The sequence below is a fragment of the Odontesthes bonariensis genome, chromosome 16 (assembly GCF_027942865.1).
Source record: "Odontesthes bonariensis isolate fOdoBon6 chromosome 16, fOdoBon6.hap1, whole genome shotgun sequence".
Classification (NCBI taxonomy): Eukaryota; Metazoa; Chordata; class Actinopteri; order Atheriniformes; family Atherinopsidae; genus Odontesthes; species Odontesthes bonariensis.
The window spans coordinates 2,583,441-2,655,529 of NC_134521.1; the positions used below are offsets into that span (position 1 = coordinate 2,583,441).

Here is a 72,089-nt window from a genome sequence, read left to right on the forward strand (position 1 = left end):
TTCTAAGTAAACAAATACTTAAAAAAAGCCAAACAGTGGCTAAGCAGACCATACTGGCAAAATTAAGCCTGCCTGGCAGGAGAGGAGAAAGAAAAAATAAAGTGGTTAATATAGACCACACCCACACATTCATTTTCAGGTTTTTTTTTAAATTTGCCAGAAAGTAGCTTGCGGTCCTACACACAAGGATGGTGGGTAGAGGAAGAAAAAAGAAAAGAAATTTGACAGTTTAATTCTACCCAGAAACCTAGAAGCATCAGAACAGAAGTTACTGAAAACTGTTTATTTGTCAAAAAAGCTCCTTTACAGCGCCACGATTTTCAACCTGTAAAGCCAGCACACATGTAAAATACAACCCTTACAATACATTAGAATCAAAACAGGTACCAAAAAGTACAGTAAAAATTACACTTCCAGAGGAAATGTGGAGGGGGGAAATAAAAAGAAAAAAGTAAAGACGAGGGGAAAATAAAACCTAAAAATCATAGGATATTTTTTAAAAGAAAAAAAAAAAAGAAAATATGGGGAAAATAAACAAAACATGGAAAAAGTTATATTTAGGATGTTGTCTGTACAAATGGTCGTCTGTCATAAAAGAGGTCTAGTATGGCCCAGTGTGTCCAGCCAGCCATCGGTCTCCCTCGATCACCAAGTCCTGAGGACAAAAACAGTTTCAGGGTTTAAACGCCAACTATTAATTACAATGTTCACCGTCTTGCCCGAGGCTTTTTCAGCATCCCTAAGGTTTAAAACTTTCTATAAATATCATTTGTTTATTACTATTTTTCTTTATTTGTAATTGATTTATATACATTTTGTATTATTATCTGCCAATTCAAATATTTGTCATTTTATATTGATCTTATTCATCTATATAGACCGGTGTATATACATTTTGTCTTACTGATATTACTATATTTACTCTCACACATTTATTTGTTTGCTTTCTATCTAAATATATCTATCTGCTGGGGCTAGGTGCCAGAGGGATAGGGGTGGGGGGGTGGATATCTGTTTTGTGACACATTGAATCTATATCTGCAAATCTAAAGAAAATAAATAAATACACTGTAATCATTATTGTATGGAACTCTATTGTTTATTGTGTAAAACTCAACAGATTGTTCAAAAAAAAGTTTCTATAAAAACCAACAACCCTGATTTTATATATAGTTCATTCATACCTGGAAACGCAGAAAAATAATATAAAACCATAGCTTCTCTTGGAGGTAAATATAATAAACTGTATTCTGAAAAATCCATGGTCACAAAGCCTTTAGAGTTTAAGCCCCTGCGTACCTTACACTACCTCAGTGATCATCAGTATGGCTTGTAGCTAGTCTGGTGTGCCCCCCGTCTTGGGGTTTTCCCATAGCTGGCGTTGCCCTGGTCTGCGGGGAAGATATGGAACAAGCAGGTCAGAAGGCATACATCTCACATTCAGACACTTTGACATGCAATATGCTCATTTTTTTTTTTTAAATAGTCAACTTCTATAGAGAAATCAGCACTGTATTCAATAACTAACTTAAGCATTTTATTCAATTAAAACAGTAATGATTAGTTTTAGTGGTACAGTGACAATAGCATTTGAAATATTTTGCCAAAAAGTCCACTTTGAGTTTTAGAACAAAGCAAATGTTGAGGTGCAAATACTGGTAAAATGGACACGTTAAACTGCTCTACCTGTCCATTAAAGCTGAAATGGCTACATATTTTAACACTTTCTGCAGCATTTCTCATCAAAACATCGAACAGATCTTACTGTAATCATATCCAGGACCGTATCCATAGTAACCAGAAGAGTAGTCATAGTTGCCATAGCCGCTGTATCCACCATAGCCATAACCTTGGTTACCATAGCCCTGGTTCCAGTAGTTTCCGTAGCCCTGGTTCCAGCCTGGGGTCTGACCTGAGACGTGCACATAACCATTTCAGTAAAACAATTAAAAAAAAAAAAAAGGCTTGGAATTAAAACGTGACAACATTCTAAGTCTTTTTTTTTTTTTAAATCCTGGACCAAATGTTTTGATGAAGCCCACAGCATCATGCTTAACACCAGATGGGGCCAATTCATTGGTAGGGAACTATGAGCTGGAAACTGTTCTGCTGGCTCATTTTCAGATGAGGAAAAACACTGGATTTGCATTTTATTTCTAAAAACGGCCGACATCTGAAAAATAATTATTGACCAGGTGAAAAGACGACAGAATGTTGTTACCTCCACGGCCCCTTCCACCACCACCACCACCCCGGGCCCCATAGCCACCTCCACGTCCTGCTCCGTACTGCTGCTGCTGGTACACCTCTTTGGGCTGAGCGATCTTCAGCTCACACTGAGGACAAAAAAAATTACAATTATTTATTTGTTTGTGTGCTAAGAAGAGACAGGAAGCACCAACTCTTTCTTCTTTGGTTAATATGAGCAGGTATACATACCCTGCCTCCCTGGATGGTGTGGTATTTCTTCTCCAGACACTGCTTTACACTGGCCTCGTCTTTATACGTGATGAAAATGAACCCCCTCCTTTTCTTTGATTTAGGATCGATGGGGAGCTCAATGGTTTCAATCTGGAAGAAAGGGGATTAATAATACAAAATGTGTGACTAAGTACTTTCAGCAGATATTACTGGAGTACCATAAACCACAAAGAACACAGGAACTACATATTGTGATGTATTAAAAAAGAAAAAACACTACTGTGTTCTTCCTGCAGCTCTTTTATAATCAATGTTTCCATTTAGGCAGATTGTTCAGAACTTGCCTCTCCAAAGGCGCCAAAATATTCCCTGATTGCTTCCTCAGTTGCCTCGGGATTCAAACCCCCAACAAAGATCTTCTTGACGGGCTCCTTTTTCATTGCCATCGCTCTCTTGGGGTCGATCTGACGTCCGTCAAGTCTGTGTTCCTTCTGCTCTAGCACCTGCAGACAAAAACGCAGTCAGCAAAAATCCATACATCTACATCACGGCAATAACCAGCGACAGATCTAATGTCCGTCACTGGTTACTGGCTGTAGAAGTGGCTCACCTTGTCCACGCTTGAGGAGTCTTTAAAAAGCACAAAGCCAAAGCCTCGGGATCTGCCGGTGTTGGAGTCCATCTTGATGGTGCAGTCTGACACCTCACCGAACTTGCTGAAGTAATCCTTCAGGTCCTTTTTACTCGTGTCCCAACTGAGACCGCCAACAAACATTTTACTGCCAACAGAGGAGGAGACCAAGCAGTTTAGGTTGGTGCAGAACAAAGTTAGAAGTTAGTTTTCTGCAAAAAAAAAGCCCAACGTAACCCCACAAGTAGATCAGCACTAAATTATAAACCAGTTAATGGACAAAAAAGGAAAGACAAAAATAAACTAGCATCCGTTAAGCAGTTCTAAAGAAAAAGGTTTGGGTTTTTACAGGATGCGAAGAGCAATATAAATTTATCATTTATCAATGTGTTTTATATGCAAAACATGTCTGTACTCAGGTGTTCCAATCACTTTTCATACAACTCACCCAGCATCTTCTTCTCCTTTGCTGGCATCAATCTTCCCTCCATCTGTGCCATTGTCCTGGCCTTCATCCTGACCTTCGCCTTCATCCTGGCCTTCGTCCTGGCCTTCATCCCCACCCATCAGCTCCTGCTCAGCTCCATTCTGGTCCTCCTCTCCCTCGTTGCCGTTCTGCTCCGACGTCTCCATGAGCTGATTCTCAGTGTCTGCCATTCTGACTGCGTCTCTTTAAAAGACTAAAAACGATACAAGGCAATCTTTGATTAACCAGTAAAACAAGTTGCATTTTGAGTGTGAAAATAAAAGTTACAGGAGGAGCTGGACTGTTTGCAACTAGTCACCCAACTTCTATACATCATTCCTAAGGAGTTAAATGAAATATCATCATGGTACAACAGAGTTATGTTCAATTTTAATACGGTGAATCTTTTGTTTACTCTGAACCAGTGTTAAATTTAGTAGTTAAACTTAAAAATGATATGGGAAAAGGTACAAATTTACCAGTTATTTTATTTAATTGGGCAAGGCGGCATACACTGAAATACACCAAATTAACTTCAACAAAGGAAGAGACGTTAGCCCCTTTTCAATGTAAGCTTTAACAAAAAGTTAAGGAAAAAAATTCACAAAAATATTTATTAATACTTAAATAGCATGGCACCTGTGAAAGACGACAATGTTGTTGCCTTTGAAGAGTGCAAATAATCAAATTATGCAGCAATTATCTCTAGTGGTCCCAGAAGGTCTGAGGCCCTGGCAAATTTAAAAAAAAAGAAATATATCCATATGAACAATTTCAGACGATCTTTAGTTGTTTTGCTTAAATCACACTCATATACAGCTGAATGTCATCTTGGAAGTCCACATTTCTGTTGCCATGCTGGGCTTAAACGATTTCATCCCCCATTTGAACCACTTTTTTTTTTTCATAATATTTTCAAAGAACAAAATGTACAACTTCATTTCACATCAGTTATGTCACTTGAGCAATAATCTGGTGCAACAGAATGTAATATATATTGTCCCAAAAGTTGATTATTTTTTGGAGGAGCTGCTAGCTAACACAAAGATATAAACCGGCGTGGGTCTCCATGTTAAGTGTTCAAGCAGACCGCGCTTTGCTCTACTAAGGCCACAATAGCAACCAGGCAGCCAGACAAAAACAAATAAAGCAAAAAACACCGTTAAATCAAAAAGGAGAACACAATTACACTACTAACAGAGTTACCACAGTGGTTTACTGTTCAGTAATGTGATAATGTGGGGGATAAGATATTCATTCAGCGTAAAAACCGCCTTGACGCACATTAGCTCCTCTGAGCTAATGTGCTACCAGCTAGCTAAGCTAGCTAGCTATATTTGCAACTAACGTAAGGGCACCACGCAGATAAAGGCTAACTCGCAAGCAAAAAACTGAGGAAAAAATGGGTATTTATATAAAGAAGACAAACATTCTCCTATGTAAATAGCGATGCCCCCCCAATGACAATAAAAACCGTGTGCTTACTTAAAGTGAATAAACCGGGGGACGCCGAGTCGCTGCTCAAAATGGACACTCTCCAAATTCGCCGCTAACTCGTGGCAATATATATACGACCGGATGTGCATAGCGCTGGGTGACGTGGTAAAGAGGTCGTCGCTGATTGGACGGCGCGGTCTGTTTTTTAAATTAAAAACCGTCTGTTATTGGCTGACTGAGCATAAGCTTGTAACAAAAGTCAAATTCAGCGGCCATATGTTCTTCCTCCTTCCTGTCTTTTTCAATGCTTTCAACAATGATGTTCGGTGTACACAAAGGCATATCTGAAGCCGTTGCGTGAAAAAGGGAAACATGTTGTTTACTGTTGGATTTGCATTTCACTTCCTTTTCAATAACAGAGCCGCCATGTTCGTAGTTTAGTCAGATATGACATCAAGATGTTTCTACAATTTGCAGAAGGAAAACGAATGTAAATAGTTTCTTATTTATTTTTAGTTAAAGAGTTGTGTATTGAGGTATATTATCCACTGTTACTGTGGGCAGTGCGTCGGACTAGGGAGGGTAAACGGTGCTGTTTACCCAGAAAAGGTTTTTTATTGTGTTTCATTTTGTTAAATTTCTAATTGATTAATATAATGAAAGACAATCTGTCTGAATGAAGTGGTTGCAAGACTGAAATTCGAATTAACAATAACGATGGCTGTTCTTTGAGGGCCCTGTCACCCCTCTAAAACTGTGCAAAATGCGTTAGTCCATACATACCATAACCGAGTTATGCAAATGTTGAGTGCAGCCAGACAGCCAGAGGAGAAAGTCTTTCCCTAAAACCCCCCAAAACTGTAATGTTTTGTCCGAACACAATTATTCTCCTTTTCTGCAAATATAAATAAAGATGAGTGAGCAGCCATTTGACTTTTACTATGCTTTTTTTTAAAAATCAAATCAAATTTATTTATATAGCACATTTCATGTACAAACAATTCAAAGTGCTTCACATAAAATAAAAGCATTGCAGCAGGGAGTGGAAGAAGCATTAAAATACATAAAAGAATATAAAGAGAAACTAATAAAATCATTTAAATGAATTTAAAAACAAGCAACAGTCCAGATAAGTTCAAAGATATCGTGCAGATTTCATGCATAGACACATGAGAACAGAATTTTTTTTAACCTGGATTTAAAAATGTCTCCATTTGATGAAAGTTTAATAATCTCCTTCTCTTTAACCTGATCTCTTCAATGTATAGGTTAAACTAAGATCATCTTTGTGCTATACCATGGGAAAAATATGCATAAGTACTATCAGGTCAGCATGGGGGCCCACCAAGATGATTTCTACATAGGGCCCAGTTTTTCATGCTACTCCCCTGTCTGTGGGATTCATAACTCAGTTTGCAGCTTTGCAATCAATGCAAGACTACAACTACAGCACGAAACAAGAGAAGAGATTAAGCTCGGAAACCTAATCTTTGTTATTGTGTTGACTGTTTTGGAAAATTCAGACACTTATAAAGATATCCAGTAGTTAAGCCATTACAAAAAGTGCATGTTTATCATAATAAACTTTGTCTATAAAATTCAATCTTCTACAATGCTCTGTGAGTCTGTGGTACATACAGCGTATGTAAATGTGTGATTGTTTTCAGTTGTGCCCTCTGAGTGGCAAAAACTGTTTGACTGGCTTCAATACACAGAAAACAGGGCTAAAAGTGAGGGCAAACTTTCTACAACTGGAGTTGATATTAGCAGAGTAAACCAGGCTTTGAAAAACATATGCTAATGCTTACTGTCTTTGCTAATGGAGATATATTTAGATTTAGTTGTACTACTTGAAGAAATGTGTTTGATAGCCAGATCTGAACCTCATTTACCCTTACATTTACATTTTACTTTAAGAGCAATTAGTTAATTCTTAATGGAATTTTATGAGACAATCATTGAGAATTTAATGGTGTATAGTATGAAAGGCAGCTGTAGGATATTTAAGGATTAAAGCAGTACAGAGTCAGACAATATAAACTACATAGAGAAAGTGAATTTGAATCAAAAGCAAACATCCAGTATTGGTCAAACTCTTAAATATTGATCACACAGTCTACACTTTCTATTGTCTACAATATTAACAGTTTAACTGTCATGGGGACGGGACTGGAAAACAAAACCCTTCCCATTTTGAAATTAATAAAGTATCACTGAGTTCTAATCCAGTTATAATTTTTAATATATCCCAACCCTAACCAGGGTAAATGAAACAATAAGTTGGTATTGCTACATATATCACGATTTCTAAAGTGTGTCAACCACCACGATATCTAGTGGGGATATAATAAAATTTTAGATGCACAGGGGTGCAGATGTGTAAGATTCACAAATATCCAAAATCTGTTTTTTCATATATGTGATATGATAATGTTGATGTAACGCAAAAATAGAAATAAAAAGAAAAAGGTGGAAGAGGGCGCATGAACAGTCTGTAGCATGCACAAGATGGCTGAGTAAGAAATACAATTGGCAGTTTACTTAAATGTATATCCCAGCAACACAGTGGTGAGTCAGGTTTGAGTGTTTAATCATCCACAGTGAGCGTTTGGTCACCTCTCTTTCGGTGGTTTAATTCATGAACATCCAGCCAACAATACGAGACCACCCAATTGCACTTGCTTCATATATTCTAACAGGCAGATACAAAGGATTTGGATCCTGCGTTATTTGGAGAAAGTCTACTCCATTCATCCACCCGAAGCACGTTATGAAGAAAGATCAGTTTAGCAAAGCTTTCTCTGCTTTGAGAAAACCTAATCAAAAAAAAAAAAGGTCTCATCTAAAGGCTACAAAAGAAACTAAAAAAAAGATGTTTTTTTTTCAGTGTAGATTCTAACAACTCATAAGATTTACTTAAAAAACCCTTTGTAAGTATTTGCACTATGATTTAAGTAATATTTAATGCTGCAATATCAAGTAAATTTTACTTACCATAAAACACAACAGTTTTGAAGATATTAAGTAACATTTACTTAATTACATCTAAGTTTTAAGTTATATTTAATTAAACAAATGAAGTAAAGTCTACTTGTTTTTCATAGGCAGGAACATCATTTTACTCAAACTTTTATATATCTGTTGTCATGGCTTAGCCCAAATGCAGAACACACACACAAGACCGATATAAATAATAAACGTTTATTGCAAATAAGACTGGATGGTCGGCAACTGAAGATCCTGGAACTGGATGAGCACTGTACAAGAGGAGGAAATTAGCAGAGAGTTGTTTAAGGATACTGAAGGTGAAGTGGATGACGGCTAACTGTTGAGTGAACGAAATCCGCCAGGGAGGAGTAGTGAGGTTCTTGGAGAATCCGGAGATGGGATGCGTTGGAGGGTGAACAGCGTTTGGTCAGATAAGCTCTCCAGAGGGTTGGCAGAAGGTTTCGTGGATGGGGGTAATACTCTCAACTGAGTTCCTAGGCTTGATCCAAAAGCGAGAAGTTCTAGAAACACCTGGTGTCAAAAACAGGACAAGATACATGAGCAAGATTTGAGCATAGACTTGGTCGGGGTGGTAACAAACGTACCATACATGTGAACACTCCGACGAGGAACTGCAGACAAGGTGGTTCCTTTAAGCCTCTCCTGATGAGTGGATAACAGGTTGCACCTGTTGCTGGTGCCTCCTGAAGCCAGACGCCACCTCCTGGAACAGAGCTGTAAGCAGCAGCCAAACACAACCAAGCCTCCAGAACCTGACATCTGTAGTATTTGCTGTTATGAAGTAACTTAGTAGATTTTACCAATACACTTTCAGAGTAAAGTTTATGTAGTATTTCTAGGTTTATGTACATACAACTATTAAACATTTAAATTGTATGAGGAAACCTAAGTAAAACATACTCTTACCCCATAATTCATGTATTACGTTAATAAAATGTTTAATTTTACTTAAAGGGATACAAGGTAGTTTAGCGGCAGTATAGCGATCTCTATTGGTCAACCTGAAATTACACACTGTCGTAAAAATGCCCACCTGTACACACCCACTAACTAACCATCGTGGCGAATGCTGCCGTTGTGTTATTTAGTCAGTGCAGTTAGGTCATCTGATTCACAAGTGTAGACTGCCCACGTAAGATACTATAATCAGAGATTTTCTGAAGAGAGAACTCAAGATAATATGCTATAATCCTGTTGAATCCATTTTCATGTGTAGATAGCAATTCTTGTTCGGATCAAAACGCTATTCTTATTCTAATCAGGTCAGTCCGTGTATTTCTGAAGCTAGGCTACGTCTTGAACTCAGGAGGAATTAGAGCACCATCATCACCTGTCTCTTCACGATCTAAAACGCAGATCACTATGGTAGATGAACAAGATCACGCTTGGAGAAATTTCACAAAGATGGGAAGTGCCAACATCGAACGTTTCATATTCAGTCTGTGAAAGGCAGAATACGAAACGCTTGGTGTTGGCTCTTCAATGCAAGCGAACACATAGCTACAGCTACAGCTAGCATACAGTACCTAGCTAAGTGCCGTAAACACAAACGACTCTTCTCGCGCATCACGAGACTTCAGAAGCGGGTCGCTCCTGCCGAAGTTACATATGGGATTTTCAGCATACAGACCCCTGTTGGGAGCGAGACCGGCTTCATTCGCTTACCATTGACTTGTTTAACCTTTGTTAAACTCCTGAAGGCTATAATTTTAGGTGAAAATGCTACCTAGTGCCCCTTTAAGAAGCTCTAGTTCTTACTGAATCTTAAACATACAAGGTATAGATTATTACTCTAATAGAGTTTACTTCACCAAAAAGGTCACTTTTTTCAGTACGTTTCAATTAATATGGATCCACTATGTTATATTGATCATCTTTATCAAGCATTTATATCCATCAGTTCTATGGGAAATGAGTCGTATGTTCTAAGCTGATGAGGAAGAACATGCATCATTGGCATTGTTGCAGGTCTGTGCATTATAAGAGTGAATTCTGTTGCATCTTTTAGGTGGAAAACGGGCACAAAATGTGTTAAAAGAACATGACATAAGACATAACAAAACATGAAATAAGAATCTTAACAACCAGTGGAGATGGATACATTTATTTCTTTTCAATGACAGTTCAATCTTACTTTATTCATACTCGATTTTATTTTAGTTTAAAAACATGTAGAAAAGGGAATTATTACGTTTAAAAAAAAACAAAGCAAAAAAAACCTGAATACATTTAAAACATGCTTAACAGCACAACTTTAAATCATTGTCACTTTAATCCATGAACAAAGAAACTCATCCTTTAGATATACAAACTGTCCTGAAATAAAGTTCACCATCTTTATTTTTGCTTTCGCGGCTTCTGGTTCAGCATTTCGCTTACTTTAAGATCGGGATTTGCTGATCCAGTGGTACTTGTCGACACGAGGCCCGGTGAAGGTGAACGTGGCTCGGTAGGATTTTAAGCTTTTCTGGTTGGAAAACTGCGGACCACCAGCAGGAGGTGCGTGGGGCTGGAAAGCTTCCCCAGGATAGCCCGTCCTCTTCTCCCTCAGCCAGGTCTGAGGTGCTCCTGGAAAAAATTCGCTGAACTGTTGACAAGAGCACAATTTAATTTACTAAAATATTTGATTCCACACATTTTCCACACTTTTTTTTTTTTTGGAATGGTAAATAGGCAAGGCAATTTTATAGTGCACAATTTGTACACAAGGCAATTCAAAGTGCTTCACAGCTACATAAAATCACAAGAAGGCAATAAAATCATTAAAAATTAAAAAAATTAAATAAATAAAAATTAAAAACCCATTAAAATAATCATTAATTAGAATAGAATAAAAAAAAATACTTTATTTATCCCCAATGGGGGAAATTCAAATTCATCAAGTAGCTCAACAGTTTTTTAAATATTTACAATGATTATTTAATAATAATCAATTAATTAATTAATAATTGATAATTAATTAATTTAAAAGTGAAGCATGCAGATGAAATACTTTCAGGTGTCATATGCACAGCTAAATAGAACTGTTTTCAGCCTGGATTTAAACATTGTCTGAGTTGACTGTAAAACATTAACTCACACATACTCATAAAGCACATCTGAGTCTATGGATGAGTTTCTGTTTTTTTTTCCTCCCCCAAAACAAAAATTAGAAAGCGCTAGAAACAAATTAATTAAAAGAAAGCATACAACATGAAGCCTTGCTATAGCTGCACTGTAGAGGCTGTAGTGATTTGACCATTCATAAAAAAATAAAAATAAAAAAATAAAAGATTTGTAGCATTTGGCCTTACATCAATAATTTAGCCTACCGTCTTGACACGAAGCTTTTAAATTTCTGCTCATTTGACAAAAAAAAAATAAATCAATAATAATTTAATTAAATTTTACTCCTACACAAACATATTGTATGATAACTATAATCCGTAAAGTGCTTTTCCAGAAGATTACAAAAGTGCTTAAGAAGGAATAAAGCAAGTTTGGCCAGATGGAGGTTCACAAGACACCAGATAATTATGATTACAATTAATTGAATTCCAATTGGCTTGAATTGGACTTTATTATCCAAGTGACTTGAGATGACATTTGTTGTATTTGGCGCTATATAAATAAAAGTTAATTGAATAGATGTGAAAATGGAGATGTACATTATGGTTTTCTATAAGGAAGTTAGAAATAGAAAAAAAACAGAAGAACTGACCCAAGGCACACCACAGCTCAGTTCAGCACTTTAAATAAAGTTTTATATTGGGACAGAAAAGCTTGTGCTACAGCAGGAAGATGTGAAATTTGCTTTTATGCTTTAATTTTGGAGCTAATAACTTACGAGCCCAACTTTTAAGGCTACATTAAGCATGGCTGTAAAACTGTAGTTGGTACAAGAATCTTCAGAAATGATTATTCTCTCATGACAGTATTGGTCATGTCTGTTATTTATAGACAGAAACAGTTATTCATCTCATATGTAATGCAATTTAAAAAATGTTGTTTCAGTCAACTTGTTTGCAAAAGGGATGTTCATCCATTATTCACATACAAAACAAGGGCGAAAAAAAAAAAACACTAAGTGAACAAAGATTTCCACAAACTGAAAGTTTTAGGTTTTTTTTAGATTGTTTCTACCTCCAAGCAATTATCAAAATTGTCAAACGCCCTTTAAATGTTCTGGAAAATTCCATGAAAAACTTTATCCTTGATTTCAACTCATGAATTGCCAGAGTGACCCATACTTAACATGCTGGTGGGTCATGTGACAGGTCATGTGATTTAGTCTTCCCATAATAACATTTTCAAGATGTCTGTGTGCCAGGTTACCACTACGGGCAGCGCTAGCTAAATTTAAATAGTTTGTTTTCAGTTGCTAAAGGAAAGATTCAAACCATTTAGACCTCGAGGGCCGCTGTGCTGCAGGTTTTAGGTGTTGCCCTGCTTCAACACACCTGATTCAGATTAAAAGGATCTCTCAACAGATTGTTCAGTTCTGTACAAGCCTGCTAATGATGTCTTGATCTGAATCAGGTGTGTTGAAGCAGGGCAACATCTAAAACCTGCAGGACCCTCGAGGATCGACTTTGGACATCCCTGATTTAGACCATTTAACACCCATTGACACATCTTTGACACTAGGGAGTGTTATTTTGAGAAAAATGTCAGAAATGTGTTCTATATAGTCTGTTTTATGTCCCCCATAATTTTCCTTGATGGAGAAATTATCCAGGTTCTTAACGCCCAATGTGACATTTGTAGGAATGGGAATGGAAAACCGGTTCTTGTTGAGAACCTGTTCCCAGTGTTTCAATTCCTTGAAATCGTTTTGGCGATTTTGCAAACGATTCCCTTATCGATTCCAGTGGGCGTGAATGACGTCACCACGCAACGTTGCGTGGTGAGTCCAGTGCAGCCAGCAGCCAACAGTAAACATGGCGCCCAAGCGGTACAAACGCTCGAAAGTTTGGTTACACATCCCTAAAAAAGACAACAGGGCAACTTGCAAAGTGAATATTTCACCAAAGGGAGGAAATACTACCAACATGCAATAACTATGAATGAATGATTAACGTCGGTGAATCTGAACCTAGCAACGTTAGCAACGTTAGCAACGTTAGCATGTCCTCGGCTAACACTGCAGGTAACTAACTAACAAACACTGCCTATCATGTTAGCACCATTTGCCTGATTGTAAAAGCTGCTGTTAGTAACGGTTAAGGTTAAATGAATGCCTTCTCAGGCATTACATTTAGATGAAATCATGAGAGACAGAGCCTGACTGGCTCAGAGCCAGAGGCTGGTGGTACTACCCCCAGTTCACCTCTACCTCCAGCTTCTCCTTTCACCAGAGCAGGAAGAGTTCAATTACCCAGGCCAGGATAGACCAATGTGGACCTCACCGTTGTTGGGTTTGTAAGGTCATGACTCGTGTTACTTCTAAACTAAACAAAGTTGATGCTAATCGACCGGTTTGTTGTCCTTTTTCTCCAAATGAGAATCGATAAGGGAACCGACAAAGAACCGAATCATTACGCAGAATCGAAAATTGGAATCGTAAAAATCTCTTCAAATTCCCATCTGAGCGCATATTTTGGATGGTTCAGTGGAAAACATCCCATTCATTCTTCTGGCTCCAGCTTTAATGTACCCAGAATAATTGTAGAAGTGTACATAATGGAATGGATGCTTCAAGGATTGGGCCAATCAAAGCCTGGAAAGAGCACATAAATTTACCATGTTTTCTCAATATCCTCAACTCAAGGGGACACTCTGCATTAAGCTGCCTTATACCTTCCCCAGCAGGCTTCTGTCTTACTGGGTATAAGCATACACCTGAGTACAGCCTTGCCAATGTCTTCCCCCACACCAGGAGCAAAAGACCTACCTCTTCCACCCATTTTCCTTTAATTCTACAAGAAATGCTTTACATTCTGTGATGACTTTAAAGCTCTTAACTGAAGTACAAAATGGAATTGGAATCGTAAAAATCTTGTCAATTCCCATCCCTACTTATATGTCACATTACAGATCTGACAGTGGGGGGGGGGGTATTTTGAAAAAAATGTCAGAAAGGTCTATTTAGTCTGTGTTATGACTCCCTTAATTTTCATTTAAGTAGATATGGGTCCAGGTTCTTATGGCTTGAGGAGAAAAAAAAACAACAAACAAAAAAAACAGCTGTCCCTTTAAGCTGCAGCCATAGTTTCATGCACTGCAAAAAGCCAGCTTTCAAAAACAAGGGAAAAAAAAAAAAATGTACAAAAATTAGGTGTATTTTGCTTTAAAAAAAAAAGCAAAATTATCTGCCAATGGAACAAGAAAATGTGGCTTGTCAAGATTTTTCAAAACAAGTAAAAATATTTAATCTCAATTAACCCACAAATACCTTAGAATTAGTGTATTTTAACTAATAACAAGTACATTTTTCTTGATTCTAATTAAATACACGTGGCCTATTTTCTCAATATATTGAAAAATATTCTTGAATTAAGTAAATGCTAGAGCCATAATCTTGACATAGTGGAATGCACTAAGGCCTTATATTTCTTGAAACCAGCTTGGAAACTGTTGATCTCAAAAATCTCAGTAACAAGCTGTAATATCTTATTTAGATAAGGACAGAAACACTTAAAACAAGTGAAACAGTCTAACATAAAAACTGCTTACTGAGAAGAACTATCTTATCGGACAAAAAATAAGCATATGTCCCTTTGATCTAAGATATTTCTTTTTACTTAGATCTCACTTTTTGCAGTGTGTGTTCCACATACCCGGTAAATACTGTTGGGGTTGCTGACTGTGGGGATGGTTTTGGGTTCAGGGTTGGTGGGAAGGGCTGCAGTTGGGCACCGAGCTGATGAGATGCTGCTGCTTACGCTCTGGTCTCCATATTCTTCATCAGAGGAGCTTCCCGATTGGACGTCAAGACTGGCCCGCTCCACGGCGTCATGGATGCGGCGGGAAAATTCCCTGTCTCCTCGCTGGCAGCTGCCCACCGTTGAGACGCGGAACGGAGCGCTTTGTTCGCCATACCTTCAGAGACGGAAACAAAGCAACACATTAACTTGCTTCATTTGTGACCATTCTGAGGCCATTTGCAAGTTTTTAATGTTAAATCATTTGGGATTGCAAGGCAACACACAGGCCCAGAAGGTTTAAACTATTCAACTACCATCAAATGTACACATAGTACAAATTAGACACCGTTATTCTGAATGTGGCTATCACTGGCAGGATTTTTGTAGTGAAAAGTTTTGGTACAAAGATTAAATTGATGAATGAGAAACAAAACAAAAATAAGAATAAAACAAAAACACGAGGCTTTAACTGATAAAGATAAAGTTTTTCATCATAAGAAAACTATAACAAAGCAGCTTCCTCTGTCTTAATTTGCTTGTGAGACCAGAATAACTTCTACTAGCAAAGAGAAGAGGGTCAGCGTTGGTAAATATCTTGAGACTCGGGACCTTACAATCACTGACCGAGTCGGTAACCTCGGAGTGTTGATAGACTCAGATCTGACTTTCAGCAGCCACATCAAAGCTGTCACCAAGGCAGCTTTTTACCACCTCAGAAACATCAACAGAATTAAAGGTTTCCTCTCCCAAAGAGACCAGGAGAAACTCATCCATGCATTCATCTCCAGCAGACTCCATCACTGTAACGCTCTTTTAACTGGACTTCCCAAAAAGAGCATTAAACATCTGCAGCTCATCCAGAACGCTGCTGCTGGAGTTTTAACCCGGACTAAGAGATCTGAACACATCACAGCAGCTTTAAAATCTTTACTCTGGCTTCCAGTCAGTCACAGAATAGATTTTAAAAGCCTGCTGATGGTTTACAAATCCCAGAACGGTTTAGGCCCAAAATACATCTGTGAGGTGTTTACTTCCTCCAGACACTGACACAGTACGTCTGCTGGGCTGCAGTCGCCATGGTGACAGAGACACATAAAGTTGTGTATCGTCTGCATAAACTGTGATATTTGATGTTAAAATTCTGCAATATCTGACCCAAAGGGAGCATATACAAGTTAAACAGAAGAGGTCCAAGAATTGACCCCTGGGGGACTCCACAAGTCATGGCCACTCGCTCAGATTCATAGATGGATGGATGGTTTAGGCCCAAAATACATCTCTGATCTGTTCAGAGAATATAAACCCAGCAGAGCTCTTAGATCCAAGGACTCAGGTCAGCTGGTCCAGTCCAGAGTCCAGACTAAACATGGAGAAGCAGCATTTAGCTGTTATGCTGCAAACAAGTGGAACAAACTGCCAGTGGAGATTAAACTTTCACCAAATGGAGACATTTTTAAATCCAGGTTAAAAACATTTCTGTTCTCATGTGTCTATGCATGAAATATCTTTTAATTTATCTGGACTGTTGCTTGTTTTTAAATTCATTTAAATGATTTAATTAGTTTCTCTTTATATTCTTTTATGTATTTTAATGCTTCTTCCACTCCCTGCTGCAATGCTTTTATTTTATGTAAAGCACTTTGAATTGTTTGTACATGAAATGTGCTATACAAATAAATTTGATTCTTTGTGGAAAAGCAGAGCCTCCACAGCTCTGAACTCGCAATCTGGTTCTCTCAAATTAAACAAACCTGCAGGACACTTCCCCGGGGTCGACCCAGACGGTCAGCTCCTGCGGCAGGCCCAGATCCTCGTACCGCGCTGCGCTCTGCTCGCAGGCCTGCCGCAGCACCGGGTCCTGCAGCTGAACACGGTTCATCCGCAGACATCTGAAACATGACCAGCAGCACAAAACATCAAAGACTTTCGCCCAAATTTACCAAAATGAATTCCCCTATTTAAATCTTTAAACGCCGTTTTCTCAAAATCAGTTTTTCGTATTTTTCCAGTATCGATATCTCAGCCTATGGAGCACCTACTAACACCAAACTTTCCAGTTATACACTTAGCAGTATTCTGAAGATATGTACAGAAGGATTTGTTGATAAATCATTCCTGGCCTGATTTATGTGACATTATAATAAAAATATATGGCGAAAATTGATGTTTTTTAGGCTATGGACAGTATATTTTGATTTCCTAGGAAATGAAAGCAGATATTCTGAAGTCCCTCTGTACTTTCTTTTAATTTTGTGTGTAAACAAAATGAAAAAAGAATTTTGCACCTGGCTTTATCATATGTTCAGATCTATCTTCAGGAAATATATGCAAATTTAATGAGATAATGCCTCATTTGCATAGTTAAACATACACATTTCTAAAACATGTAATACATTTTTTTTCCCATACTTGTATAAGTAATCAACTGAGGAAGTTTCATGGTGATATCTATTATTTTAAAATATTACCCTATTCACCTGTAGTGCCTTAACTGTAAAACAATGTCAAAGTTGATAATCTGAGTCAATTCACAAAAGTTTAATCAAAGCTCTGATATCATCTCCTCCTACAGGTCACAACAGATCAAATGATTAGCTTTTAATTTAGTAACCATCTAGTGGTTCTGTAAAAAGGACAAATGATTTGATTGCTCGATTTGAAAAGATGGAATCTAGCTTTATATTTTCATTACTACAATTAAACTTATCACAAAAATCAGCAAAATAATCTAATCTTCACAAATAAGTTCATGACTATTAGGTTAATCTAACCCATTTTTTATCTTTTTTTGTTTAAAACCAAAAATGAACAAGGAGACATTTGTGAGTTAAAAATCACAAATTCAGAATCAATATATTTAGTCAATTTAGTCAAATTGACCTCTCCACCTTTGTATTAACTCTGCCAATTTAGTTGATATTGAGGGCCAACAGTGTATTAACATTAAAAAAAAAAAAAAAAAAGAGCAAAAGGAACCAATTCTGTGGTCCAAAACTGGATTACTGACCTGTAGGCCTGTCCTCTGGTGGGCACACTTGAATGCCAGTGGTTCTTATAGTTCTCAAAGAGAACAGAAGTCAGGGCGGCAGCAAAGCGCTCCCTGCTGTCCTTATCCAGGCAGCCGTATCTCTTCACCAGCCGAGCCATAAAGAACACTGCGGCAGCAATTTCCTCTTTCATGGCTACACGCCGTCTGTCCAACAACTTTAAGCTCTTAGATCCTGCACTGCTAAAAAACAACTCGGAGCATAAAACACTCTCAGAGAAACACACACACACGGAGAAAACTAAAACTAACAAGACAAACTGAAACAGCTCAAGCAAACATACTTTCTACTGAAACTCAGCTTTGCATGATAAGGATCTAAATTTGCACGTGAAGCTGCAGCTTTTTCAGTCCAAGACTCTCACACAGATCAATCACTAAAAAAAAAATTCCTCCCTCCCAACTTTCTCATGCTTTAAATAAACTCACAGCTCAGCTGTGTGACAACCTGGCACACCTGAATCTGGTCCATTTAATGACCTCAGCAAGCAAGAAAGTGAAGCCTGGAAGAGAGAAAAGGACGTTGGTTGTATAAAATACAAAGGAAAATAGGAAAAATGAGAAGATCAGAAAGAAGTAGGAGAGAAGAGACGATTATAACAAGACTTAGAATTGGACATAATGGATTGAATAAAAACCTACATATGATAGGAAAACATCAGTCAGGGAAATGTGAGTGTGGGGAAGATGAGACAATTGAACATGTTATTTTATATTGTATGAATTATCAGGCTCAGAGAAATAATTTAATTAGAAATCTTAGTAGGATGAAAATGAAATTGGATATAGTAGATTTATTGCAAAAAGAATCAGGAAACAGAGGATATCAGGTTATTTTTTATTATTTAAAACAGTGTAGGTTGTATGATAGAATTTAGTATATATAAAGCATATAAATGAGTGTATATGAGTAGGGAGTAGGGACTATGTAAAAGTGTAGGCATATGTAGATATAAGGGTGTATATATATAAATAAGTATATATAAATATAGGTATATATAATTGTCATGTGATCCACACTCCTTACCAGTTGGTGGCGGTAATGCTTCTTTAAGTTGTTTGCCGACCGCCAATAAAAAAACAAAATAGAGAGAGAGAAAGTGAAGCCTTTTCTGCATGTTGTCAGTGCTGAAATGTTGCAAATGTGAAATAAGTTGATGTAATAATAAGTAGACAGTTACACACGCACTTAAAGCACCACAAAGTACATTTTATAAAAGTTCTGTTAGTTCATTCAAATGACAACAAAGCAGAAGAAGGAGTACGTTCTAAATTTGTATTCAGTTTTTTTTTTTAATTTATTTTGTGTGGTTGATTTAACTCGTTGATATACACTGGAAAAAATCTAAATCTTACCAAGTATATTTGTCTCATTGAGTATCTCATTACACTTGATATAAGACACAACTGCCTAACAAGCACCATTTCAGCCAGATATAGGGACTTGTTTTAATACAATACATCTGGAATATCTTGTTAAATGAAAAAGTCTTGAAAACATCTTATTTTGAGTCATATTTCACATGAAACAAGCTTTTTTTTCATTTGAAGAGGTTTTTAAGTTAATTTCAAGATCACTTTTATCTCAAAAGTCCTAAATATCACATTTTATTTGAAGAAATCTTAACAAGTCGATTTTCACTGGTTCCATTGGCAGATTTTTTTTGCTTATTTCAAGCAAAAAACGTCTTTTATTTGTTGTTTTTTTTACTTATTTTTACTTATTGTTGGAGGGGCTGGTGTTAATTTACACAGCTGTTTTCTGTAAGGGTGGCACGGTGGAGTAATGGTTAGCAGCTTTGGAGCTTGTGTTTTTTTGGTATACTTTCATGGGTTTCTGGCAGGTGCTCTGATTTCCTCCCACTGTCCACGTATGCATGTTGGGTAAATGAGTCATTTCTAATGAGCTACATGGCTGCCTGCGTCTCTTTGATGGACTGAAAACCTTTCCGGCGTAAACCCTGCTTCTCACCTCATTTGTACAACCCGAGTACAAATCAGCTCATGAGACCAATTGGCCTGTTCACATCAAACTATAAAACTGATTTAAAAGCAAAGAAAAGGAATGCAAGACAACACCACCAGCTCTGACACACATTAAGAGTTTTATATTGCTGAGCAAACATCTAAACCGATCGGCTTTCAGTTTGGTAAGTGGCTACAAAGATTACAGGCTCATCATTATGATCAAGTTATCATCCAAATATATATGAAATCAGAAAAGAAACTCAAACCAAACATATAAAGCACAGTGTTGCACGTGCAAAAGTAAAATTATTCAATGTCCTGTCTTGGGCTGTGTTTGAAACTGCATACTTCTCCTACTACTCCTACTACTCATACTAACTTTAACTTTTTTTAAGTTCCCGGATGCATACCAGATTCTCTGAAATGTTGAGTATGCATCATGAGGTTACTACTCATACTCAAACTACCCAAGATGCAACGTAACTTGACGTGGCCGATCGTCATTTCCTGTCAAAACGGCAGTTTCAAGCTAGCTACAACGAGGGTAGGTTCACTTCCTGTTTTCAAAACAAAAGCACCAATTGTATGGTAATGGCTTTCCCTATGATAAAAGGCAACGGGTATTTTATTTTGTGAAAATAACCGGAAGTGCGTTAGCTCACTGCGGCCAGCTTTAGTAGCGCCGAATTCGTGGGAACAAAATTGTAAACAGCCGGTATTTTGTCAGGTTTTCAACACGTTGGGGATCTAAACGACTACTTTCTCACCTGAAAATGTTTCAAATGTTGCTAAAGTTTACAGAGTTTAGAGCTTAAGCGAAATCAGCTTCAGGCCGGCTGATTTTGGCTTGGGCAGGAGCGAAATGCATTATGGGTAAACGCTCTGCATACTGTCTGATCGATGAGTATGCAGTTTGTAGTGTGTAGTATGCAGTTTGCAAGTATGTAGTATGTAGTATGTAGCATGTAGTATGCAGTATGTAGTATGCAGTATGTAGTATGTATTATGCAGTATGTAGTATGTAGTATGTAGCATGTAGTATGCAGTATGTAGTATGTAGTATGTAGTATGCAGTATGTAGTATGTAGTATGCACTATGCAGTATGCAGTATGTAGTATGCAGTATGCAGTATGCAGTATGCAGTATGTAGTATGCAGTATGCAGTATGCAGTATGTAGTATGCAGTATGCAGTATGTAGTATGTAGTATGCAGTATGTAGTATGCAGTATGTAGTATGTAGTATGCAGTATGTAGTATGTAGTATGCAGTATGTAGTATGTAGTATGCAGTATGCAGTATGCAGTATGTAGTATGCAGTATGCAGTATGTAGTATGCAGTATGTAGTATGTAGTATGCAGTATGCAGTATGTAGTATGTAGTATGCAGTATGTAGTATTTAGTATGTAGCATGTAGTATGCAGTATGCAGTATGCAGTATGCAGTATGCAGTATGTAGTATGCAGTATGCAGTATGCAGTATGTAGTATGTAGTATGTAGCATGTAGTATGTAGTATGCAGTATGTAGTATGCAGTATGTAGTATGTAGTATGCAGTATGTAGTATGCAGTATGCAGCATGTAGCATGTAGTATGCAGTATGCAGTATGTAGTATGCAGTATGTAGTATGTAGTATGTAGTATGCAGTATGCAGTATGCAGTATGCAGTATGTAGTATGTAGTATGCAGTATGCAGTATGTAGTATGTAGTATGCAGTATGCAGTATGCAGTATGCAGTATGGAGTATGCAGTATGCAGTATGCAGTATGTAGTATGTAGTATGCAGTATGCAGTATGCAGTATGTAGTATGTAGTATGCAGTATGCAGTATGTAGTATGCAGTATGTAGTATGCAGTATGTAGTATGTAGTATGCAGTATGTAGTATGCAGTATGCAGTATGTAGTATGTAGTATGCAGCATGCAGTATGTAGTATGCAGTATGCAGTATGTAGTATGCAGTATGTAGTATGCAGTATGTAGTATGTAGTATGCAGTATGCAGTATGTAGTATGTAGTATGCAGTATGCAGTATTTAGTATGTAGCATGTAGTATGCAGTATGTAGTATGCAGTATGTAGTATGCAGTATGCAGTATGTAGTATGCAGTATGCAGTATGTAGTATGCAGTATGTAGTATGTAGCATGTAGCATGCAGTATGTAGTATGCAGTATGTAGTATGCAGTATGCAGTATGCAGTATGTAGTATGCAGTATGTAGTATGCAGCATGTAGCATGTAGTATGCAGTATGCAGTATGTAGTATGCAGTATGCAGTATGCAGTATGCAGTATGCAGTATGCAGTATGCAGTATGCAGTATGTAGTATGCAGTATGTAGTATGCAGTATGCAGTATGTAGTATGCAGTATGCAGTATGTAGTATGTAGTATGCAGTATGCAGTATGTAGTATGTAGTATGCAGTATGCAGTATGTAGTATGTAGTATGCAGTATGTAGTATGCAGTATGTAGTATGTAGTATGCAGTATGTAGTATGTAGTATGCAGTATGCAGTATGTAGTATGCAGTATGTAGTATGTAGTATGCAGTATGCAGTATGTAGTATGTAGAATGTAGTATGCAGTATGCAGTATGTAGTATGCAGTATGCAGTATGTAGTATGCAGTATGTAGTATGTAGTATGCAGTATGTAGTATGCAGTATGTAGTATGTAGTATGCAGTATGTAGTATGTAGTATGCAGTATGCAGTATGTAGTATGCAGTATGTAGTATGTAGTATGCAGTATGCAGTATGTAGTATGTAGAATGTAGTATGCAGTATGCAGTATGTAGTATGCAGTATGCAGTATGTAGTATGCAGTATGTAGTATGTAGTATGCAGTATGTAGTATGTAGTATGCAGTATGTAGTATGTAGTATGCAGTATGCAGTATGCAGTATGTAGTATGTAGTATGCAGTATGCAGCATGTAGCATGTAGTATGTAGTATGTAGTATGCAGTATGTAGTATGCAGTATGTAGTATGTAGTATGCAGTATGTAGTATGTAGTATGCAGTATGCAATATGCAGTATGTAGTATGCAGTATGGAGTATGCAGTATGCAGTATGCAGTATGTAGTATGCAGTATGTAGTATGCAGTATGTAGTATGTAGTATGCAGTATGTAGTATGCAGTATGTAGTATGCAGTATGTAGTATGCAGTATGCAGTATGCAGTATGTAGTATGCAGTATGTAGTATGCAGTGTGTAGTATGCAGTATGTAGTATGCAGTATGCAGTATGTAGTATGCAGTATGTAGTATGCAGTATGCAGTATGTAGTATGCAGTATGCAGTATGTAGTATGCAGTATGTAGTATGCAGTATGCAGTATGTAGTATGCAGTATGTAGTATGTAGTATGCAGTATGTAGTATGTAGTATGCAGTATGTAGTATGCAGTATGTAGTATGCAGTATGTAGTATGCAGTATGCAGTATGTAGTATGTAATATGCAGTATGTAGTATGCAGTATGTAGTATGCAGTATGTAGTATGTAGTATGCAGTATGTAGTATGTAGTATGCAGTATGTAGTATGTAGTATGCAGTATGTAGTATGTAGTATGCAGTATGTAGTATGCAGTATGTAGTATGCAGTATGCAGTATGTAGTATGCAGTATGTAGTATGCAGTATGTAGTATGTAGTATGCAGTATGCAGTATGTAGTATGCAGTATGTAGTATGCAGTATGCAGTATGTAGTATGCAGTATGTAGTATGTAGTATGCAGTATGTAGTATGTAGTATGCAGTATGTAGTATGCAGTATGTAGTATGCAGTATGTAGTATGTAGTATGCAGTATGTAGTATGCAGTATGTAGTATGTAGTATGCAGTATGTAGTATGTAGTATGCAGTATGCAGTATGTAGTATGCAGTATGTAGTATGTAGTATGCAGTATGCAGTATGTAGTATGTAGAATGTAGTATGCAGTATGCAGTATGTAGTATGCAGTATGCAGTATGTAGTATGCAGTATGTAGTATGTAGTATGCAGTATGTAGTATGTAGTATGCAGTATGTAGTATGTAGTATGCAGTATGCAGTATGCAGTATGTAGTATGTAGTATGCAGTATGCAGCATGTAGCATGTAGTATGTAGTATGTAGTATGCAGTATGTAGTATGCAGTATGTAGTATGTAGTATGCAGTATGTAGTATGTAGTATGTAGTATGTAGTATGCAGTATGTAGTATGTAGTATGCAGTATGTAGTATGCAGTATGTAGTATGCAGTATGTAGTATGCAGTATGCAGTATGTAGTATGTAATATGCAGTATGTAGTATGCAGTATGTAGTATGCAGTATGTAGTATGTAGTATGCAGTATGTAGTATGTAGTATGCAGTATGTAGTATGTAGTATGCAGTATGTAGTATGTAGTATGCAGTATGTAGTATGCAGTATGTAGTATGCAGTATGCAGTATGTAGTATGCAGTATGTAGTATGCAGTATGTAGTATGTAGTATGCAGTATGCAGTATGTAGTATGCAGTATGTAGTATGCAGTATGCAGTATGTAGTATGCAGTATGTAGTATGTAGTATGCAGTATGTAGTATGTAGTATGCAGTATGTAGTATGCAGTATGTAGTATGCAGTATGTAGTATGTAGTATGCAGTATGTAGTATGCAGTATGTAGTATGTAGTATGCAGTATGTAGTATGTAGTATGCAGTATGCAGTATGTAGTATGCAGTATGTAGTATGTAGTATGCAGTATGCAGTATGTAGTATGTAGAATGTAGTATGCAGTATGCAGTATGTAGTATGCAGTATGCAGTATGTAGTATGCAGTATGTAGTATGTAGTATGCAGTATGTAGTATGTAGTATGCAGTATGTAGTATGTAGTATGCAGTATGCAGTATGCAGTATGTAGTATGTAGTATGCAGTATGCAGCATGTAGCATGTAGTATGTAGTATGTAGTATGCAGTATGTAGTATGCAGTATGTAGTATGTAGTATGCAGTATGTAGTATGTAGTATGCAGTATGCAGTATGCAGTATGTAGTATGCAGTATGGAGTATGCAGTATGCAGTATGCAGTATGTAGTATGCAGTATGTAGTATGCAGTATGTAGTATGTAGTATGCAGTATGTAGTATGCAGTATGTAGTATGCAGTATGTAGTATGCAGTATGCAGTATGCAGTATGTAGTATGCAGTATGTAGTATGCAGTGTGTAGTATGCAGTATGTAGTATGCAGTATGCAGTATGTAGTATGCAGTATGTAGTATGCAGTATGTAGTATGTAGTATGCAGTATGCAGTATGTAGTATGCAGTATGTAGTATGCAGTATGCAGTATGTAGTATGCAGTATGTAGTATGTAGTATGCAGTATGTAGTATGTAGTATGCAGTATGTAGTATGCAGTATGTAGTATGCAGTATGTAGTATGCAGTATGCAGTATGTAGTATGCAGTATGCAGTATGTAGTATGCAGTATGTAGTATGCAGTATGCAGTATGTAGTATGAAGTATGTAGTATGCAGTATGTAGTATGTAGTATGCAGTATGCAGTATGCAGTATGCAGTATGTAGTATGCAGTATGTAGTATGCAGTATGCAGTATGTAGTATGAAGTATGTAGTATGCAGTATGTAGTATGTAGTATGCAGTATGCAGTATGTAGTATGCAGTATGTAGTATGCAGTATGCAGTATGTAGTATGCAGTAAGCCTAACTCTCCAAGGACCTAACGGGTCTATCTAAATGTCCTCCCTCCAAGAAAGAAGCAGCGTTCTCTCTCATTAAGCCAACACAACTCTTCTGTATTGAAAGCTTTCTCCTAATAGCACAATCTAATAACAACTAATAACATTTGCATAAATATCATCATAGTACATTATAATGTAAATTATCCATATACCCTATATTTCTTATTGGTTCAGTCTGCTCAGTTAAATTCATTTTTACCTTTATTGTTAAATGTACAAATCTGTTTTTATTTAGTTTACTGATGTTTATTATTATTAATATTATTATTATTTACCCTACTCTTCATACTGTAGATTTGTTTATAGCTGATGTTTACTCTATTTGCTTGTTTTTCCTTTAATTGTTTACATATCTTTTATACTGTACGCTGTTGCAACACAACAATTTCCCAAATTGGGATGAATAAAGTATCTATCTATCTATCTATCTATCTAAATATGCTAAATGTGATCTGTCAATTTCAGCATATTGCAGTTAAAAAAGATCCTCAATTTCTCCAACTGTGCAAATGGACTCGACTGTTTCTCAGTGAGAAGGAAAAACAAAAACTGTAGGGCTGCTCCAGATCGAAGAAGATGAAAACAAGTGTCATGTAGTGTTGTGGAGAAAAGAGTTGTTGTCGGACTCACCTTTGCAGCCTCTTATGGGGAATTTATTGATCAGAACGAAATAGAGACATGTACATGGCAGCATGCATGGAAATTCCCAAGGACCTTAGTTTGTGAGATCTTCTTATACCTCTTGATATCATTGTTTGTGTATGTGGTCCAAACCCAGTCTGTATCTGGCACCTGCTGTCTGAGAATGCTGCTGCATCTTCCTCATTGTCTACAGCAGAGATGCTCACTGCGCGGCTCGCACTGGCATAGTAGCTTATAACAATATGATAACAATACATTTTTTCAAATAACATACAACAAATACTGCACAGTATAAGGTATTTGTATTAAGTTTGCATTTTTGTAGTATTAAGTATTTTTATTAAGTATTAATTAAGGCTTAATGGTGTTTCCTAAAGGGGGCACACTGTTAAATCTGGCAACGCAGCCCGCTTAAACCACAGAGCACGCTAGCTCCTTTAGCCAGCGTGAGATGCAGGCACCATGGATCGGTTTTTAATTAAAAAAAGAACAAAAACCAGCACAGAAACCATGCTCATCCTGAATGTCTCACTATGATTCCAACAACAAACTACAAATACAACATGAAGAAAGTCGAGCACATGCACGCCAGCTTCCCTCAGCCCAGTATTAAGGTAAATGTGGTCTGAATTGAAAATGTATTGGCTGTGTTGTTTCTTTTTTTGTGGGATGTTTTATATGTAGAAATGCATATTTGCAAACTCAGTATGTTGTGGTAAAAGTGGCTCTTCCCTCGATTTTGCTGCCAATGTGGCTCTTGTGAAATAAATAGTGAGTATCAGTGCTGTAGACAGAGTTCATTCTGGTCCTAAACCATACAGTGGCAAATGCTTTGACAAAAGTTAAGATTTTCATTTAGTTTTTTTCAAATAAAAATCACAAGAAGCAGGCTGATGAAAACCAGATTTACAGAATATACTTGTGTGTCTGGGTATATAAATAGAGGATGGAACAAACATGAACGGATATTCATAAGTCTGTTAAGAGCCAAACTTATTTAATATATCTAAAACTTCACGAACGAGCAACAGGGCAGACGGAGAAACGGACGCAGGTAAAGAGCATCTTTACTTACAGCAGTAAACATAAAGAGAAGTTTGAACATATTCAGCCTCAAGATAACTTCTGTACACTTATGAGATGGCCAGATGATGATCTCGAGCAAACCACTTCAAAAATGTAGCCGTCAGAAAAATTAATAAGATAAACAATTTCAAATATCAGTCAAATTAAATGAAATAAAACGGTTGTGAAGAGAGTTAGTCACGAAAGAATGAGTGTAAATGCAATGCAATGTAAAAAATATAATATAATTTGGATTTAAAATAAATTAAAAATAACGACATTTGGTCTGGTTTACACATGTGGAGTTGGAGATTACGATAAATATGTTGTTTTCAAGTGATCTAACCCAACTACAGGGACAGAAATGTAGTTTCCACAAAGAGGAACATGACAGGAAAAGCAGCATCATATGTACACTCACTTTACATAAAATACATCGACCTCTTTGTGTGAATGAGTCTGTACAGACATTTACATTTTGTTCCGGATTGTTCTCTTCTTGGTCAACTTTTACAAAACAGCAGCAGGTCCTGCGTACAACCTGCACCTTCTGATTCAGACAAGAGAAGGAATAAATGACTGGGGAAAAAAGAATAAATAAAAAAAAGAACAAAAAAATTAAATAACTAAACTCTAACGCATATAGGTTTAAAATAAAACCTCATTTTTCACATTATAGGCTTTGGTTCAGATCGTAAAAGTCTTTTAACAGCATCAATATTCATAGTTTATCTTTTAAAATGTCCTTATAAATGCAACATAAAAGGAAAAAATAAATAAATAATCAATTCATAAACGTTTTTACATGCTGAATGATGTGGAACTGGCTTAAATGAACATTTTTTGTCATTTTCTTCTGTTTAACTCTCACCTCTGTAACAGTCAACCTGCTTTTTGTTACACCCTCCCATGTTACTCTTGAACATTCAACAGTTATTGGTTTCATACATTACATGCAGTACATCTGCTTTCAAAAGACAGGGCTTCAACAGACATTTAGCAATTCCTAGAATGAATAATAAGAACACCGATATGGGAATTATGACAGGTGTCCACTCTACTGACTTATTCTCCGGCAGTAAACCGTCTTTTCCATCAGCTAGAAACTTCCAAACTTTCACACGTTCAGTGGTTGAAGGTGAAACCTCCAAACAGCATTTAAAAAAAATACATACAAACAAAACAGTGATGACAAAAATTACGTTTGTGTCGTTCCTTTTGATTTAAGGGGAGTGCGAGTATACCGATGCTGCTGCCGTGTTTCACGTTCCTCTCATCAGTCTGACGGACGAGTGCGGCTCCCACTTCCCGTTAAAACGGGAGATTCTTCAGCTGCTCGAAGGTGATGAAGAACTGCGCAATTCATTAAGAAAAAACTCGGATTCGGGATTTACAACATTACAAACTGGCATAAACTAAAATAAAATATATAAAAATATATGAAAACATTCACATTTTTCAGGTCAAAGACAATCCAAACGAATATTTCACAGAATTTACCTTCATTGCACTTAATATTGAAGAGTTGGCATTTAAAAAGTGGGAAACTTTTTAAATGCCAATGCGGGGACCATTTTTAAGCATCGTAGGGGGCGCTAGAGAGCCAATGAGCGACTCCCAAAAATATAAAGTTTAGATTCTTTCATGTCGTCAACTGGCAGGTGGCGCTCGCAAAATTTCAAGAGTTTTCGAGCACCTTTTGCAAAGAAAGAAAGAAAGAAAGAAAGAAAGAAAGAAAGAAAGAAAGAAAGAAAGAAAGAATAGGGTCCTTGCAGTTTCACTGCTCGGTCCCTAAAAAGAAGAAAAGAAAAGGATTTCTTCCACGTTACCGCTGCCAGAGGTGGTTCTGAAATCTGTTGAATCATCGGGTGAACTTAGTTTTTCCACACACATTTTGTTTTTTGGCTTATTTAATTAATTTAATCCAATATGTCATGAGTTGCTCTCTTCATCTGAGGCTATATTTACCTGATTTTAAAAACCTGGCAAAGACACAAAACATTTTTTCCCCATGTTCTGATAATGTAAAATATTAAAATTGTCTTTCATCACATACTAACACCTTATTTTATCTATTACCACTAACACCATATTTGATTTTATTTATTTTATTACCGAAAAAAAACTGTGCATCTTACATCCTTCCCTTTTTTTACATTAATTATATTTTTTTATATTCGCACTCTTTGCACTGTTTTTGGTGGCTTTAAATTTGGTTGTACCACGTATAATGACAATAAAGGCATTCTGATTCTGATGATTCTGATAACTATATTGTTAAAAGTTAAAAAAACTAGCAATTAAAGTTGAAAGATTTCACATGATGAAGTTTTTGGGTAAAAGTTAGAACTTTATCAAGTGAAAATGTAAAGTCTACACTAAAATACACCTGAACAGATAACTGTTTAGATGCATCACAGACAGACTTTGTATAATTTCCTTATGTTCGAAGGATACAATGATGTTCCAAGGCCCCAGTCGCAGCCAGTTGGGCCAAAATCCCTTATAGAGTGCGAAAAAGCCTTCCTTCTTCCACGTCTGCATCACTCCGTCCAGTGTTCCTTTGTACAAAGGGCTTCCAGACAAAACCCGTTGGTTCATCATGCGTGTTCGGACCACATCTACCGGGTTGGAGGCCAGCGCCCCCGCCAGGCCGCATGTAAAACTGGAACTGTACACACGTGATGCATGTGGTTAACGCACAAAAGAAAAAGGTCACTCTTAAAGGAGAATTCCGGCATTTTTTACAAACATATCCCATCTGTTGGAGACCCAGGGAAGTTGGCCAAAGGGAAAAATGCGAGAAATGTTCATGCCCGCTGCGCAAAGTTGTCCGATTGCGCTGATTTCCATGAAAGCGGGCTCTATCGGGCAAGCGTTTAACCTTTCCTGAGGCTCTTAACGTGTATCAAAACACTTTTTACCGAATTGGCCGTGGTGTGAGTAGCAATAAAATTCAACCCAGGGGCTAACCATACCGTTAGCTAGCACAGACATTATACATTTGGACATGAATAATGGGCGAAGGTGCGCTCCTTCCAGCTGTCATGTGATACGTCATGACATCACGGCGAAAATGGGTGTTGAGACGAGTCAGCTGTTCGATAGGAAACAATAACAAACATGGCAATGTGTAGTTCGGTTCCCGAGGGCTGTTTTTAGTGGACAAAAAGACAATTTTGGAATACTATATATATATATATATATATATATATATATATATATATACACACACACTATACTATGTATATATATACTATACTATAGTGTATGACTTCGGCGATTAATTTGTGCGCACGCCTGTGGAACACGGAAGCTGAGAAAGGTAAGTGCGCTGTTTTTGAAATCTCAAAATGTATAATGTCTGTGCTAGCTAATGGTATGGTTAGCCCCTGGGTTGAATTGTATTGCTACTGACACCACGGCCAATTCGGTAAAAAGTATTTTGATACACGTTAAGAGCCTCAGGAAAGGTTAAACGCTTGCCCGATAGAGCCCGCTTTCATGGAAATCAGCGCAATCGGACAACTTTGCGCAGCGGGCATGAAAATTTCTCGCGGTTTTCACTTTGGCAAACTTCCCTGGGTCTCCAACAGATGGGATATGTTTGTAAAATGGCCGGAATTCTCCTTTAACCTGAAGAGAAGAAAAGAGACTTACATGAAATGTGTCAAAATGGTGTCCCCCATGACGCCAGACCGAAGAAGGTGCTTTTTTGTGATGTCGTAGACGGGAAGTTCCACTCCGACAACAATAGCTGCTCGCTGTGCTGTGGGGATGACGCCCTGAGAAAGAGCAGGACCAAGAAAACATGTGTTTTCACAGTACAACCCAGTGGGAAGAGAGTCCACACAATGCAAACTCATGCTAGCTATCATCATCAACAACATGAGTAAAAGAGGACATGGAGATTTTTTTTTTCCCCCCCTTGTTCAAGACTTTGTGTTGAGCTAAAATAAGATGGGTACTTCCAACAGCAAGCCATCTGCTTAACCTTGTAGCAGCCAAGCATATGAATAATCACTGAAAAAAAAAAAATATTATTTTGGCTCTTCTTGCATCTTTTTGGGTGGGAATAAACCAATATTTTTGGAATTTTTGATCATTTTAGAATAGAATAGAAAAATACTTTATTTATCCCCCAATGGGGGAAATTCAAATTCGTCAAGTAGTTTAACATTTTTTTAAATATTTACAATGATTGTATTAACAACAATAATAATACTACCACTAACTAAATAATAATAAATGACTAAATAAACAAATAAATAAAAATCAATCAATCAATTTGAGAAGAACTCAGCAGTCACTGTTATAAAGCCTTATGGCTGTTGCATATTTGCATCTGTGGGCTTTCCTGATTCATTTTGTTCACAAAACCAAGTCATTCTCTGCAGATCGTTTGGCAAAAAAAGTTTAGTGAAAGTTCACCAGTAACTGCTGCTACCACAATAAAATGTATATAATAAACCTTTATTGAACATTCTTAATACAAAGTGTGGAACGCAACCATCATAAACTTTCCATTCAACAACAAACCAAACAGATTTCACAGATCTTTGTTGTGAAAAAGTGAAGCGCATATAAAATGCAAAAAATGTAATGTAAATAAAGACGTACACATGAAGCTAAATAATGTAATGTCAATAAATAAATAAATGTAATGTAAATAAATAAATTTAATAATGTAATGTAAATAAAAATATAATGTAAATAAATAAAAAGCTTGTTGCATATCTGCAACTGTGGGTGCTACAAGGTTAATCCAATTCAGGTTGACCTGTTCCAGCTGATATAGCACAGAGGCAGGGCACACCCTGGACTGGTCCTACACGGAGACAAACAACCATGGACGCACAACATTTGCTCCAACAGTCGATTTAGAATCCCCGACCAACACAGCAGGCATGTTTTTGGACTGTGGGAAGAAGTCAGAGTACCCAGAGAGAACCACACATGCATGGAAAGAACATGCAAAGTCCACACAGAAAGGCTCGAGCTGGGATCTGAAAAGAGAACTTCATTGTTTTGAGGCAAAGGCTGTGTTCCAAACCGCCTACTGCACACTGACCGATCAGACAGTGTGCAGAGCGTTTACCCACAATGCATTTCGAAATCAGCCGGCCTGAAGCTGATTTCGCTTAACCCATTTAGGCCGGGAAAGCATTGCCACATTTCTACCTTTAAAGCCGGGGTGCTGTTGCGTTATTCTACCATTAAGGCCGGGAAAGCGTACGCGTCTTTTTTCCTGTATAAGGTTGTTTTGCTCCAATTTTCTTACATTTCTCCATACTTGGCCTACCTGGGGTTGAAAGTCTCGATAAATGCACAGCGTTTTAGCGGGCATATACCGGCTTTCGGCGAGTGTGACACATATTTTGAGCGACAAAAAAAAAAAATATATATATATATATATATAATTTAGTTTAATATTTCTAGATAACAATAATCTTCCAATTTAGAACTACAATAAAAAAAAAAAAGTTAAAACACAAATAAAATGATTGAGATGTTATCCAAGTTTCTTGACATTACTCTTGTGTTAGACCCCTGTTTTTGTTTATTGAATGATGATTCCACACTTGAGCTCTCTCTACGTGAAAAACGTCTGGTGTTTGCTGGCTTCACAGCTGCCAAAAAGTCAATCTTCCAGCTGTGGTTCAAACCTGATATTAGTGCAAAATGTTACTGGATCAGATCCTTACTGGACATTGCATCATTGGAGGAGACCACAGCTCGACTGAACAACGCCAGTTTATCTACAGTAAATGCATGGAAGGGACTTTGCTCAAGAATTAAGGACGTTCTAACCAGTTGAAGTCTATCGGTATGATGTCCCTGCTAGTTTTTTTTTCTTTTTCTTCCCTTTTATTTGATCTGCCTTTGTTTTGTTTTTGTTTATTCTTATGTGCACTATTAAGCCATATCTTGCTTGTACGTATTCTTCTGACAGTGCAAATAAAAATTATAATCACAAAGAAAAACACAAATAAAATACACTTGAATTGGATACTTTTTAAATTTATTTTCCCAAGCCACGCGGAGCTGCAGCATCAGGATGAAAGAGCCGCATGCGGCTCCGAAGCTGCGGCTCGCCGACCCCTGATGTAGCAGAAAGGTGTGATTCTTACAAACTCATTGTACCGAGTATAAAACGTAAACTCACTTTGCAGTAGTGCAGCAGGTCTCTCTGCAGGTGAGTTTTACTCCTCCAATTTCTTTTTCCACCAGATTTTCAGGTGACAGAAGTGCTGGGATGAGGTTAACCAGCATAACAGCCATGTTTTCTACATACAGGAAAAAAGACGTGTACGCTTTCCCGGCCTTAAAGGTAGAATAACGCAACAGCACCCCGGCTTTAAAGGTAGAAATGTGGCAATGCTTTCCCGGCCTAAATGGGTTAAGCTCTAATCTCTGTAAACTTTAGCAACATTTGAAACATTTTCAGGTGAGAAAGTAGTCGTTTAGATCACCAACGTGTTGAAAACCTGACCAAATACCGGCTATTTACAATTTTGTTCCCACGAATTCGGCGCTACTAAAGCTAGCCGCAGTGAGCAACGCACTTCCGGTTATTTTCACAAAATAAAATACCCGTTGCCTTTTATCATAGGGAAAGCCATTACCATACAATTGGTGCTTTTGTTTTGAAAACAGGAAGTGAACCTACCCTCGTTGTAGCTAGCTTGAAACTGCCGTTTTGACAGGAAATGACGATCGGCGACGTCACGTTACGTTGCATCTTGGGTAGTTTGAGTATGAGTAGTAACCTCATGATGCATACCCAACATTTAGGAGAATCTAGTATGCATCCCGGAACTTAAAAAAGTTAAAGTTAGTATGAGTAGTAGGAGTAGTGGGAGAAGTAGGCGGTTTCGAACACAGCCAAAGGTTCGACCACCATACCACCGAACAGTGTTAGGTTAATTAGATGTTTTAATTTGGCCATAGGTTTCCATGATTGTCTATCTCTGGTGAGTGGTCCAGGGTGTACCTCGCCCTATGGCAGCTGTTTTAAGCTCCAGCACCTCCATTCCCCTGAATTAGATAAAGTGTGTGTAGAGAACGGATACATGGAGCTTCAACGAGGCTTACAGCACCCTTCATATAGACATAATGAACAAAGACATATGCACACAGCTAATAATACAAAGGAATAAACACTCACCCTCCACAGTCCCCTTGTGCCCTCTGTCTGGTAGATGTTAATGAAGTTGGATATCATGCTCCCCTGGAGCAGGCTGCCCTGAGCCTGCATTCTGATCTGGAACAACACAGGCACGCAAACGGATAAATTAATTCACAATACAGCCATTTTGTTTTTATAGATTTGGCTCGTCTATTTCAATAATTAACCTCAACCATATCCACTCCCCAGACACCCAGGTTGGTCTCGATCAATCGGGGGAGGCAAGAGGCGGTCTCGGTCAGTCCCGATGTGGAGATGTTGGTGAGGCTATGCTAATAATCACGACTGAGGTGCAGGACGACCCTGTGGAGGTGTGACAGGAAAGCTGTAGGTACAGGGAGGGTATGAGGTCTGTGAAGCATTCTGGTTCTTGCTTAAAACCATATCCTTTAAAAAAACAAAAATAAAACATTTTTAGCTCATTGGCTCTGATTATTCGTCACATTAAACCCTGTGGATATTTTCATGTTGTTCTTCTGGTTCTGAGGTTGGTTTCCAGCTTTTTTTTTCTGCACACCTCCTTGCTCCCTTATCTTCTTTTTTCTGCGGTTTCTCTACAGTCCTCAATAACTCCCCCGTCTCCTTCACTGAAAGCTTTCTCTTTCATGTTCAGCAGCTTTTTTTTTTTTTTTTTTTTTTTTAAATCATTCGGTCAGTAGGGATGGGAATCGAAAACCGGTTCTTGTTGAGAACCGGTTCCCAGTGTTTCAATTCCTTGGAATCGTTTGGCGATTTTTGCAAATGATTCCCTTATCGATTCCAGTGGGCGCGAATGACGTCACCACGCAACGTAAACATGGCGCCCAAGCGATACAAACGCTCGAAAGTTTGGTTACACATCCCTAAAAAAGACGACAACAGGGCAACTTGCAAAGTGAATATTTCACCAAAGGGAGGAAATACTTAGCCTGGCGACGCCATCCTACGTACTTCCGCCCAAAGATTTTGGCTCCGCACATAATCTGGCCCAACCCCCCTACCTCGGTTCGCTCAGTGTTTTGCCAATCAGCAAACAGTTGCGAGTGGTGACGCAGAACTCACGCGCCGAGTCCATTGTAGTCCATATAATTGTAGTTCAACCGCAGCGGAAATAAACATGGCGACGGAAGAACGCTAGAAGCTATCCATGAAGTTGTCTCAACTCTGGAGAGCATTATACAATTGAAACAAGAGCAAGAGGAATGCCTCGTCAATTTTGTTAGTGGCAAGGATGTCGTAGCTCTCCTTCCAACTGGCTTTGGGAAAAGTTTGATTTATCAAATGGTACCGGTATAATGAAAGCGGATGTGGGAAGCGTGATTCGCGAGCTAGAGCCTCGCGAGAGTAAGCATGAACCTCGGCGCATAACCTACGTCCTTTCTAAACATTACTGATTGGTTAAGGGAACTCCGTTACTCCAATGAATTTAAGTTGCTGAGTAAGGTCCCGCCCTCCATGGAAACGGATTCCTCTTGGGTTTTCCCAGACTGTTTGACAAAGTCAACAATCAGCTTTCGCCCAGGCTAGGAAATACTACCAACATGCAATAACTATGAATGAATGTCGCGTTTTCGATCTGCTCCGGACTAACGTTGGTGAATCTGAACCCAGCAACGTTAGCAACGTTAGCATGTCCTCGGCTAACACTGCAGGTAACTAACTAACAAACACTGCCTATCATGTTAGCACCATTTGCCTCATTGTAAAAGCTGCTGTTAGTAACGGTTAAGGTTAAATGAATGCCTTCTCAGCATTACATTTAGATGAAATCATGAGAGACAGAGCCTGACTGGCTCAGAGCCAGAGGCTGGTGGTACTACCCCCAGTTCACCTCTACCTCCAGCTTCTCCTTTCACCAGAGCAGGAAGAGTTAAATTACCCAGGCCATGATAGACCAATGTGGACCTCACCGTTGTTGGGTTTGTGAGGTCATGACTCGTGTTACTTCTAAACTAAACAAAGTTGATGCTAATCGACCGGTTTGTTGTCCTTTTTCTCCAAATGAGAATCGATAAGGGAACCGACAAAGAACCGAATCGTTAAGCAGAATCGAAAATGGAATTGTAAAAATCTTATCAATTCCCATCCCTATTCGGGATTGCAGGGGCTGTTATTAGGCAAGCATATCTCTGTCCTTGTGGGGATGATATACTCCAGACTGAATGAAATCTAGTTTGTCACAGCTGTGGCACTGATGTCATCTCCTTGTGGCTCACAGTGAATTCCAGTCTGTGGCCTCAAAGCATCCCTGCAGATCTTCTTCTTCTGCTTCCTGAAAACATTTCTTCAAAGTACAAAGAAGCTGTATGCGTCTTTTATATTTCCATGAAATAGATTAAACTTTCTCTAGAACTGTCTCAAACTGCTGAAAGGTTCAAACTAAATCAGAAGGGAGATGTCGTTGAAATCTCTAGCGACTGCCGTGCATGAGTTGGGATGTTGTGTCGCCCGGCACTGACTGAGCCGATGACTTCACAGACAGTGGCAAGGGCACAGAGTAAGACACAAACTGTTTCCAGCATGACACATGTCAACGCTCTCAAAAGAGGGGTTTTGATTTCCCCTGACCAATAACTGGATGCCAATGTGTTTGGCTGAATTAAATGCACTGGAAAAAATCAAAGTCTTACCAAGTATATTTGTCTCATTTCTAGTCAAAATATCTCATTACACTTAATATAAGACATAACTGCCTAACAAGTACCATTTCAGCCAGATATAGGGACTTGTTTTAATACAATACATCTGGAATATCTTGATATATAAAAAAGTATTGAAAACAAATTGTTTTGAGTCGGATTTCACATGAAACAAGCTTTTTTTTTTTCATTTGAAGAGGTTTTTAAGCTAATTTCAAGATCACTTTTAACTCAAAAGTCCCAAATATCACATTTTATTTCAAGAAATCTTGACAAGCCGATTTTCACTCGTTCCATTGGCAGATTTCTTTGCTTATTTCAAGCAAAAACGTCTTTTATTTGTTGTTTTTTAACTTATTTTTGGAGGGGCATTTTTTCCAGTGTGTTATTAATAAGTCAGTGTTTTTTCAGAGAAGCAAAGCAATATAAATACTAAACACTGCTTTGATATGTCAACAAACAGAAACAGTATATCTGACTGGGCCTTCGCTTAATACCAACAATCACCTTGAGAACATCAGTGGGATTGGCCAGAGAGGAGGACAGGACTCCAGATACAACACCGCAGAAGACATTGATGATCATGGTCTCATCTGCAAAAAAAAGAGATACAAAGTGATGTAAAAATACACACAGACTAGCAGTAACCAACAGTAGAAAAAAAACAAAGTCATTAAGCCAATAATTTACGTTGCAAAGCTCAAATGCAGGAAGAAATTTAGTTTTTTGCTATTTATAATATACCAGCTGATCTTGTTTGGGACATAACATTTGCATAACTATCAAGCACAATCATCTTGTTCAGCTATATTTATTTGCAGAAGACCATATAATACATTGCTTTGATTATGTGCTGAAATTATACAAATGACAAAATATGGACTTTCTAATTCGAATGTACAGAAATACAAAAAGAACACACAAGATGTTATTTTTGTGATGAGCAACTGACTGATCGTTTTTTTTCCCGTTAACAGTAAAATAAATGCATTTGATCAACGTGATTTACTATATCAAATACAGCTTAACACATTCAGAGATGGACCAGGAATGTGTAGTCAAATATACTTGTCCTGCATATCATCTGACAAGATGGAGAGTCTACATCCAGTATTAAAGTGATGGTTCGGAGTAGATTCAACCTGGGGTCATTTGAACCGTGACATCCAGCCAAGTAGCCCACCCGCAGTTTTTCCGATATTGGCTGAACATCAGCTGAGTTACTGAGTTACCCCGAATAGCTTTAATTAGCTTAGCGCTAACAGACCCTGGCAGTATCTCCAAAATTACCACACTAAAATCACATGTCATGACACCAAACTTCTACAGTAGTACAAATATGGTCTGTACTCACCAAACGATGCATTTGGAAGTTTGTACATAGTCCAGGAGTTTATTATTATCAACACAAGCCTGATAGCTTCTCTACTGCTAAAGCTGCGTCGACGTCACTTCTGGGAGCTGGGAGCTTCAAAGTAAGATGAGGGTTGATCTACTACTGTAGACAACAAAGCAAGGCTGCTCAATTTCTCCATTGATATAATAAATTCACAACTCTACGACATAAAAATTCATAAAAAGTCATGTAGAATATAGCATATACTTTGTTGTCTACAGTAGTAGATCAACCCTCATCTTACTTTGAAGCTCCCAGATCAAGGAAGTGACGTTGACGCAGCTTTAGCAGCAGAAAAGCTATCAGGCTTGTGTTGATAATAATAAACTCCTGGACTAGGGCTGGGCGGTATACCGTTAAAAAACCGTGATCTCGGTTCACACCTACACAAGGTTCGCTTTTTGATGAGAGACGGTTTTGTTCTGTTTTTTTTTTTTTTTTTCATAACGAGTCGCGTAACATTTCAATTTGTGATGCTCCCACAAAGTCCACTGTTGTTGCTTTCCCTTTCAACCAATCATAAATGCACACCTAATCATGTGACTGCACGTGGCAACAGCCTTTCTCCCTAAAACCAATGAATGAATGGACCTGCACGTCACGTGATTCAGCGGCAAGCGAGGCAAAAGGAGATCCTTGTATTTTCGAAACACACCAGCATGAATGAGTGAAGAGATAGCCTATGTGAAGGGAAATGGAGAACGATGAAACCCCAGGTGTTAGTGAAGAGAGCCAGGCAAGTCGTACAACACAGTTTGTTCCTAAGAAAGGTTCGCATTCTATAGTGTGGCAATACTTCGGGTTTAAACCAGACGACGACGAGCAATGTCATGATGTACACTGCTGCATATGCTCTGCCCCAGTATCAGCGAAGCTTGGCAATACGTCCAATCTGTTTAGCCACCTCAAACGCCACCACAAAGTGCAGTATGAAGAAAGTGTACGGAATAAGACCCCTGAAAATGCATGTCCAAAACAGACCTCTATAACGGACTTGTTGGTAATAGTTCAGTCAATGGGTCTTCTCTGTTTTTATTACAGTGTTCTGGATAACACAGTGTGTGTAAATGCCTGTTGTAGGTGAACTTCATATAGTTCATTGCAGTTCATTTTATAAGTAAATGGGTCTTCTGTGCTTTTTTATTTTATAGGTGTTCTGGCTAACAGAATGTGTGAGTATCTGTTCTAGGTAAACTTCATGGAGGTTATAGCCATGGACATTGTGCACATTGCACATTACCAAAACAGCCTTGGCCGTATTAGTCATGCTGTATTTTATGTTAAATATTATTTAGCAATATTATTAATATAATATTAATATTTAAAATATTTAATAAATATTTTTGTTAAGCAAACTGAATAATAGCAGAAATTGACTTTGGATTTGAGTTAAATAAAGATTTAAATTTGTTTAAAAAAAAAAAAAAAAAATGTGCAGAAAACCGTGATATCATTTTTTATAAAAAAAAAACGTGATACTCATTTTTTCCAGAACCGCCCAGCCCTATCCTGGACTATGTACAAACTTCCAAATGCATCGTTTTGTGAGTACAGACCATATTTGTACTACTGTAGAAGTTTGGTGTCATGGCATGTGATTTTAGTGTGGTAATTTTGGAGATACTGCCAGGTCCCATTAGCGCTTGTACTAAGCTATTCGGGATAACTCAGTAACTCAGCTGATGTTCAGTCAACATCGAAAAAACTTCAGGTGGGCTACTTGGCTGGATGTCACGGTTCAAATGACCCCAGGTTGAATCTACTCCGGAGTAACACTTTAACTGGAAAAAAAGTGGTCAGTTTATGAGTTGCTTTGAGGTATCTCCAAATTAAAATGCAAAAAAAACCACAATGTTCATGAAAGGACACTGTAGATCTGCTTCAAAATTAACTTTATGGGTATTTTTTATTCATATTTAATTTCTGCTTATCACTGTAATAAAGGAGTATTTATATAAGAGTAAAACAAATTACACCAATGTACACAAGACATCTATACATCCAACAAAAGAAGTCACGGGTTACAAATGTGTTTCAATTGTCTACCTTTAATGTGTTTTTGCTTTATCAAGTGATTTGTCATTGAAATTGATTTGAAATCAATAAGCCTCGGAGGATGTTCATTCAGTTGTTTCATTTTGTAGAAAAAAAAGCAGATCACAGACATGACACAAAACTAAAGTCATTTCAAACGGCAACTTTCTGCCTTTAAGAAACACTAAAAGAAATCAAGAAAAAAAATTTTTAGACCAAGCAGAGGGAAAAAATATGGAATTTTGTTTGAAAACAAACAAACAAACAAAAAAAAACTTCAGTTACTTTTGTCTTTAGATTCAGAACAGCTCTGTATTACAGATAGTGTATTTAAAGAAAAAAAAAAACTTTCCTGAATGCAGATATTATTTACCCTGATTTAATTGGTGCCAACATGTTTGAGAAAGATTAAACATTTAAAAATTATCTATAAAAGCATTATTAATTCAAACATTAAGAGAATATTCACTCTTAGATATTATTGGTACATTTATAAACGATACAACAAAGTACAAACTATGTGCTAAAGCTCGATCCTTTTGACCTAGTTTTAGTTTATTAGTTCTTCTTTAGGTTCGTATTAGTGCACACTGTGGTATTAAAGGCCTGTCTTTTTTTTTTTTTTTTTTTATATAACTTGAACTGTAGCCAGGCACACACTTAAGTGATGAAGAAAATGTGGCAGGTAGTGGTGACAGATAAGGGAGCAGTCAACAGATAGAGAGGGAGATAGAGAAAGATCATAAACTTCCCCAGAATCACAGAAACACTGTGGCGCCAGCTGTTTCCGGAGAAGTCTGAGTAACTCCATCTTTTTGTGACACCTGGACAAAGGCTGAATTTACACGTATTCAGCTTAGCGTAAATTATTTTCAGTTCTGATTGATCAAATACTTGTTTGTCCCTTTCAGACATGATTCCTATTTGCATCTCAAATGATAAAAAAAACATCTGTTCAAGAATTGTTGACAACTTTGTGCTTCTTTAGAAATATCAAATTTATGTCAGACTGAAGACATAAAAGTACTTCAGAATTTTATACAGCTGCAGTGTAGCGACAGTATGATCCCACGTTCATCTTTCCTCGAGCTTCTCAGTATTTTCTTCAACCCTTCCTTGCTGTAGGAACTTGCCATTTACCTTGCAAAGTACTGAAAGTAGCCGTAGAATAGAAATAGAATAGAAAAATACTTTATTCATCATGAAATGAAACTATAACACTGACGAATACCATCCACCCATCCCTCCAAGTCCATCTATATATTTCACTCTGGGCGGCAGGATCAGGTAACCAGCCAAAATGCTCATTTGTGAAAATCATCTAATTAGAGGTGTCTTTATCCATGTATCCGTTTCATGTTATTATTCAAAGCCACGTATAGTTTTTAAGGCTAATCAGGGCCATAGTACAAATAAAATTCTAAATGACATAAGTTGTCAGTATTAATTCAGCTATGAATCACAGCTGATTGAATATTTTTTCAGACTAGTAGGATTTAGTGAAGTATGTGAAGTAGGTCACAGGCAGAAGTAGGGAGGCTCACCTTCTGGGTGAGTGACAAACAGCCTCTTCAGAGAGTTGTACGTTCCTATCTTGATTGTCCCGTAAGACGCTTGTCTCAAAAGAGCGGGAGAAATCCTGTGCAGAGAGGAGGAAACAGTCACAAAGAGAGCAAGAAAAATGGCAGTCTTACTGAGGACTGTTAAATAAAGGCTCATCAATGAATCTACAGTGGATTCACTGTAGATGGAAATAATTTAAATGAACACCCAATGCTTAACAAGTCACGAAGAAGCTAGTTGTTGTTTCGTATTAAAATTGAAAACATTTCCTGTCCCACAGGGCTTTTTTTTTTTGCAATTTGTGCATTGGATTCATCAAAATGGTAGTTCAACCACCCACAAAGTAACTCAGCCCTGAGAACAAAGCTCATTACTGCTTGTCTGGACAACAGTTTCATTGGCACACATCATAACACAAGTGTGTAACAATATGTAGAAACATTGGGCCTCATGCAAGAACCGTTCGTACGCACAGATTTGTTCTTAAATCGTCCGTACGAGTGATTTAAGAGAATTGGCGCATTCACCAATCTTTTCGTATTTTACGTTTTCTTTGAGGTACGAACAGATTTTAAGAGTGATCCAGACCTGTTGTAGGTGTTTCCTAAAATAGTCCGCTGTTATTCCAATCAAGTTTGCTTGACTAATGGATTGTAAATCCATTAGTCCTCGTCACTAATGGATGACGCCCCTTATCATGTTGTCAGGCTGAAATGTTTCCTCCTACGACACGGACACGACCTTGGCGTGTTTAATGAGTTAAACCTCCACGTGGTCTCCTTTGTCTGCGGCGCTCTGCTCTCCTTCCTTCATGAAACCAGGAAGTACGGCCTGCGCTCCATCCTGCGTCTCCTGACTCTCTGTGAGCTCTTCCAGCCTCCATGTTAGACGCCCCATGTGATCGTCCATGATTAATATCACCATCATGCAGACCATGAACACGGTGGCCTCCCCGCTCTCCATGTTAGCTTCTTGGTGGTGTTTTTTTCTTCTCTCCTTAAGCCTGGTTTATAGTCGGTAACGCAAGACGCAACGCAAGCCCTTGCGCGGTTGCAAGCCCCCCCTTGCGTGCTTGCGTGTGTCACCTCAATTTTCTAAACTTCACGCAAGACGCAAGATGCGAGCAGAGCTATAGAGTAGCCACTCTGGACGCGAGCACAAGCCACTATCTACATCACATCCGGCGGCGTGTTCATCTTCCGGTTTCATCCCCTAATAAAAGACCGCTGTTTTCAAACGCCAAGGTAGAAAGTGAAGAAGAAGAAGAAGAAGAAGCATGAATCCCATAGACATAATATATATAATATATTATGTCTATGATGAATCCACTCGAAGAGAGACTTGCCAAGGAGGTCCTGGCAGTGAATTTCCTTTCATCATAGTAGGCTTGTCATTGAAAAAACCCGCTACTCCACCTACTGTCCTGGCGGTGAATTGCCAAGCAGCACACGCAAGCGCCGGCAAAGCTAAATGAAGCATAAACGTCTCGAGCCATTAACACAAGCGCAAGGGCAGTTAAAAGAAGTATAACTCAGCCTTTGCTTTTACCGGGTTTTGTTTTGTTCTGTTTTGTTGTTGAATGTGGCGCTAAAGTAACACGTCGCTGTCGCAGACGGCTGCGTCTCATCAGTCCCTATCAGGGTCCCGACTCATGTGGGAATGCAAACTGAAACATTTCCCCTGGGGAAGGACAGCTATTAGAACGGAATTCCAGGAGGACCGTTCTTAGAACTGCTCTGTCCGAATGCGGCTATTGACTATGGAAGTTGTAGTCTGAATCCCACTGAGCAAAATGACCAGAACTACAGCTCCTTCAAGTTGGAACCGATGGGCCTGAAGTGGGAAGTGACTGAAAAGTTCAAAGACTATTTGCTGCGTACCAGTAATTGTTAACTCATCACCTGCCGCGACCGGACTTCTCGGGACTGTGGGGGGGGGGTTCGTCCGAACACCCCCTGCCTACGGGCATGGAAAGCTAATCCCGGGCTGAAAGCAAGATGGCCAGAGCTGGAGGAATGAGTCCACAGGTGGGTGCTTGAACTAGGGCTGTCGCGGTGAGGGAACTCATAGCCGCCCAACAGCGCGGTGTGCGGTGATATCGCATTTTTGTTCATTAGGCTACTTTCCACGACACGCAATGTTAGATGAAAATCGAGCGCATAATCCGGCTTTTTTTCCCAGCGATTCTGACATTTCACTTTGCTTTGCCTGTCATTTACTCGCTCACAGACCAACATAGCGGAGATCAAGCAGCGCATACCCCAGTTCTGCAACATTGTTGCCACATGGCAAATATCAACATTGTTGCAGACCTGCGCACGTTTCGTTTAGCAATGACGGAGAAAAACGAAGCAGATCAGTGCAGCAGCTGAGCTCACGTGTCCGGGATACAGTTTTTTTTTTAAACAGACTGCCGCCGTCCAACCAACCCAAGCTGAACTTTAACTGTTTCCACGAAGTTGTTAGAGCTTATTTCTGGCACGGCACATTTTTTAAATGTTTTTTTTTTTTTTTTTTTTTTTTTTTTTTTAAATAGGCCTACAGACCTAGGCCCTAAAACTTAAAAGTTAAGGAACATGACTGATATCAAGTTACTCACCGATGTTTCCTGGAAAGCATGGCCCTTGACCAATTTATGCAATGATGGTGCATGTGTGTTTTCTTGAGGGAACACCCGGAGATGCATGCAGACGTGTGTGCGTGTGCGGTGCCTATATGCAAAGATGACGACAGAAACGCGGCACCTACCTGTGTTAATGTGTTTCTCCTGCCTTGCGGGCAATATACAATGTATCATTATTACTGTGCTGGCTTAGGTGCTGTTTATACATACCCGGGTATTTTGATAAACGAAGACCTTTCCCTTCGTTTGTGCCTTTCGTTTATACACAGAGTTTTTTCCTCCGAAAACGAGGCATAAAAAAAACTCCGGCAAAAGTGGAGATTTTTTAAAAACTCTGTTTAGCGTTTGTGTATAAACTGGTTGAAAGAGACAAAAACAGAGTTTTGGGCAATATCCGCGGTAAAAGACCGACGTCCATTGTTTATCTGGCAAGCATGGAGGTACAAGTAATAGCAGCATTTCTGTTTTTAAGAGCTATACTCGCTTGTGTGCTTTTGAAAATTAAAGTCATACAGTGTATTGACCAACAAAGACGCATTAGGGCTCGGAGGGCAGCAATTGCGGAGCTTCTTTTGGCAGACAGAGCCGGCCATACCACCGCCAGCGACGGCGCACCGCGGTGATTGCATTTTGCGGTTATCGCGACAGCCCTAGCTTGAACAACGTACTGCCGGGAGAGGCTCGTCAACGGTGCAGTTATGTCTCCACGCCTTGGGACCGTTCTTGGTGTTACCGCTTCATGCAACTCAACCGCCTCTCTATCAGAGCCAACGGACAACGGTGCGTCAGAAACTGCCGGCAGACTTCCAAGACAAGGTCGACAGTTTCCGTGAGTTCATTAAAAAGCAGGTAACTGAACACAACGTGTCACCGGATCATATTAACAACATGGACGAGGTCTGTTCTTGGTCTTGGATTTTGTGAAATAAATTTCTAAATAAACGTGACTTATATATGTTTTTTTTTTCCTCTTCATGACAATTTTTTGACTGATGCGACTTATACTCCAGAGAGATTTATAGTCCGGAAAATACGGTATAGATTTCTCATTTGTTAATCCCCTTGGTGGAAACGTGAGCATGGCCCCTAAAGAACTGTTGACAAACTACTCAAAACAAGCAGATCAGACTTTGCCTGATATTTCAAAACAAAATTGAGAAAAACTCCTGTTCCATACCCAGAGTAGAGTGCCCGGATACCCTCCTCCTTTCCAATCTTGAAGAGGGCATGGAACATGCCCCTGTAGCGCACCTCTGTGTACTGGGACTGACCTTGGACCTGTAGCCGAGTCTTGGTCAGGTCTATGGGAAATGTCCCTTAAGATTGAAAATAATAACATCAATCAGAATATTAAAAAAAATGGAACAAAGAATGAAAATACTTAGCATACTTGTATACTACAGCAATATTAAGCATCAATGGTGGCATCGATGCTTAGTACAGTAGGCAATGGCAGGAGGCACAGTGGACATCTTGTGGGTGTACTGTGTCTTCTAAATTTCACAAAAATAAAGACACTGGCTGTGTTTGAAACCGCATACTTCTACTACTCCCACTACTCCTACTAACTTGAACTTTTTTAAGTTCCCGGATGCATACTAGATTCTCCTAAATGTTGGGTATGCATCATGAGGTCACTACTCATACTCAAACTACCCAAGATGCAACGTAACGTGACGTCACCGATCGTCATTTCCTGTCAAAACGGCAGTTTCAAGCTAGCTACAACGAGGGTAGGTTCACTTCCTGTTTTCAAAACAAAAGCACCAATTGTATGGTAATGGCTTTCCCTATGATAAAAGGCAACGGGTATTTTATTTTGTGAAAATAACAGGAAGTGCGTTGCTCACTGCGGCTAGCTTTAGAAGCGCCGAATTCGTGGGAACAAAATTGTAAATAGCCGGTATTTTGTCAGGTTTGCATACTGTCTAATCGATGAGTATGCAGTAGGTGGTTTCGAATACTGCATACTCATCGATCAGACAGTTTGCAGAGCGTTTACCCACAATGCATTTCGCTCCTGCCCGAGCCTGAAGCTGATTTCACTTAAGCTCTAAACTCTGTAAACTTTAGCAACATTTGAAACATTTTCAGGAGAGAAAGTAGTCGTTTAGATCCCCAACGTGTTGAAAACCTGACAAAATACCGGCTGTTTACAATTTTGTTCCCATGAATTCAGCGCTACTAAAGCTAGCCTAATTTCTTCCATTGGGGGATGAATAAAGTATTTTTTTCTATTTCTATTTTTTTATTATCATTACATTCCAGTCAAAAATCTTGATCAATTTTCAAAATCTCCTTTTTCCAAAATGATCATTTCAACATTAATTTTCTTCAACACGCATGAAAAGCAAAAATTAACATAATTTTTTATAATGTTGGTGTTTCTATGAATTAAAAAAAAAAAAAAAAAAGACAGAGGTGTGGTTTAAAGATATTTTCCTTATAGGGCACACAGTCAGATTATATTACTTTCGGAAAACAGAAGACAAGCTACATCTGTTTTATGTTACAACAAGCTGACACAAGCCTTAAGGCGAGACACTACAGGTGAATAGGGTAATATTTTAAAATAATAGATATCACCATGGAACTTCCTCAGTTGATTACTTATACGAGTATTAAAAAAAATATATTACAAGTTTTAGAAATTTGTATGTTTAATTATGCAAATTAGGCATTATCTCATTAAATATGCGCACATTTGCATATATTTTCGGAAGATAGATCTGAACATATGATAAAGCCAGGTGCAAAATTCTCTTTTCATTTTGTTTACACACAAAATGAAAAGAAAATTACAGAGGGATTTCAGGATATCTGCTTTCATTTCCTAGGAAATCAAAATATACTGCCCATAGCCTAAAAAACATCAATTTTCGCCATATTTTTTATTATAATGTCACATAAATCAGGCCAGGAATGATTTATCAACAAATCCTTCTGTAAATATCTTCAGAACACTGCTAAGTGTATAACTGGAAAGTTTGGTGTTAGTAGGTGCACCATAGGCTGAGATATTGATACTGGAAAAATACAAAAAACTGATTTTGAAAAAACAGCATTTAAAGATTTAAATGGGGGGAATTCATTTTGGTAAATTTGGGCGAAACGTACTGCCGCGATTAAACAAAATGTGATGAAATAAAATTTTAATTTACGTTTTCAACGTTTTCTTTATAGCAGGTTGAAAGAACACATATTGAAGGATTAGACTGGCCCAAAATCTAAAAATTGACCACTGCATGAAAAAAAATAAATAAAAAATAAATAAATAAATAAATAAAATAAAAAAATTAAAAAAAATAAAAATAAAAATAAAAAAAAAAAAAAATCACAGTTTTTGCCTGCCGTGTCTCGCCTTAAACAATTGCAGTAACAGAATAATTCATAGAAATGGCACCAAATTGCTTTGATATTTCTTCAGCTTGCAAATGAGTTCCCCTTTAAAAAACAGTTACAGCAGAGGATGCTGCAGCATTTCCCGGTGGCAAAGAAAATTCAGCAGCCGATAAAACAATTTGCTTACAAACATGCGCAAACATTATAATGCATCCCATTAAGATACATGCTGGTAAACGTCTGTATGTTCTTGGTATATACCACGTACCAAATTCTGCGACGATTGAAGCCATCCCTCCGTAGATGAACGGCTTCCAGTTCAAGTTGGCCATCTCCGTGACGGCAGCAGCCTCCACCTGGTGCAGCCCTGCCAAAAACAAGAACAAGCCCAGGCAGAGGTTAACACAACGCTGCAACCTCTGGCACAGCATGTCGGCAACCATTGAGGGCTAATGATGCTACGGATCAATGAGGTTCCTCAGCCTCAGCATCAGCATCACAGCATACTGCGCCGGAAAGAGATGTCTGCTATACGGAGAGCACCGCAGGGAGACGCGTCATATTTGTTGCGGGATTCCTATTGGCTGCGAGTTAAGTCAATCAAACCTTTCAGCGATCCTATTGGCTGTTGGGTACGATGACAAAACTGGCGACAGCAACATTGTCACGAGTGAGAAGTTATTTATCATTAAAAAGCTCTATCGATACAAAAATAAGAAAATAATAAGAAAATGTACATATCTATGCAGTTTTACGATACAGTTTTAAGTAAAAAGAAAAAAGCTCGAAGGTTTTTCGTACGGAGAAATACGCCCCAACCGTTTTCAACCGTTTCCAACCGTTTCGAACGTTCAGCTTGGAGCAGGTGTCTGCTAACGGCTAACGGTTTTTCAGACATTTTCTAGAGATAACAAGCCTCATTTGTTACAAAGTTAACCGGTAGACAACTGGTAATTAAGGTCACGTTAATTCCAAAAAGTCACGTACCTGTCTTGTCGGGACAACCCGCGGCCTACTTCACTTTGTTCTCCATGATTCAGTGCATGTTTTGTGTACCGACTTTTAACAACTGTGCAGGAAACTTCACGTCCACCGGTGGCCTCCGTGTTCCAGTCAAACGTCAAGGTGCGTCCCAAAGCTAAAACAGGATTTCCGTTTAAGCTTTCAAAAATAAAATCCTTCGTTCGCCAGCTTCGCGGGAAGGTCACCGTGTATGGAAGTTTGTCTGTGCCATCAGAGTTTGAATACGAATTTTTTCTAATATCGAATTTTTACAGCATCAAAATAATCAGACTTTGAATTTGAAAAACCAACCGTGTAAAAAAAAAAAATAAATTTCTAAAAACAAAAATCAGTGTAAAAAAATTCAACATCTAAAGAAAGATTCAGTGGAAAAAAATTCAACTTAAAAAAATTAAACTTCCAAAAATTGAGTGGAAAAAAAAATCAACTTAAAAAAATTCAGTGGAAAAAAAATAAACTTCCAAAAACTCAGTGGAAAAAGAACCAGACTTAACATCCGGGTAGCCAATCAAGTTACGCTCCATTGGACAGATCAGCCATGCCCACCAACAGGTGAGTGAGTTTACTTTATTTGCCATTTGTGTTAGTAAAATTGAGTAATAGATATTACTCAATATCTATTGAGCTGATCTGATGAATTGAGACAGGGATCGATTGCTTCTCCCTGTTTACCCGGATGTTGAGTCTGGTTCTTTTTCCATTGAACATAACCGTGGACGTCACTGTTCTAATCATTCGAATAATTCTAGAATAGGCAAGGCAAGGCAATTTTATTTATAGAGCACAATTCGTACACAAGGTAATAATCAAAGTGCTTTACAGCTACATAAAATCACAAGAAGGCAAAAAAATCATTAAAAAACAAAAAAAAAAAACATTAAAAATAATTATTAATTAAATTAATTTAAAAGTGAAGAGTGCAGATAAAATACTTTCAGGTGTCATATACACAGCTAAGTAGAACTGTTTTCAGCTTGGATTTAAACATTGTCTGAATAGAGTAGAAGAATGCTTTATTCATCCCCCGTGGGAGGAATTCAAAGTAATTCTAATCATAACTTAAATCATATACTGTCACTGGGAAAAAAAAAGGTACAAAGTATTTTTGCCTTTAACTCATTGGCTGCCAGCCATTTTCATTTCAGAGCCACCCATACTGCCAAGTGTTTTTCAGTATTTTGACTGATTTTCCAAGACCCACAGAAAAGTGTGTCTTATGACTATGTACACACTGAAATTACCAAAAGAAAGAGTAGACTCTCTTCTTTGATCAGGAAAAAAAAGTTTGTTTCTACCATTTTCAGTCTTTTAGTAATAGACAGTAGAACATAGGTTGGTTTCACCAAAAACAGCTGTTTGACCCAAAAAATGGAGAAAACAAGCTTTTTTTGTGTGTGTGCATAGTGGCACTGCTGCCACCTTGCGGGTAATTTTGCCAGTATATTCTCTGTTTAGTGCTAACAAGCCTAAGATTCAGTGACAAACTCCGCTAGATTGTCCCCCAGCCCGCTCCGTTAAAAACGCAATTGACGTCTATAGACGTCTTTGGCAGTCAACGTTTTTTTTTTAAATTGACGTCTATAGACGTCAATGGCACCGAAAGAGTTAAGGTAGAGGTCAGATATGTAAATATTTTACATTAAAATACATTATTAGGCTTTTTAACAGTGACTGCTGAGTTCTTCTCAAATTGATTGATTTATTTTTTTTAATTTATTTGTTTATTTAGTCATTTATTATTATTATTATTATTATTAGTTAGTAGTAGTATTTTTTTTACTAGAATTGGTATTATTATTGTTGTTGTTAATACAATCATTGTAAATATTTAAAAAAAAAATTGAGCTACTTGACGAATTTGAATTTCCCCCATTGGGGGATGAGTAAAGTATTTTTCTATTCTATTCTATTCTATTCTATTATTATATCTATTTTTAATTCAATTTTCATTGCAGTTTGTAGTCACACTGTAGTGTTTCTGTTTAATTTGTTTCAATTTTTGAATATGATTCACAGGAGGTTCTATTGCAGGATTGTTGTATAATTTTCAGCATATAGCTTTTGCATATCAGTACTTTAATGAAGAAAATAGTCTATTGGCTAGTGTCACCTTAGAATGATATATAACAATAAACTTAACAATAAAATCTTTGTCCTGAAATTTTCTTTATGATCATTTAAAAAAAAAAATCACTTGTTAAATCTTTATGTTTTAGTGAAAATAAAAGTAAACAACCTGTTTATTTAAGAAATCCCATTTTGTTTTATTGGAGTTTTACTACTATTTACTTAAAAATATGGAATCACCACTCATGGAAGATGTTTTATTTTACTCATATATGTATTTATTTATTTTTCCATTTTACAAACCTAAAATATTTAGCTGTTAAATTGAATAGTTTTGTGTTTTATATGTAATTCTTTCCACAAAATAGCTATACAGCTGCATAGACTTCCTTCAAGAGTGGGGTTTGCATATTTTTTTACCAGGAGTTGTAGTTCATCTTCTCAGGCAGCACTGAAAGTCATTGCCAATTCATTTAACATCCCAGCTGAAATGAATTCTGTGAGCACCCTTTCCAATCAAAAGGTAATAAATTCCGTTTTTTTTAATGCAAATGATCGATTTCTGCACCAAAAACTAGCTGCTCAAAAGGTGATACCACTCATAAAAAAGATTTTAACTTGTTCAATACACATCTATCAGTTTGAACTTAGACTATCTTTCCAGACTAATTGAGACTCTTCTAAATTACACTGAACAAAATCAAAGTCTTACCAAGTATATTTGTCTCATTTCTAGTCAAAATATCTCATTACACTTAATATGAGACACAACTGCCTAACAAGTACCATTTCAGCCAGATATAGGGACTTGTTTTAATACAATACATCTGGAATATCTTGTTAAATGAAAAAGTCTTGAAGATAAAATTGTTTTGAGTCACTTATCATATGAAACAAGCTTTTTTTTTTACATTTGAAGAGGTTTTTAAGCTAATTTCAAGATCACTTTTATCTCAAAATATCCCAAATATCACATTTTATTTCAAGAAATCTTGACAAGCCGATTTTCACTAGTTCCATTGGCAGATTTTATTGCTTATTTCAAACAAAAACGTCTCGTATTTGTTGTTTTTTTAACTTATTTTTCATTTTTTCCAGTTCCGCCACTGTCTGGGCCCAACTAGACAAAACACTGATGAAAGGAGGTTCCCACCTGATGACTCCAATGACATGTTGGTGAGCACTGCTCACTATATAGATCTATATATAAATTATTCACTGAGTCTGGTCCATTTTTTTTTCTTTAGCACAAGTTTCTGGTGTTTACCTTAAATCTGCTCTAGGAATGAGAACTAGAGTCACAGAAATAGGCATTTGGAAGAGATTCTTTTGTTGCATGGAACACAAAATTCCAATCACTTCCATTGTTTTTTGTAGTTTATAATCTGAAAATAATTCTCCAAACAAGCAGCTCATCAGGTATACAGTTGTGAAACATAAGCACACAACAAGCAAGCTATACAAAGACTGTAAATCATTTTTGTAAAAGAGCTTAAATGTTATTATGTCACTTCGGCGGTGTAAGTAATTATCATTAGTTGTGTAGCTGGATTCCATATTTTTTCTTGGTAAAAAACAGGCAAAAACAGGGATTTTTCATGCAGTGGTCAATTTTTAGATTTTGGGCCAGTCTGCCTTCAATATGTGTTTATTCAAAACATAAATTAAAATGTTTATTTCATCACATTTTGTTTACTCGCTGCAGTTACGTTTCGCCCAAATTTACCAAAATGAATTCCCCCTATTTAAATCTTTAAATGCCGTTTTCTCAAAATCAGTTTTTTGTATTTCTCCAGTATCAATATCTCAGCCTATGGAGCACCTACTAACACCAAACTTTCCAGTTATACACTTAGCAGTATTCTGAAGATATTTACAGAAGGATTTGTTGATAAATCATTCCTGGCCTGATTTATGTGACATTATAATAAAAAAATATGGTGAAAATCGATGTTTTTTAGGCTATCGACAGTATATTTTGATTTCCTAGGAAATGAAAGCAGATATCCTAAAATCCCTCTGTAATTTACTTTTCATTTTGTGTGTAAACAAAATGAAAAAAGAATTTTGCATCTGGCTTTATCATATGTTCAGATCTATCTTCTGGAAATATATGCAAATGTGCGCATATTTAATGAGATAATGCCTAATTTGCATAATTAAACATACAAATTTCTAAAACTTGTAATACGTTTTTTTTTCATACTTGTATAAGTAAGCAACTGAGGAAGTTTCATGGTGATATCTATTATTTTAAAATATTACCCCATTCACCTGTAGTGTCTCGCCTTAATTGGTGGAACACTGGATCTGGTCAGATTGAAAATAAATCTGTTTTGTTACTCTTGGCTGTTTTTACTTAATTCTGTCTATCTTGCATCTTTTCCTCCCATCGCTCATTACTCGTGCTCGTTTTGACCTACCACTACCCTTAGGAGCAGGACACGAACTCACATCACAAGTTATTCTATGAGTTTGCCCCTGCGTCTTCACACATTACATCAACAATCTGAGTGTCCCGTCCATCTCCTCCAAATCTAACACGGCAATTATCTTCAATGTCAATTTCCATCAGTAGAAAAATAGATTTGTTTAGAGACTCTGTTTAATCTACAACGCTATCAGAGATTAACTGAATAATGATGGGTAGTAAGGGATGGGAATCGAAAACCGGTTCTTGTTGAGAACCGGTTCCCAGTGTTTCAATTCCTTGGAATCGTTTGGCGATTTTTGCAAAGGATTCCCTTATCGATTCCAGTGGGCGAGAATGATGTCACCACGCAACGTTGCGTGGCGAGTCCAGCGCAGCCAGCAGCCAACAGTAAACATGGCGCCCAAGCGGTACAAACGCTCGAAAGTTTGGTTCCACATCCCTAAAAAAGACAACAACAGGGCAACTTGCAAAGTGAATATTTCACCAAAGGGAGGAAATAATACCAACATGCAATAACTATGAATGAATGTCGCGTTTTCGATCTGCTCCGGACTAACGTTGGTGAATCTGAACCCAGCAGCAGCAATGTTAGCAACGTTAGCAACATTAGCAACGTTTCAACGTTGGCAACGTTAGCAACATTACCAACGTTAACAACATTAGCAACGTTAGCAACATTAGCAACGTTAGCAACATTAGCAACGTTTCAAAGTTAGCAACATTAGCAACGTTAGCAACGTTAGCATGTCCTCGGCTAACACTGCAGGTCACTAACTAACTAACAAACACTGCCTATCATGTTAGCGCCATTTGCCTGATTGTAAAAGCTGCTGTTAGTAACGGTTAAGGTTAAATGAATGCCTTCTCAGGCATTACATTTAGATGAAATCATGAGAGACAGAGCCTGACTGGCTCAGAGCCAGAGGCTGGTGGTACTACCCCCAGTTCACCTCTACCTCCAGCTTCTCCTTTCACCAGAGCAGGAAGAGTTCAATTACCCAGGCCAGGATAGACCAATGTGGACCTCACCGTTGTTGGGTTTGTGAGGTCATGACTCGTGTTACTTCTAAACTAAACAAAGTTGATGCTAATCGACCGGTTTGTTGTCCTTTTTCTCCAAATGAGAATCGATAAGGGAACCGATAAAGAACCGAATCGTTAAGCAGAATCGAAAATGGAATTGGAATCGTAAAAATCTTATCAATTCCCATCCCTAATGGGTAGTTAGATCCCAATTCAGAGAGAATGGAAACTCTGCAGTCCAAGAGTTGAGACTAATGGTTTCTCTTCTGTTGTTTCTTCCTTTTATTTGGTGGTGAGCTACTGGAAGGCATGCTGAATGACAGCCACAGTGGTAGGCCTGCCCCAGTGCTACTCGCTCAAATGCTGGAAATGGTGTGTATTCACAGTGTGGTTCTCAGCAGACGAATGGCACGCTGGTAAAGTTGTTGGACAACTGACGCCAGATTCCTAAGAAAAGGGTAGAAAAAGCAAGAGTGAGGAGTAACAGAAAAAGGGATATTTCCTTTTTAGCTTTTAGCTCCAAAGATCAGAGACCGACTAATGAGAATTGTGTGCGTGGGCTTGACATTAACACTTCAAATAGTATTAATTTAATTTACAAAATAAATGGGAAAACACAGATGGGAACCGGGAATGAAACAGAATAATATTGAATCAAAGCAATATAGGCAAATATCATTGTGCCATTCAAGAATATGTGGACAACCCCTTTTTTCTTTACTTTACTTCTTTACTTCCCACATGTTCCCCACATACAGATTTCAGGTGGGATGGCATTACTGATTTTATAACTGTTATCAAGTTCGCTTCAACAGAAAGGAAACACAACTCTGCTACATCCCATTTAATAGATTTGTGTACTAGACTAACTGTACCACACAAAGCAGCCTTCTAATTTTATATTAAACAGCATGATCACAGGTATGAAACGTAAATATGAATCACTTATTTTGACCACCTACTACAGTTCCTTGCTCTTTGACGTTCTACAAACTATTGTTTGGCTCCTTCTAAACGAGGCTATAACGTTGAAATCGAGTTTAAATCTATCTCATAGGTGTCAAACTCAAGGCCCGCGGGCCAAATGTGGCCCGCCACGTCATTTTATGTGGCCCGCGAGAGCTTAAAAGGTCTGACTGTCTAAAAGTAAATAAGTCAAATACGTGCAGTGACCAAAAACTACATTTCCCACAATGCATGCCGAAGTGGACGGCAATGTTTCCAAATCCAAGTGGAATTGAGAAATACAAATAATGATCCCAAAATGTCCAGGAAGAGAAACTGATGCAGATGCCATCTTCCATCTGCATCAATTTTTCTGTTTCAAGAAAAATCGGAAGGTGAATACGTATTTGTGCTTCAAGGAGAAAAAACAGTACGTCTTTTGTGTTGTGAGGCGGTTGTGAAAGAGTAAGATCTACGTCCGCATTGTGAGACCAAACACGGAGCTCAGTGTGCCAACATCAGGCATCAAGAAAAACAACAAACTGCTCGAGAATTAAAAGGCAAACTGCGATCGTGTTCGCTAAAAGCCACAACCCAAAACAACGCGGCAGTAAAAGCTAGCTTTGTTTGATATTTCAAGTTTGGAACAAAGTAAATGTCCTAACTTTTCTTTATTCACTTGGATAGTTTGATCGTTGATGTGGGTTTCATAACCTGACAAAATTAAAAGGATTTATAATAAAATAACAGAGCAACATCTTTTCACATCTATCCAAATATATATATGTAATATTTGTAACTTGAATAAGTAATAAATTCAGAGTTATTTAACATTAAGGAGTAGTTACATTTATAAAAGTTACATCTGGCCCTTTGAGGGCAACGATTATGCTGATGTGGCCCTCGGTGAAAATGAGTTTGACACCCCTGATCTAGATCCTTCAGTTTGCTTCCCGTTTAGGACCTGCTATGACACTGAGCGGACACAAAAGAGAAGCTAATACTGTAGAAATATCTGAGGAAAGATATTATTGTTATAGTAGTCTTTCCTAAACTAATCATTAACTTTAGAAAATAATAATCAATGACATTTGATTTGAGATTATAGTGAAGACCAGTTATTATTTCTCGTAAATTCTTGATACGTTAATAAAAAAGACAACTATTACTCAGCATCTTATCGTGCTATTACTTATAGCATCTTACTGCCCCCCCAGGAACAAGTCCTGCCCCCCTGAGAAATGCCCTGTCCATCCAAAGAAAACTGGCCAGAAAAAAGGCCACGATTTATTATCTCTGTTTGTGCCTTGTATTGATAGAATAAATGCAGGTTATTGTATATTTAGACCGCTGGGATAGGCTCCAGCCCGCCCGCGACCCGATCGACGGATTCAGCGGTATAGATAATGGATGGATGGATGGATGGATGTATATTTATTGATTGTCAGCAGTACTGGAGCTCCACAGGGTACTGTACTGTCCCCCATCCTTTTCACTCTGTACGCCACAGACTTCTGCTACATCTCTGGGTCGTGTCACATCCAAAAGTTTGCAGACGACACAGCCATCATGGGGTGTATCAGAGACGATAAAGAGGAGGAGTTCAGGAGCTTGGTGAGGAACTTTGTTGTCTGGTGCCACATGAACAATCTGCAGCACAACACCTCAAAGACTAAGTTACTGGTCATCGACTTCGGGAGTGACAGACCCAGTCCAAGGCCAGTTCTGTTAGGAACGGAGGAGGTGGAGGTTGTGAAAACCTATAAATTTCTTGGGCTTGTGGCTAGACAACGAACCGGACTGGACGAGCAACATGAGGCGGCTGTACAAGAAGGCCCAGAGCAGGATGTACTTCCCGAGGAGGTGGAGATCTTTCAACATCTGCTAGAAGCTCTTGGGGATTTCTTTAGCTCTTGGTGTGCAATAATCTTACTTTGATAATTTAAATATTACTTGATACTTTAATTTATATAGATATTATTATTTATTAGCATCATTATTATCATTATTACAATTTTCATTACTATTTTTAATATTTTTTGGGGCTTTTTATGCCTTTAATGGATAGGAGAGTTGGAGAGAGACAGGAAGCAGAGAGAGGGGGAAGACATGCAGCAAAGGGCCGTCCGGTGCGGGACTCGAACCGGGGCTGTAGCCTCTGTACATGGGGTGCCTGCTTAACCCGCTACGCCACCGACCGCCCCTATTTTCATTACTATTACTAGTATACTACTATTATTTAATTTAATTTAATTTAATTTAATTTAATTTAATTTTATTTATTTTATTTATTTTATTTATTTTATTTATTTTATTTTATTTATTTTGAATATTCACTTATTTGTTTAGAGTTTTATCTATAATATCTTATAATACTTTCTAAATCGACAGTTAACGTTTTGTCTCTGCGAAGAGCAACCGAACATTTAAGTGAACATGTGACACAGGGACCAACTCACCGAGCTCCGACAGAGAAGCAGTTGTTGCGGTTTGGATGGAGGCAGAAGAGCGACGCCACGCAGTAAACACAGCACAACAACATGGACACCAGCCGCCGCTTCAAAGACATCTTCACTCTGACCAAAACACAAACAGAATCATTTTCACTGCAATCTGCCCAACATCGAATCAGAGCCCAACCAGAGTTAAAACACATTTACTAACAAATCTGCTTTTAGTTCATTAGCATGAACTTTTATCAAACTCTCCCTTTGCATGTTAAACCAGGTTGTAATTGCCCTCGTGTCACCACTCTCAATCTGCAGATGACTTACATGACAGAGGAAAGATGTTGAAAAAAGAATTGTGAGATATCCAACATCATGAAATCTGTTATTAGAGCATTCACCAAGACTCAAGAGTAGAATTCAAAGTCTGCTGATGGCCATATTGATGGGTAATGATAATGAAACTCACTAACTCAACATCTTCATCATCACCTGAACAATCCTGTCCAGAGGAATTGTTTCCTGGCAGACTAATTCCTTGCTTCAGGAACACCCCAGAAAGCTCCTTCAAACTAAATCCTCAGCCCAAGCAACGAGAATTCCTCACAGCGGGTAGGAAGATGGTGTTGGCAGAGGTATAAACAGAGAGGCTCCCTGGGTGCTGCTGGGAACTGGCCACAATTACTGCTGACCCATATGTTGTTTTGAAAGGTCCTGAAAGGTCTAGCAGGGGTGAATAGCATTCTGACATTGTGTCTGTTGAAGCTATTTTGGTTTAGTAGCAGGTGATGGGGTGGAGGGGTGATAAAAGGTGGATTTGTTTCCTCTTAGGTTGCTCATAGCTGCCTTTTTAAGGTATGACCATCAGTGTGTGGCCAGCTAATGTACTCAATATTTTCTTTATTGATCAACTCTCCACTGTTGTCCAGTTAGATTAGTTTAGTTTAGTTTATTAGCTTATTTGACAGGGGCCATGTACAAGATAGTTCTGGTACCAGAGTTAGCTAAAAAGCTAATTTACATCTGTGGTCCCTGGGCAGGGAACTAAAACACACACACATACACACACGTTAAAAACATAGACAATACATGCCCTACTGTTGCCACTACAAGGCACACACTAGAAGCAGCAACAACATCATACTAAAACATAAAACCATATACAATCACATTATCACATGACAAGCAATACACACACAGAATGATACACATACCATATGGCAGTGCTTACTGCAACACAGCACATTGATTAATGCTCACATCTTTGATCAGCCTTTAGCCATGTCTTTAGTGATCGTTTAAATTGGTTAAAACTTGTACTGTTCCTGATATGAACTGGAATTACATTCCATTCTTTAACTGCACTAACAGAGAAAGCTGATTGACCAAAAGAAGTCTTCCTGTAATCCCCATAACAATCACCTCTCACAGAGGACCTTGAGACTCTTAATTTATCTCTGCAGAGTGATATACATTGCTTCAGAGGTGGTGGTGCAAGATCATTAATAATTTTATACATTAAACACATATCAGCAAACCAGATAAAACTATCAAAGGACAGTAAGTTGTACTTTGAAATTATAATACAGTGATGATACCTTCTTGGTTTTTTGTCCAGAACCTTAAGAGCCATTTTGTAGAGAGTGACTAATGGTTGTGACCAACTAGTAGAACAGTATGACAGATGTGAAAAAATCATTGAATGTAAGAACAGTTTAGCCGCAGGAAGTGGCAACTGGTGTCTAATATGCCTAAAGTTCACTAAACTAGCCCTGACACATTTTGATGTCTTCTTAATGTGCTTTTTAAATGATAAATTAGAGTCAATGATAACACCCAGATACTTAAAATTGTCCACAGTTTTTATGCCCTCCCCCTTAACAAAGATGTCAGGTTGCCGGTTTACATCACACCTCTTGATGGAGAAATACATGGCTACTGTCTTGCTAACATTCAGAGTAAGACAGTTGTATGTTAGCCAATCTGACACTTTGTTTAGGGCTGATGTAAGTTTTAACGCAGCTTGTTGTCTTGTTTTGGCATGGACATAAAGAACTGTATGTGTAGATTTGATTATCAATGTAGTTTTCACAGTGTGGCTGATGAGTCATCAGCCCTGTGGCCAACAAACAACAAGACAAACACTGCAGAAAACTTACCCTCCAATTTGGTAACATGTACATAAATACACACACACATACTTATAAATGTATATGTATATATATATATATATATATATATATATATATATATATATATATATATATATATATATATATGGTGGTGGTGGCCTCTGTGGTCATTGGTGGGCTGGCTCCCGGTGTGGACAGATCCCCAAGATACCGTTTCCTCGCTTCAGCGTCAAGCCAGATTTTAATGTTGATTTTAATGTTGATTGTTGTTGATTGTTGTTGATATTGCTCATGTTGGGGGTGGTGGGGGGGTAGTATGTGTGCAGTGTGGTTGTCGGTGTGATGTTGTGTGTGAGTTTATGAATTGAATTGATTTTATTACTGATTTTATTATGTAAAGCACTTTGTGTTGCTTTTTTCTTTAGTATGAAAGGTGCTATATAAATAAAGTTTGATTTGATTTGATTTGATATATATATACAGAATCAGAATCGCCTTTATTGTCATTATAACTTACATTACAATGAAATTTGGTTGCAACTCCAAAGGTGCTTATAAAACAATCAGAAATTAAAACAAAACTATGTTAAAAATAAATTTAAATATATTTAAATGAAATGAAATGAAATAAAATGAAGCACAGTATGAAATATAAAATAATATATGGTAGTGAATGGAACTTATAAATGGGGTTATTTGAACTTAAAATAAAATAATGCATGTTTTTTTGGAATTTCACCTATTGCATGGTATATGTTGCACATGAAGTGTATTGCACAGTTCTCATTATTATCTCATCAAAAGCTTTTACTTGTGTGTATTATAGCCTACAGTAACTGCAATTTAAATCACTTTCAAAGATATATCATTGGTTAGTGGGCATTCTGAGCAAAAATGATTTAATTTAGCTCAGTTTTTTAAATTTCTTTTTGTTTCTTTTTAGATTGTATTAAGCTGCAACATCCCGATGGAGCCTAAAATGCTAAAATGTGCTGCCTACTGGTGGAAAAAAAAGTTATTTTCCCTCAAAGCACACGACATGAAAAAAATGATTTAACTATATTTTTTTTTCTGGAAAAAACTTTTCTGATTTTAAGCATGTTTTCTTTCACAGACTGTAGCTGCTACTCTGTTGACAAGCGGGTTTGATGCCAGATAATGTAACGAATGTGTGCTGAGGGAAAGCATCGTTAGCCGGATCTATTTGCTTGTGAATCCTAGTGGAAAATGGTCCCATTATGCCAGATGTCTCTCCTGGGAACACAGGAGCCAAAACAGGACGCCAGTTTAGAACAGAATATTTTTCGTTGAACAGTCTTGGAGATCCTTATAGTTTTTTACACGACACTTTGAAATATTAAAAATCTCACCACCCCTGGTCATGTTCCTGGATGCTGCAGAACACAACATTTGCATAAAAGGCTGCTAAGGCAGAAGTTTCAGTGCAATCTGTTGGTTTTCTTAGCTAGGAAATTGTTTTTCAATTGGCTCTATAGGAATGAATTGGATTATTTTATGAATAATTATGATTACAATTAATTGAATTCCAATTGGCTTGAATTGGACTTCATTATCTAAGTGCCTTGAGATGACATTTGTTGTATTTGGCGCTAAATAAATAAAAATTAATTGAATTGAAGTATCATAAGTGCTTTGATGGCTTTTTATAGAGAATTAAACCTGAAATGCATGGAATGTGGAAAAATAACTCTATTTCTGAAACATTAATTTAACATCATTAGTTTTATCTTTTGCTCTCATCTTTGGATTTGATTCATCAGTGAAATTTGAGTTGATTTTTCTGTAAATGAAGCTTAATTTAGAAGTTTCATTGCATGGTGTGGCAAATAGCTGCCTGATACCTGCCTGTCAAAAGTGAGCCACTACCATGTTTATCTGTAGAAAAAATACCTTAAACTATCTTTTTCCAACTTGAAATGTTATGACTTTTCCTAAAGGGACCCCATCATTAGAAAAAGTCAGACTTTATTTTTGTTTATGTTTCCATGTGGGCTGTACACCACTAGGGTACAAAGATTGTCTTATGGGTCATTTTTGTACTCCTCTGAATGTTCCCTTTTATTATTATTATTATTATTATTATTATTTATTTATTTATTTATTTATTTTCCTGTTCACCCCTACCTCCCCCTTTTTTGTTTCTTTTTTTCTTTTTTTTTCTTTGGGGTGGGGATACATTTGTGTTTGCTTATTAGCATTATTACCCATTGTTATGTGACTCTACGTTGGTGGAGGTGGTTGTGGGAGTTCTAAAAGGGGGAAAATAGGTGAAATGTATCCTTTCAGATTGATCTTGGATTGTATATTGACCACCTAATAAAGATATATGTGTAAAAAAAAAAAAAAAAAGATTGTCTTATGGGTCATTTTTGACCCGTGAATTATAAAAACATTTAAACAGCAGAAAAAAGTTCACTGTTTTTTTCCCTTTCAATATAATTAATTCAGAAGTAATTACTTCACATTAATATAACAGCAATAATAAACCTTTATTGTGTAAAAGAAAACTGAGAAAACAAGAAAACTGTTGGTCCAACTGACAGCTGGTTTGTGGTAAAAAAAAAAGTGTAATCCTGAAAACTGGTGATTGTCTTTTTGTATTGTGTAACACAAAATACATGATAAAAATGTATTGAATTGAGTTGAATAGATAAATAACAGGTGGTTTCATCATACTAAATAGATTTTGGATTTAAAATTCAATTAAGTTGCTTTATTTTGGGGCTTTGGTAGGGCGGGTAGGACAAAGAGAGTAAACACAATGTTAAGACCGCACAAAGGGTTAATCTGTAAACTTTCACAAAAAAAGGAAAACATCCTGCTTGGTGGCTGGGACAAGGGTCAGTTACAGAGAGGCTGCATGAGCAGAGTAAGGGGTGTGTTTTCTCCTGCTGTGTGTGTGAGAGCGGCAGCATAAGAGAGACCTGCCGACAAAGAAGTGAGCATTTCTGTCCTTCTGGCATTCATTGAAAGGATCTTAAGTGCGCTGATGTTGTGACCAACAACCAAAAGGATGTTTCAGGGGAATGAACTCAGATATTTTGGAATCGGTCAGTGGAAACATTCCTGCAACACTGGATTAATATGAGAAAACACTGGATGAAAAGATTCTTCATTTTACGGTGCTCACTTGGGATCTGTGCCACAGTTTGTTCACTTGTTTAGCTAACAAAGCAAATTCTCAGTTTTTTTTTACATCTAATTTTACATTTGTAACAAGTTTTTTTTATTGATTCTTATTTTATTTTTATTTATTGATTTTTTTTATCAGATTCTGATTTGTCACACAGGTTGTTTTAGTTTAAAAAAAGTTTTCAATAATCTAGTTTTTGAAAAGTGCTCCACTTTATGTTATGATGGACAGTGACTAAATTATAGATACAGTTATACAGTTTGTTCACTTGTTTAGCTAACAAAGCAAATTCTCAGGTTTTTTTTACATCTAATTTTACATTTGTCACACAGGTTTTTTTAGTGATTCTTATTTTATTTTTATTTATTGATTTAAAAAAAATTGTATTGATTTTTTTGTTGATTTTTATTTTTATTTATTGATTGTTTAATTTTTTTTGTTGATTTATTGATTTTTTTATCAGATTTTGATTCTGATTTGTCACACAGGTTTTTTTTATTGATTCTTATTTTATTTTTATTTATTGATTTTTATTTTATTTTATTTGTTTTTTTGTTGATTTATTGATTTTTTATTAATTTATTGATTTTTTTAATCAGATTCTGATTTGTCACACAGGTTTCTTTATTGATTCTTATTTTATTTTTATTTATTGTTTTTTATTGATTTTTTTATTTAATTTTTTTATTGATTTTTTAAAATCAGATTCTGATTCTGATTTGTCACAGGTTTTTTTTTTAGTTTAAAAAATAAAATAAAAAGTTTTCAATAATCTAGTTTTTGAAAAGGCTCCACTTTATGTTATGATGGACAGTGACTAAATTATAAAAACATGGATTATGACCACAACAATGTCAAGCCATCTCAACCATATTCAGACTTTATGTGTTTCGCTTTGAAATCGAAACTTTTGAAATCAGAATGTCATATCTAAGTGGGCAAACCGGCACTGAGCCTTCTGTTAGCGTGGCCCCTGACAGCATGGACCCCAACCAGCCGACAGCACCCAGCGAGCTGAGGCCTCGGGCGATGGGTGTGATCCTGAGCATCGCCTCGTGCCTCATTGTCTCCACCAACCTGCTGGTGGCCGCTGCTCTGCTGAAGCTGCTGCTGAAGAAGAGCAGCCAGAGCTGGTGCTTCGTCCTCAACCTGGCCCTGGCTGACATCCTGGTGGGCGTGGCCATCACTGGCCTGGCCACTGAGGACCTCAACACCCAAAACCAGAGCAGTCTCGTTGTCATAAATGCAACACATCCCGCTCCTCTGGGCAAGACGCAGTGTTTAATGCGCATGGCCTTTGTGACGTCGCCCTGCATGGCGTCCATCACGTCCATGTTCCTGATCTCACTGGACCGCTACGCAGCCATCAAGATGCCCCTGCGTTACTCTCTGATGTCTGGGAGGGCCACAGTAGCCGGGTGTCTGCTGGTTCTGTGGATCAGCTCCTTCACCACGGGATTTTTGCCAGGTGACAATTTAAGATTTATAAATTTCATAGTGGTTTTAGCAAATGATATGTATTGGATATTTTACACTAAACTTTTGTGGTAGATGGTCTTAACATAATACATAATAACAAACTGACCCGCCCTACCAAAGTGCCAAAATAAAGCAACTTAATTGAATTTTAAATCCAAAATCTATTTTGTATGATGAAACCACCTGTTATTTATCTATTCAACTTAATTCAATACATTTTTTATCATGTACTTTCTGTTACACAATACAAAAAGACAATCACCAGTTTTCAGGATTACACTTTTTTTTAAAGCTGCAGTCTGCAACTCTTTTTCAAGCATAATGCCTGGAACTGTCCGGGGATTCTGAAAGTAGTACATTAAATACCCCAATACAAACAAAAAAGAGTTCTCTAGGTCCCCTATTTGTCCCGCTAGGTCCCTCCAAAGCCAGCAGGTTTGTTTACAAAATGGCAGACCGGACCGGTAAAAGGTAACCAATCAGGTTACGAGCTGGGCTCTGCTGCCTGTCAATCACCGATTGTGCACGCGCGATACAAGGTAGGCTCGTCCCCACGCTTATTTATCTAGACTATTGAACTTCATTTCGGGCTAGTCTACTTACTGTGTCTTCCATGATCGCAAATGACAGGTGAGTTGATGAATGAGGAGTCGTGTAGGCGCATCTGGTGTGCACGTAGACGTGCACGAGTTCTCATGTGTTTTGATGGGGCGGGACAGGAAGTTGAATAACTTTTTATTTTTCGGTTAAAAAATAAGCATTTCTTGCATTTTGCGACTACGGAGGTCACCGTTTTCAACTTCAAGCGTTCTGATAGATCATGTAAACTCTTAGAATGCCAAAAAGTAGGACTTTACGTATGACAACAACAAATGCTGCAGACTGCAGCTTTAATTTTATCACAAACCAACTGTCAGTTGGACCAACAGTTTTCTTGTTTTCTCAGTTTTCTTTTATCAAATTAAATCAAATCAAATCAAATTTATTTATATAGCACATTTCATGTACAAACAGTTCAAAGTGCTTCACAGAAAATAAAAGCATTGCAGCAGGGAGTGCAAGAAGCATTAAAAATACATAAAAGAATATAAAGAAAAACAAATAAAATCATTTAAATGAATTTAAAAACAAGCAACAGTCCAGATAAGTTCAAAGATGTTGTGCAGATTTCATGCATAGACACATGAGAACAGAAATGTTTTTAACCTGGATTTAAAAATGTCTCCATTTGGTGAAAGTTTAATCTCCACTGGCAGTTTGTTCCACTTGTTTGCAGCAGAACAGCTAAATGCTGCTTCTCCATGTTTAGTCTGGACTCTGGACTGGACCAGCTGACCTGAGTCCTTGGACATAATAAATATTTATTATTGCTGTTATATAAATGTGAAGTAATTACTTCTGAATTAATTATATTGAAAGGGAAAAAAACAGTGAACTTTTTTCTGGTGTTTAAATGTTTTTATAATTCACGGGTCAAAAATGACCCATAAGACAATCTTTGTACCCTAGTGGTGTACAGCCCACATGGAGACATAAACAAAAATAAAGTGTGACTTTTTCTAATGATGGGGTCCCTTTAGGAAAAGTCATAACATTTTAAGTTGGAAAAAGATAGTTTAAGGTATTTTTTCTACAGCTAAACATGGTGGTGGCTCACTTTTGACCCGCAGGACAACAGGAGGGTTAAAGCAGGCAATCAACAGTTTTAGTTTTCTGACACAAACTCATATCCTTTCTCAGTATGAAAAATAGATTAGCATAGGTTTTATTTTGCCAGCCCAAGAGATATGAATCACTTTTAAGCGCTTTTAAGAGTTTTTAACGATATCTTTTTAGCCACTGAGTCTGGTCACTGTGTTATTCTTGTACTGCTGGATTTAACTGCAGCATTTGACACAGTAGATCACGACATTCTGATCTCTCGCCTGAAGCATTGGGTGGGCATCAGGGGCCCGGCGCTGGCATGGCTCAGGTCTTACCTGTCTCATCGGACGTTCTGTGTCAGCCTTGGTGTCTCTGTGTCCTCTACTGCTCCTCTCTCTTACGGGGTCCCTCAGGGTTCAGTGCTCGGCCCTCTTTTGTTTTCATTATATCTTCTCTCGCTGGGGTCCATTCTCAGGAAACATGGTATTTCATTCCACTGTTACGCTGATGACACTCAGATTTATGTCCTCCTTAAAAAAGCTGACTCCTTCTCCCTGAAGCCACTGGTAAATTGTTTAGACGAAGTCAAGGCTTGGATGGCTCTAAACTTTTTAAATTTTAATGAAAAGAAGACCGAAGTGATGGTCTTTGGTGGCACACTCTGAGTTCCCCTCAATCGATCTCGGTTCCTTGGCGCAGTACGCCAAACCTGTTATTAGTGACCTGGGGGTAAAAGTGGACGCGTACCTTAAGTTTGAAAGCCAGATTAAAGCTGTGGTTAAAACGAGCTTCTTCCAGTTGAGACAGCTGGCAAAAATAAAACCCTTTCTTCCAAGACAGCACTTAGAAACAGTAATCCACGCCTTTGTAACCACTAGGCTTGATTACTGTAATGCACTTTTTACGGGGGTTAGTGGGTCCTCCATCGCACGCCTCCAACTGGTACAAAACGCAGCTGCACGACTTTTAACTGGCACTAGGAAATTTGAGCACATTACGCCGATTTCAGCATCTCTCCATTGGCTTCCTGTCCATTTTAGAATTCATTTTAAAATTCTTTTATTTGCTTTTAAAGCCATGAATGGCCTTGCAGCAGTGTACCTCTCTGAGCTTCTGCAGCCCTACGCACCCAGTCGATCCCTCAGGTCGGCTGATCAGCTGCTCCTGAGGGTTCCTAAAGCATGGCGGAAGCTCAGGGGGGACCGAGCATTTTCTGTTGCTGCCCCTCGGCTCTGGAATGAGCTGCCGCTGCACACTAGGCCCCTTCTGGTTGCATTCTTGGAGCCATGCTGCTGCATTGATGGAGGTAAAATATGAAGAGCTCTTGCACAAAGTGTACAACCATATGCTGTTGCAATAAAGATACATCTTATCTTTCTGCTCACTAACTGCTCATATAAACCAACATTAGTTAACATTACCTGGCTGACTCATACTGTATCTGCTTTTTTGTCCAGGGATGTGTGGACACTGTGTGTCAATTCAGTGTTTTTATCAAATCTGATATAAGTCACAACAGTATATGGTTATATGACAAATGTAAAAAATACACTTGAGTAAGGATGCTCATAATCAGATTCCATGTAGCTTTTTGCTGACCACCATTTACTGAGCAATATTGTACTCTATTTTGTTATTCTTGTAGTTATTTTACTATATAATGATCTCATTTGTAAAGCACTTTGAGCTACATTTTGTGCATGAAAGGTGCTATATAAATAAATTATTATTATATTATAATTTGAGTATGTATGTAGCAGGGGTGTGATGTGTGAAATAACCTGCGTCCTCTCCTCCTCAGTCATGGTGCAGCAGCTGCAGGCGAGGAAAGCCTACGATGGCTTCTGTGCTTTGTTCTCTGTCATGCACGACGTGGGCATCATCGGTATGTACAGCGTGCTCTTTTTTCCCGTGCTGTCGCTGTTCATCTACATGTACCTGGACATCCTGAAGATCGCCTGCAGCCACCAGAAGCAGATCTCCCAAGTTGGCCAAGCGAGCTCCAGGAGCGCTGACCTCCACCAAGGACAGCAGCATCACCAGCATCACGCCCAGCATCAGCAGCTCAGGAGCGGGTACTGGGCTCACGTCAAGGCCCTGAGGACGGTGGCAGTGCTCGTCGGCTGCTTCTTAGTGCTCTGGTGCCCTTTCTTTGTGGTATGCATCGTGCACATTCTGTGTAAACAGTGTGGACTCAAACATGTGCTGGAGAACTATCTGTGGTTGCTGGGCCTGTCCAACTCCCTGATCAACCCTCTGGTTTACGCCTTCTGGCAGAGGGAAGTGCGGCTGCAGCTGGCGGCCATGTTTTCCTGCCTCACGGGCAGGTCACTGGTGGCTGAAGCTGTCACAGGAAGATGCCACCAGCCGCCGCCAGCGCAGACTCAAGCCTGCGTTTCCGTGGGAGAAATCCCCAGCCCGTCACTGTTAGAGCCCATTACCAACTCTGAGGCACGTGCCGTGCCGCTGTCGACCACGACCAGTTTGTGAACGAAACGAGGAAAACGACACAAAACTAAATGTGAACTCATTGTACCAACAAAAGCCTTGATTGATACACCAGACTGCTAATGAGAGAAAATCAGCATTACCATTAAATGTGATGCAATGAGGTAGTTTGTTTATCCTAAACAAAGCCCTAGCCTGATTAACATCGACTTTCAAATCTCTTCGAGATTCTGGTCTGACCAAGACCATAACGAATACGATTCGAAATGGCCTGCTCAACCCGCCTCCCTCGGGTTGCTACTGGTTGTGGCCAGAAAAGGCTGTGCCTAAGCTTAAGCCAATCACACCACTCTTTCCTCTGACGTATGTAACGCAACGGGAACTGGTTGAGTAACAGGAAGAAGAAGGAGCCGCCGTGCTGAGCCCCATTGATTTAGCTACCAGCGGGGCTAACTGGTAGATTAAACTCTTACCAAAGCCAGTAGGGAGCAAGGCGAAAACGTCTTTCCTGTCAAGAAACGATTCAAGGGCTGTTCTTTGCTCGATTTTTAACGAGAATCTCCCGTCGAACACTTTCATTACAGCATCTACAGCAGTGTCAAAAGCTTGACGCTGCTCCATGTTGATATTGAATGAAGCGCTTCCGTGTACAATCCATGGGTTGAGTGGCAGTTCAACCACGTCACTACCTTGAACACGCCTCTACCCTGGGCCGTTGGCGCTGCTCAAAGTTGATTGCTTCCCGACAAAGTGGGTGGAGCTTCCCCTGCCAGGGGGAACTCCAATCAACCTGAACGAGCAGTTTGCCTGAGGTAGTGCAGCAGGAGCCTGGGTACCAAAGCCCCAAAATAAAGCAACTTAATTGAATTTTAAATCCAAAATCTATTTTGTATGATGAAACCACCTGTTATTTATCTATTCAACTCAATTCAATACATTTTTTATCATGTATTTTTTTTTACACAATACAAAAAGACAATCACCAGTTTTCAGATTACACTTTTTTTTTTACCACAAACCAACTGTCAGTTGGACCAACAGTTTTCTTGTTTTCTCAGTTTTCTTTTCCATAATAAAGGTTTATTATTGCTATTATATAAATGTGAAGTAATTACTTCTGAATTAATTATATTGAAAGGGAAAAAACAGTGAACTTTTTTTCTGCTGTTTAAATGTTTTTATAATTCACGGGTCAAAAATGACCCATAAGACAATCTTTGTACCCTAGTGGTGTACAGCCCACATGGAAACATTAACAAAAATAAAGTGTGACTTTTTCTAATGATGGGGTCCCTTTAATTATGATTAAAATTAATTGAATTCCAATTGGCTTGAATTGGACTTTATTATCTAAGTGCCTTGAGATGACATTTGTTGTATTTGGCGATATATAAATAAAAATGAATTGAATTGAATTGAATTGAATTTAGGAAAAGTCATAACATTTCAAGTTGGAAAAAGATAGTTTAAGGTATTTTTCTACAGCTAAACATGGTGGTGGCTCACTTTGGACCTGCAGGACAACAGGAGGGTTAAAATGGATTAATCTAACAGTGAGCCTCTCAGCTCGACTACATGCTCATCGCATCCCAGTATTTGTGGGTAATGCTCTACGTTCTCACAGTGCATATATCCTCCCTTGTAAAGTTAGTTTTTCACTCAAAGGTACTGTTGTGTGTATCGCAGGTCATATACTGGCACATCATTTTCACACGCACAGGTTTCGAGACTAAATAAATGTTAAATTTAGAGTTTTTTTTATCAAATACAAGACAAAACAAAATTTATTCTAATTTTGGTCAGTCATTCCTGTTTTATGACTGACTTTTCATCCCACTCTCCTATGGGATTTCCTCAGGCTATCTTTTTCAGGGCTCTGTGGAACATCGGTCTTACAGTAAGTGTGCATAAAGGGCTCAAAAAGTCAGTCTCCACACAGGAATACGCCCGAGCCCCTGTGGATTTATGCACTGCACATGTTAAAGTCTGTGAAACTATGATCACTGAACAACTTCCTGCCCCCTACTACAACTGACCTCTGACCCCACATTGTTCCACTGGGAACTGTGGAGCGCATCTCTAAACTGTACTGTGTGGTGGTCACTTCTGTGAGCGTTCCTTTTACAGATGGTCAGAAGATGTCTTATTATTAGTGTAGAGTCCAAAATCTAGCCTAAAAGAAAAGATACAAAGGTTTTGACTATAGACTTAAAGAGACCGGACTGAGTCAGACTGTATTTATTTTACTTTATTTACTTTGTATATTGATCTCATTTGTAAAGCGCTTTGAGCTACATTTTGTGTATGAAAGGTGCTATATAAATAAATTATTATTATTATTATTATATTATTATTTGAGTGTGTATGTAGCAGGGATCAGGGGAGTAAACACAATGTTAAGACCGCACAAAGGTTAAAGATCATTACATGGATCTTCAGTTTTTCTTTTGCAAACAGAAAGTGATATGTTAGCATTGATTTTCGAGAAGAAAAATTGTATTTCCTGTTACTAACCTTACTTTTAAATCAGTTCTGTCTGCAGCCATGTATTCAAAATAACAACTAGAACTAGTAAAACTAGAAACATTGGTATTTCTGTGACTTTTCAGTTTTACTTATATAGCGTCAAATCACAAAAAAATGTCATCTCTTCAAAGATACAGCCCAATTCAAGCCAATTACAATCCAGTTATTTATAATCCAATCAGGTCCAATTGATTCAATTCCAAATTAGTCCAATTCATACAAAGCCAATTTAAAAAAAAAAATTCATTGCTAAGGTCACCAAAATTTGAATTTTTTTTTGTTAAATTATTTGAATTTAAATTATTTGAATTTCCCCAATTGGGGGATGAATAAAGTATTTTTTCTATTTCTATTCTTTCAAAAGATGAAATCTCTCTTCAAACAAACCTTCCACCCTGAGCATGCACAAGGTGATGATGGTACAATCCCATGGAACAGTCCCATCACTTTTTAACTCTAACAAATACCGCAGAAACATTACATTATCAAGTATAAATTAAACTTAATGCTACAATTGCCAGAAATACAAACATCACAGATTATGCATGTAATTTTACTGAATCTGAATGACCTTTATTACAAGTTTTACAATAGTCACTGCAACTAATGATAAAATTATCTCCCGCTCTTGGGTACTTCTGCTTTTGTTACTTATAAAATTATACCACATTACCATGTGCAGGACAGATATGTGGAACTGGAGATGATTCAGTTAAAGGAGAATTTAAAAAAAACTTTGGGTTACTGAT

At 37.9% G+C, this 72,089-nt stretch overlaps 4 protein-coding genes across 8 annotated transcripts; 1 reads left to right on the forward strand and 3 right to left on the reverse strand.

Annotated features, from left to right (window-relative positions):
- Positions 1-268: 268 nt before the first annotated feature.
- LOC142401848 (heterogeneous nuclear ribonucleoprotein A/B-like) lies at positions 269-5,097 on the reverse strand. Of its 4 annotated transcripts, none has more exons than XM_075487312.1 (9): positions 5,004-5,097; positions 3,501-3,732; positions 3,032-3,200; positions 2,766-2,924; positions 2,440-2,571; positions 2,270-2,336; positions 1,766-1,912; positions 1,300-1,391; positions 269-655 (listed from the first exon to the last, which is right to left on the reverse strand). In XM_075487312.1, the coding sequence occupies exons 2-8, from the start codon at positions 3,707-3,709 to the stop codon at positions 1,321-1,323; spliced, it is 954 nt and encodes a 317-aa protein (XP_075343427.1). In that variant the 5' UTR covers positions 3,710-3,732; positions 5,004-5,097; the 3' UTR covers positions 269-655; positions 1,300-1,320. The 4 variants fall into 4 exon arrangements, with proteins under 4 accessions (XP_075343427.1, XP_075343426.1, XP_075343424.1 ...); XM_075487311.1 differs by having other exon boundaries at positions 1,310-1,391; positions 2,222-2,336; XM_075487309.1 differs by having other exon boundaries at positions 2,222-2,336.
- Positions 5,098-10,188: 5,091 nt separating this feature from the next.
- On the reverse strand, positions 10,189-17,989 carry btg4 (B-cell translocation gene 4). The gene is made up of 4 exons (XM_075487104.1): positions 17,817-17,989; positions 16,561-16,698; positions 14,723-14,984; positions 10,189-10,551 (listed from the first exon to the last, which is right to left on the reverse strand). The coding sequence occupies exons 1-4, from the start codon at positions 17,987-17,989 to the stop codon at positions 10,345-10,347; spliced, it is 780 nt and encodes a 259-aa protein (XP_075343219.1). The 3' UTR covers positions 10,189-10,344.
- Positions 17,990-27,164: 9,175 nt separating this feature from the next.
- Positions 27,165-49,169, reverse strand: slc25a14 (solute carrier family 25 member 14). Of its 2 annotated transcripts, XM_075487314.1 has the most exons (9): positions 49,006-49,169; positions 48,287-48,385; positions 45,854-45,992; positions 42,035-42,129; positions 37,568-37,653; positions 34,422-34,517; positions 30,914-31,038; positions 29,711-29,924; positions 27,165-28,606 (listed from the first exon to the last, which is right to left on the reverse strand). In XM_075487314.1, exons 2-9 carry the CDS (start codon positions 48,348-48,350, stop codon positions 28,565-28,567), a joined length of 861 nt encoding a protein of 286 aa, XP_075343429.1. In that variant the 5' UTR covers positions 48,351-48,385; positions 49,006-49,169; the 3' UTR covers positions 27,165-28,564. The 2 variants fall into 2 exon arrangements, with proteins under 2 accessions (XP_075343429.1, XP_075343428.1); XM_075487313.1 differs by lacking the exon at positions 49,006-49,169 and having other exon boundaries at positions 48,287-48,531.
- A 14,995-nt stretch (positions 49,170-64,164) lies between these two features.
- gpr119 (G protein-coupled receptor 119) lies at positions 64,165-69,032 on the forward strand. The gene is made up of 2 exons (XM_075487122.1): positions 64,165-64,711; positions 68,168-69,032. The coding sequence occupies exons 1-2, from the start codon at positions 64,165-64,167 to the stop codon at positions 68,854-68,856; spliced, it is 1,236 nt and encodes a 411-aa protein (XP_075343237.1). The 3' UTR covers positions 68,857-69,032.
- Positions 69,033-72,089: the final 3,057 nt, after the last annotated feature.

Coding starts and splice junctions, on each gene's coding strand:
- LOC142401848 (XM_075487311.1), bottom strand. CDS start 3,709: ATGGCAGACACTGAGAATCAGCTCATGGAGACGTCGGAGCAGAACGGC. Junction 2,925..3,031: donor ACTCCTCAAGCGTGGACAAG/GTGAGCCACTTC, acceptor TTTTGTCTGCAG/GTGCTAGAGCAGAAGGAACA. Junction 1,392..1,765: donor CGGTCCTGGATATGATTACA/GTAAGATCTGTT, acceptor TCTTCCCCGCAG/ACCAGGGCAACGCCAGCTAT.
- btg4 (XM_075487104.1), bottom strand. CDS start 17,989: ATGAAAGAGGAAATTGCTGCCGCAGTGTTCTTTATGGCTCGGCTGGTG. Junction 14,985..16,560: donor CCCGGGGAAGTGTCCTGCAG/GTTTGTTTAATT, acceptor CCGTCTCTGAAG/GTATGGCGAACAAAGCGCTC. Junction 10,552..14,722: donor ACCCCAACAGTATTTACCGG/GTATGTGGAACA, acceptor TCTTGTCAACAG/TTCAGCGAATTTTTTCCAGG.
- slc25a14 (XM_075487313.1), bottom strand. CDS start 48,461: ATGGTTGCCGACATGCTGTGCCAGAGGTTGCAGCGTTGTGTTAACCTC. Junction 37,654..42,034: donor GTTTGTCACTCACCCAGAAG/GTGAGCCTCCCT, acceptor TTTTTTTTGCAG/ATGAGACCATGATCATCAAT. Junction 28,607..29,710: donor TGGGGCCTTGGAACATCATT/GTATCCTTCGAA, acceptor TGAATTGCGCAG/TTCTTCATCACCTTCGAGCA.
- gpr119 (XM_075487122.1), top strand. CDS start 64,165: ATGTCATATCTAAGTGGGCAAACCGGCACTGAGCCTTCTGTTAGCGTG. Junction 64,712..68,167: donor CACCACGGGATTTTTGCCAG/GTGACAATTTAA, acceptor TCTCCTCCTCAG/TCATGGTGCAGCAGCTGCAG.